The 59,487-nt window shown below is 30.7% G+C and overlaps 4 protein-coding genes across 5 annotated transcripts in view; all 4 read left to right on the top strand.

Moving 5' to 3' along the window:
• Window positions 1-192, top strand: part of LOC147806488 (uncharacterized) — a 744-nt gene extending 552 nt beyond the window's left edge. Inside the window, exon 1 of the mRNA XM_087149649.1 lies at window positions 1-192. This exon is cut by the window's left edge and continues 552 nt beyond it. Coding sequence (XP_087005775.1) covers window positions 1-192 — 192 coding nt within the window.
• Window positions 1-11,457, top strand: part of LOC107456943 (major facilitator superfamily domain-containing protein 6) — a 13,025-nt gene extending 1,568 nt beyond the window's left edge. The window contains exons 1-4 of one of the 2 annotated variants that reach the window (XM_071181136.2): window positions 6,993-7,158; window positions 7,674-7,864; window positions 8,098-9,564; window positions 11,145-11,457. In XM_071181136.2, the coding sequence (XP_071037237.1) occupies window positions 7,726-7,864; window positions 8,098-9,564; window positions 11,145-11,323 (1,785 nt within the window). In that variant the 5' untranslated portion in view covers window positions 6,993-7,158; window positions 7,674-7,725 and the 3' untranslated portion in view covers window positions 11,324-11,457. Of the gene's footprint in view, window positions 1-6,992; window positions 7,159-7,673; window positions 7,865-8,097; window positions 9,565-11,144 lie in introns of those variants that run through there. The other variant, XM_016074939.4, reaches the window with a different exon arrangement.
• A 20,277-nt stretch (window positions 11,458-31,734) lies between these two features.
• LOC107456956 (major facilitator superfamily domain-containing protein 6-like) lies at window positions 31,735-40,069 on the top strand. The gene is made up of 4 exons (XM_016074953.4): window positions 31,735-31,922; window positions 33,558-33,697; window positions 36,044-37,513; window positions 39,692-40,069. Exons 2-4 carry the CDS (start codon window positions 33,559-33,561, stop codon window positions 39,853-39,855), a joined length of 1,773 nt encoding a protein of 590 aa, XP_015930439.4. The 5' UTR covers window positions 31,735-31,922; window position 33,558; the 3' UTR covers window positions 39,856-40,069.
• Window positions 40,070-57,951: 17,882 nt separating this feature from the next.
• LOC147806487 (uncharacterized) lies at window positions 57,952-59,130 on the top strand. The gene has a single exon (XM_087149648.1). It carries the CDS (start codon window positions 57,952-57,954, stop codon window positions 59,128-59,130), a length of 1,179 nt encoding a protein of 392 aa, XP_087005774.1.
• The last annotated feature ends 357 nt before the right edge of the window (window positions 59,131-59,487 follow it).

Below are 59,487 nucleotides of genomic sequence, written 5' to 3'. Positions count from 1 at the left end.
AAAATAAATTTGAGAATAGATCAAATTTCACGTGGTAGAAATCAAAGTCGCGATCGAAATTTTAATCGGCAGCGAAGCCAATCTAAAGAAAAAAAATTTGACCTCTGTTGGTATCATTACAAATTCGGAAAAAAAGCCCGAAAATGTACCGCTCCTTGTCGATTTGAAAAAAACGAGAATGGCCAAGCGTAGTGGCGACTAGCGCCGTGCCACATACTTCTCGTCGCCTTTTTGTTCGGGATAGGCGTAGTAATGTTCGTTTTTTAGTAGATACAGGCTCTGATGTAAGCATAATTCCGGCATCAAAATTTCAAAAGAGACACTCCCCAAAAATGACGCTTTCGGCTGCAAATACATCGCCGATACAAGTTTATACCTCTCAAACATTTTCTTTGGATTTAGGTTTGAGACGAATTTTCAAATGGTCGTTTTTAGTTGGTAACGTTTCGACACCAATCATTGGTGCAGATTTTCTTTATAATTTTAATTTAGTGCCTGACTTAAGTAAACAAACATTACTTGATTTGAAAACTAATCTTAACTGTCATTGTATAGTGCGTAACAGTAATATTCATTCAATTAAAACAGTGACAGGTGATACTATTTATCATGAACTCTTAAAAAAATATCCCGATATTACAAAACCACCTCGCCCTGACCAAGAAGTAAAGCATACGGTTGTTCACCACATTCAAACAACAGGACCACCCGTAACTGCCAAAGCTCGACGTCTTGCACCTGATCGCCTCCGCATTGCTAAGGCGGAATTTCAAAATATGATTGAATTAGACCATATACAGCCTTCTAAAAGCAATTATGCATCTCCCTTGCACATGGTGCCTAAAAAAGACAGTAACGAGTGGAGGCCAGTTGGGGATTATCGGGCGCTAAATGCTCAAACGGTTAAAGATAACTATAACGTACCAAACATTTTAGATTTCACAGCCGATTTGCATGGTACTCGTGTGTTTTCTCATATCGACTTAATTAAAGCGTACCATCAAATTCCTATCCACCCAGACGATGTTCATAAAAGTGCCATAATTACACCTTTTGGCTTATTTGAGTGCAAACGAATGCAATTTGGCCTCTGCAATGCCGCAGCGACATTTCAGCGATTTATGGACCAAGTCACGCGTGATCTCTCATTTGTTTATGTCTTTGTGGATGACATTCTTGTCGCGTCTCACTCACCCGAAGAACACCTTGAACATCTTAAAATTTTATTCAAACGTTTACAAGATTTTGGATTGAGCTTAAAACCGTCAAAATGCATATTTGGTGTTTCGGAAATAAATTTTTTAGGTTTTAAAGTTTCGGAATCAGGTATAGAGCCTTTATCAGATCGTGTCGATTGTATCATAAATTTTCCTCAACCTAACACTCTCACACAATTAAGACGATTTCTCGGATTGTATAATTTTTATCGGCGGTGCATACCTAAAGCAGCTCATATATTAGCTCCGTTAAATAAATTTTTGGAAGGAATCAAAAACTCTAAAAAGAAATCTAAACATTCGGTTAAAAAGTCAGACGAATTGATTCACTGGACAGAAGAGGCTGAACAATCTTTTACTGATGCCAAACAAGCTCTAGCCAATGCAACTCTCTTACGTCATCCGATCCCTGGAGCACAGTTAAGCCTATGGATAGACGCAAGTGATAGAGCCATAGGAGGTTCTCTTATGCAGCTTAACAGCAAAGACTGGGAGCCTATTGCCTTTCTTTCAATGAAGCTATCGAAAAGTCAGCAAAAATGGTCCACCTATGACAGAGAACTCTTTGCCATGTACAGTTCAGTTAAGCGCCTTCGTCACATGCTGGAAGGGAGAAACTTCACAATATACACTGACCAAAAGCCACTCATTTATGCCTTCAAGCAAAATCCAGACAAGTGTAGCCCACGTCAATGGCGTCATCTTGATTTTATCTCACAATTCAGTACGGACGTGCGCCATGTTAGTGGTGTGTGCAACACAGTGGCTGATGCTCTCTCCCGAATTGAAATTGATCAAATTTCAAGTTCATTTCTCGATTTTGAAGCACTGGCCAGAGCACAGCAAAGTGATGAAGAGTTACAAAGTATCCAGAAAGACAACCAATCTTCTCTCAACCTGAAAAGCATTCCATCTCCAGTGTCAGCCACTGAGCTGATAGCTGACTTGTCAACCGGATCCCCTAGACCTTTTGTTCCTGAAAAATTCCGAAGAACTGTGTTTGAACATTTTCACAATCTTGCTCATCCTGGTGCTGCAACATCTTTCAGTTTAATTGCATCCAGATATGTTTGGCCTAACATGAAAAGACATGTCAAAGAATGGGTCAAAAGCTGTTCTGCCTGCCAGCGTTCAAAGGTACACAGGCATACAAAAGCACCCCTAGGTACATTCACCTTACCTGATGCAAGATTTGCTCACATACACATAGACCTGATAGGTCCCTTGCCTCCGTCTGATGGAAAAGTGTATTGTCTCACCATCATCGACAGATACACCAGGTGGCCTGAGGTAATACCTTTGGCAGACATGGTGGCTGAAACTGTGTGTCGTGCACTGTTCCATGGCTGGATATCTCGTTTTGGGTGTCCTGCCACAATAACAACGGATCAAGGACGCCAGTTTGAATCTTCTCTTTTTAAAGAACTAACCAGATTCATCGGGACAAATCGCATTCGTACCACATCATTCCACCCTCAATCTAATGGTTTGATAGAGCGTTTCCACAGAGTTTTAAAAAACTCCATTAAAGCTCACGAAAATGTTAAGTGGACTGAAACCATACCTGTGATTTTACTCGGGTTACGAGCTGCTGTCAAACCTGACATAAAAGTTTCCAGTGCTGAATTAGTATATGGTATGCCTCTTCGGCTACCAGCTGAAATATGCTCAGACACCCCTTCAGTGCCTTGTGATTATCCCTTTGTGCAACAATTAAGAGAGAAAATGAGCAGCATGAGACCAACACCAACATCTGCTCATGGTCAACACAAAATATTTGTGCATCCTAAACTAAAGGACTGCACCCATGTATTTCTTCGTGTGGATAAAATTGTCCCACCGTTAACACAGCCTTACACGGGCCCCCATGAAGTTTTGTCAAGAACTGATAAACACATTACCATCCAGAAAAATGAGAAGAAAACTTGTGTGTCACTAGATAGGGTTAAACCCGCATTTATTTTTAATGATTTGATTAGTGATTTTCCAATTGATCCCACAACTTCAACGAGTGATTTTCCAATTGTGCCCACAACTTCAACGAGTGATTTTCCAAGTTTGCCCTCACGACAACTGACAAAATCTGGAAGACGTGTACGTTTCCCTAAGAGACTTATCACTGAGTAAAATCAAAATGAAACTTTCCTTTTTTTTTTGCCAAAATGTGATAATATTGTGTTATTTTCTTCACCAACCAAATGTTTCATACTTTACCAACCTATTATGTTAGTGTTTATTCTGAAATTTCAACTTTCTATTTTTTTTTTATTACTCAAATTATTATGTCATGTAACATGCATTTCAACTTTTCTTATATTTTTTTTTATAACTTTCAGCATGCTTTGTATTTATTGCCATTGTATGTCTCGGTAATGCCTGTGTCGTTCTGTCAATTCTCTCCTTCACTGGGGGGATACTCATGTGGCAATCCTAAGCCCATGGTAATATTATAAAACCTGCCACTAGACGGCAGCAATTAACCTTCGCTGTAAGCAGCAAGCACAGCGTGTCTTTTGAACGACCAATAATTTCCCTTGTCGGGAGTCAATAGAAAGCGCCAGGTATGGTCGAGATATGCAGTGTTCGTGTATAACCCAAGCATGCAGGTGTTGCTTGTTGTTGAATAAATATCTATTTCCTTAATCCCAATACATCTTTAATTTCTCAATACTCATCTCATCCCAACATATATATATATATATATATATATATATATATATATATATATATATATATATATATATATATATATATATATATATATATATATATATATATATATATGAAATAACGGTGTATCCACACCGTTATTTTTTAGTTAATTAGTAGCCAAAGCAGCATGATTAACGAGTCCATGTTGTGCATAATCCTTTTTATTTAGAAGCGATGGTGAAAGCATGCACTTAGCCTCCTCCCGCTGGAGATGGGGGGAGACCCATTTCCCGTCTAAACTGACGGATTTTATTTAAGCATGATAAACAACAAAAAGCCACGCAAAAACATTCGGTCCTGCGTTTTATAGGATGATTACAAGTTGTGAAGCGGCCAGTCATTATTGCCTTTTTCTGTATTCTTACGCCTCATCAATTTATTTATTACTCATAGCAAATCGTTTAATCTTTCCTTATATGGAAGTGAAAGATCTTAAAATAACTTCTCTTTTGAAGTATAAATCTAATTATTATTCATTGGCATGTTTTTAGCCTTGAAGTCCCAAAATAGAATTTCTACCCTTATCCTTTACTAAAGATATTTTATGAAAAGGAATGAAGTTTTAATGCTTTTATTAATACAAAAGTGTTTAATTTTTGTATTACTTCCCCCCCTAAAAATTTTTTTTGGTAAGCCAAAAAAAAATAATAATAAAATTTAGAATACTATGAATTTATAAAATTTATGTTGGTATGACTGTCCTCTTTCCTACTATAAATAACATTTTTCCAATTTATATAATTACTAGAACTTTGACTATAGGATACCATATCTTCATCAACGCTACTTTTTGTACATATAGAATTTAAACTAACTTGTGTAAATTTATTTACATAAGTTTTAGTTGGTAAATGTGGTTCAAAATCAGTTTGAGTTTGTTTACTTTTAAACTGAGTAGTTTCCTCCTTATCTTCGGAGGGATTTTCAATTACAATAGAATTTTTTAAGTAATTAAAATCACATAAACAATTTAAAATATGCTTGGCAATTTCCTCCTTATTTCCTTCACTGGAAATATTAAGAATGTCTGAAATTTGGACTAAATCCGAAAAATTAAATTTATCACAAATTTCTTTCAGTTTGTTTGAAAATTCATCATCTTTAGATTCAAAAGAAAATTTTGAAAAATTTAGAATTTTGTTACGGTTTAATCTAGACAAATCATTTGGAAACAAAAGTTTAAATAATAACTTAATTTTGTTTGCCTTCGCTACTTTAATTGACGTTTGAACCACATCTATTTCTTTTAAAAACATTTTAAAAGCAGTATAAATGCACTATTCTATCATAAAAAATAATAAAAAAAACAATATAAACACAAAAATGCACTTCATATTTTACGATTATTCAAAGATACGTAATAATAAAATTTTAGATTATTAAAATATGCAATAAAAATTATTCATTATGAAGAGAAAAAAAAATATGCAGATATGTACGGGATTTATCTTTTTGTCACTTTCGAAGGAGAGGAAAAAAAAATCTTTTTCCTAAAAAGGAATTTTCCATAGGAGCAAAAGCTCCTCTAATTTTTCTAATAAAAAACGTGCACATAATTGGTTTTCTTCTTCTATATTTTGTTTTCACAACACTTTCTTTATCACTCGGTGCCGACTCACCACTTTTTTTTTCTCACAACATCATGATTAGGACTTTTCTAAAACACTAATCCGCATAAATCGCACACTTCCATTGTGTTTCTTGGGCACCAACAGGCACAAAACTTTATGAGGGCTCAGACAAAAGCGAACGGTCTGACTCCAGGCATCAGCATCGATAAGGAACAGATTTTTTAGGAAGGGATGAGGAATCCTTCAGAACGGCGTTAGGCGATTTCTTCCGGGTGTCTAGGATGGGAAGTCTTTTTCATTTTTTCCCCACAATCGAAAACTTTTTAATCTCAGGAGTCCATTGAAGTTTTTTCTCTTCAAACCAAGGGGGTAAAAAGGGAGTTCCAAGGCGACAAAGTAGCAGTCACTTAAGACCTATCCCGCAAAATTATAGAATTGCTGAGTTTCTTTCGCGAAGCCAACATCCTGCCTGGCTTGAAATAACGGTGTATCCACACCGTTATTTTTTAGTTAATTAGTAGTCAAAGCAGCATGATTAACGAGTCCATGTTGTGCATAATCCTTTTTATTTAGAAGCGATGGTGAAAGCATGCACTTAGCCTCCTCCCGCTGGAGATGGGGGGAGACCCATTTCCCGTCTAAGCTGACGGATTTTATTTAAGCATGATAAACAACAAAAAGCCACGCAAAAACATTCGGTCCTGCGTTTTATAGGATGATTACAAGTTGTGAAGCGGCCAGTCATTATTGCCTTTTTCTGTATTCTTACGCCTCATCAATTTATTTATTACTCATAGCAAATCGTTTAATCTTTCCTTATATGGAAGTGAAAGATCTTAAAATAACTTCTCTTTTGAAGTATAAATCTAATTATTATTCATTGGCATGTTTTTAGCCTTGAAGTCCCAAAATAGAATTTCTACCCTTATCCTTTACTAAAGATATTTTAGGAAAAGGAATGAAGTTTTAATGCTTTTATTAATACAAAAGTATTTAATTTTTGTATTACATATATATATATATATATATATATATATATATATATATATATATATATATATATATATATATATATATATATATATATATATATATATATATATATATATATATATATAAAATCAATCACAAAATGTATGCTGTATGTTTTTAAAAGAGTGCTTCAGCTTTGCAAAACTTTTTTTAAAGCTGCCAAAGGAGATTATAAAATGCAGTTTTTTTCTCGAGGGATAACAAATTATACTGTAGCCCAGTGTCTCTAAATTTAAGAAAATCCAAAATCAAATAATTTCAGCTGTTCATTCAAATTGATTAATCGTGCTCATTAAAAATGTTGCTTTTGAGTTTTTAAATTATTACAATATCATGTAATTATAGTTGTAATATTGTTTTTCAATGTTACAGACTTATAAAATTTGTAATATTATAAGTCTGTTACAACATAGTTATACATTTGTAATAGTAATTTCTAACCTTCCTTTTTCGAAAATTGTAGGAACTAGAAGAAGAGAGAGACCAGCTACAAGATGGTTGGACAGCGTTGAATAGGACTTAAAATTGTTGGGAATAAACAGGTGGAAAAATCTAGCTCCTGGAGGCAGCTAATTGAGAAAGCCTTGGCCTGCACTAGGCTGTAGTGCTGACGAAGAAGAAGAATAGTAATTTGCATCATTCATGAAAATTTTCATCAGAAAAATTTCTATCCTGATCTGTCATGCCAACTACATTCCCCGAGGCACCAAATGAATTTTAAACTTGTTATTTAAAGTAAATAAATAAATGAAAACAAGTAGATGCTTGCTGGCTGATGGCTACGAGTTAAATCCTTCAAGTTGGTCCTTTTATAATGATTTTTTTCCCAAATAGTTTTTCGTGGGTTGCTGCCCAGCAGTTGCCAAGACTTGGAGATTATTCTGCAGCAGATACGATACGGAAATATTCCTATTCTATCAGTTCCTGTGGCTTTTCCAGAAAACGAGGGGATATTCATATTCAAGAGATTATTTTGCATAAGAATCAGCAATATAGAATCAGCATTGATATAATATTAGTAATGATACTAATAGTAATGATAATAATAGAAATGATAATAATAATAATATTTCGAATTTAACATGTTTATATTTATTTTATTCTGTTTAAATTCTTACAAAAATAATCGCATTTTCTTTAGATTTGATGTGACAGACAAATGAACAATGAATGCACATTCTTTATAAGCAATAATGGATTCAAAGATGGAGGGAGGAGAAATTTCAGTGACTACTCCAGCCACTCACGAAGAGGATGAAGCAAAAAAGGGTTTTTGGCACATCGACAAAGAAATGATTCGATTTAAGATACATTTCTTCTTATTTTTTGGAGGTGAGAATTTTTTTAGCTGTTTTGGGTAATGATTATTCATTTGTTTGTTTTTTATGTTACAAATTAATTTGTTTAGGTTGTTAAACAAATAGATTTTATGATTCCTTAAAGAATGCGATCGCAAGTATCTTTGCAATACGTTTAATTATTTTTTACAAAAAATAAATGTTATAACATTGAATTATAGATATATACTTTAATAATTGAACTTATAGTGCGTTTTTCTTTTATAGCCATGGGAGCTATGCTGCCTTATTCTCCTCTTATTGCGAAGAACAGAATCGGAATTTCAGCCACCTCGTATGCAACAATTACAACTGCTTCACTATTTAGTACTATATTGACCAAAACTGCTCTGGGATACGTAGCAGATTATTTCAAGAGAATGAAAATTATGATAAGTGTGCTGATCATCATGCATTGCTCGATTTACTTATCTCTACTTTTCATTCCACCCATAATGAAGACCGCAAGAATGACCCAAAACGACACATTATCTGACTACTTCAAAGACTATAAGGTTGCAAAACTTCCTTATCATTTCCTTATCATTTCATATGATAAAAATGCTAACTGCGACGCGTACAACAATACACCAGCAGATGTAAAATTTGCTGCATCAACAACTACGGAGGTAATAGTCACACTTGAAGGTCAGCTTGGTGAAATTGTTTGTTTCATATCACATATAAATTCAGTGGTGAACTGTTTTGAAGCAAACAGCGTCACAAAGAAAGATACGATGAAGTTAAAACCACAGAATACTTTTTGCTGCTCTATTTACTCTTCAAAATTTGAGAAATTTCACAGCTTACCATTTCGCCATTCTTCTATTGCCCCAGGTGAACTGGCAATGGCTATTAGAAATTCCAACATAAGTTTTTTTCAATGCTCACTGGTCTTTTCCGGACTATTGACAGAACTTATGGCACAAGAATCTGTGAATGATTTTAAGACATATCAGTTTTGGATTTATGCTCTATTGATGTTTTTGGTGGGCACTTGTGCTAGTTCTACATTTACATTGTCAGATACCATCTGCTGTGAGAGTGTACAAAAGTACAAAAGAGATTTCGGTCGCCAAAGGATTTATTCTGCCATTAGCTGGGGTCTACTGGCGCCTTTGGGAGGACTGCTATGTGATTTTACTAATGATTTTTATGCAACATGGTTACTCATGGTGTCTTTGCAATGTTTGACTATTTGGAATTTGTATAAAATGGATATCGTCATTCCACAGTTTTCTCAAAATATAGCAAAGGACGTCGCGACTATTCTTAAGTCGCCAACGTTTTTGGCATATCAACTTGGCGTATTTATAAATGGAGTAGGGTCTGGAATTACTTGGTTTTATCTCATTTGGTTCGTTTCTTCATTGGGAGCTAACAACTTTCTCTGCGGCATGATTCCTTACATGCAATGCTTTGCGGGTGAATTGCCAATCATGTTCTACTCTGGATGGATTATAGAAAAACTCGGGCATTTTAATATAAACAGTTTATCTCTTTTATTTTATGCAATTCGTTTTTTGTGTTACAGTTACCTTCAAAACCCCTGGCTTGTTCTCCCAGTTGAAATTACTCAGGGTTTCAATTACGGGTTATTTTATCCAGCAGTGGCATCATTTGGAAAACTTAGTGCCAAGACCGGAACAGAAGCCACAACTCAATCAATTCTTTTCTCTACTCATGAAGGATTAGGTATGAAACAATTATAATAACATAATAATATAAACAATAGGTAAGAGCATATTTTTCAGAAATTTGCATTTTTAATATTTTATCATATTTTTAAAGAATATTTTATCTGCTCTTTAACTAATTTTATGTGCTTAGCGAATGCATTTTTATGTTACACGCTTTGATTTTTAGGCCAATAACAGCACCATCGAATAACTAGTATATCAGTTGAATGAATTATTTTTGGTTATTAAAGCGTTCTAAAACTTGATTATGGCATTAAAATATCAGCTCTGCCTTCTACAGATCTATTTTGGATTCGAAAATGAGATTGTGCTATAACATTCTCTATACATTTTCTTTTACAGAAGTAATAAAATTTAAGCTTTAAGAAATACTTCATGTTTTTTCATACTTTTACATTAAAAATTATTGTAAAATCCTAGTATACGTTACAAACTTGGGTTGATTGTAAAAAATGGCTACAACGCCGTAATAACGCGTTAATGACCCTCTTGTCACCAAACTGTTGAAGCGTTAACATGTCTTTGAACAAGTCAACAAAAACTGGCGTAGACAATGACAAAAAATTGTAACTTGAAAATGACAAATACATAAGCACATTACCATGAAAAAGCGTGAATCCATCTTTAAGCCCATGAATTTACAAATCTCAAGCTTAACCATAAAACCACACCATGAGTTGCAAAATGTCTAAAAAGCAATAATCCACCAAATTTCGTCAAATTTACAACAACATAATTGAAAACCTTATCCTCTTCCCAAACATCACCAAATTCACCCTGCAACGTATACTAGGATTAAGCTAAAATTATTATACTTAAAAAAAATCTTTTTGCCACAGGAGGATTTTTCTGTAATTCCAAATTATCCGTATAAATTACATTGAGCTCCGACTCACAGTTGACAATTAAGCCTTCATGGATTAACATAATTGGATACTTGCACTTCAAGAAGGTATGGAAGACCTTCCATACCTACACACGTGACCTATGACGTCAGCGCCATCTAGTCTTTATCAGCAAAATGCCATATTAAAGTTTAGCTCATTTTTTCCACATAAGTTAAAAGTTAATTAACGGTAAGTTAATTTTATACAGAACAGCATCACTCATAGAATTAGTTGAAATATAATTCCTTCTCGTCTACTTCTTTTTGTTAATTTAGATTTATAATTTGTTTATGTATTTTGTTGTAACCTTAATATATTTTTGTTTTGTGTATCTGGCAACTTCGATGCATAATTAATTTGTTTATGTTCCACATGGCTACGTACTGTCTTTGTGTTAAGTCTTTATGTAAATATACAGTAAAAGAATTGAAATCTTTGAGAAAGAGAAATGATACTTGACAGGCTTGGCTTACTCGAAATAGAATGGAAAGAACAGTTGCCAACGAAAATAAATGTCATGTTTTAGCAACCGATCAGGATCGAAATACCCACACTACACCACTTATGTAGGTATCTCATTTTAAAATTCCCTTGCTCCACCCAGCCTTTCCCTTAATGACAGTAGAGTAGTTAAAAATATTTTAACATACTCGTCATACATATCACACTAAACTGTATTCATTTGCAGGTGCTGGTATTGGATGTGTCTTGGCTGGTATTGGCTTTGATACCCTTGGTGGCCATTGGACTTTTTTCTACTTCAGTATGTTTGCTTTTGGTTCTACTCTGCTCAACATTTGCAGCACTTTATTGGTTAGAAACTTTTACACTACAGCCAATCCGGAACCTTCACCACCGAAGGAGTGATTTATGATACAATAACACTAAGAAATGTTCGGAATGTTTGCGAAAGATGTATCTTTCAGATATAAACATAATATTAGTGTGTTTCATAAACATTATTCTCAATAAATAAACTACCACTGATTAATTTCAATACACCAATCGTATTTTTTCACTTATTTCAAGAAATGCGCTAAGAAATGAGCTATCTTTTGAATACAATATTTTACGGAGAAAAATATTTCATTAAAACAGATGAAATTTCTTTTGCTATGCATTGGAGGAGATGAAAAGCTTAAATAAACTGAGCTATAAATTGTATTAAAAGTAAAAAATTCATATGAATATATTATATTTCATTCTTATTATGCTTACTAGTTTACACACGTTCTCAAAAGGTTCATTGCGTGTTCACTAAAATGGACACAACACGAAATTCGCGTTCAAGAAAATAGACACAGCTCGAAATGCGTGTTCAAGAAAATAGACACAATTAAAAATGCGTGTTCAAGAAAATGGGCACAACTCGAAATGCGTATTCAAGAAAATGGGCACAACTCGAAATGCGTGTTCAAGAAAATAGACACAACTCAAAATGCGTGCTCAAGAAAACAGACACAACTCAGAATTCGTGTTCAGGAAAATAAACACAGCCCGAAGTGCATGTTCAAAAAAATAGACACAACTCGAAATGCGCGTTCAAGAAAATAAACACAGCCCGAAGTGCATGTTCAAGAAAATGGACTCCACTCGAAATGCGTGTTCAAGAAAATAGACACAGCTTTTAAATGTGTCTTCAATAAAATGGACAAACCCCAAAAGAGTGTTCAAGAAAATGAACACAACTCGAAATGCGCTTTTACAATGTTCAAGTATCCGACTACCATATTTTAAGTAAATTTTGTCTGAAATATCATTTTCCTGTTTTTGATATAAAGTAAAACTATATGAACATTTCTCTTTCTGAAAACCGTTTGAGTTTTGTTTCTACGTCAAATAGCATAAAAGTTATGATTATTTAAACAAAAAATTTCTACATTGGTTTTTATATTGATAATAGTGTCTTTTTTGTCTTTTTTTCTCAAAACTTTATTTTTAGATATTTTCTTTTATTCTAAGGACAATGTCTCTGTTTTATTTCAAATTACTTGAAATTTCGCATGATTTTTTTCTATACATATGCAAAAGAATAAACTACGGATTATTTCGTGTTTTATTATATTGATAATAGTGTCTTTTTTGTCTTTTTTTCTCAAAACTTTATTTTTAGATATTTTCTTTTATTCTAAGGGCAATGTCTCTGTTTTATTTCAAATTACTTGAAATTTCGCATGATTTTTTTCTATACATATGCAAAAGAATAAACTACGGATTATTTCGTGTTTTACAGTTTAAAAAAAATAAATAATAGCAATTTATGGCCTTTTTTCGCTAAATAAACTTCGATGCTTACTGTAGAATATCTAAATATTAATATTGTGTTTAATGAGTAGTTCTTTCCCTAAGTTGAATTTGTATAAGCATTATAAAACAATAATAATGAAAAAATAATACACTTTAACAAAGTTATGCGATTTTGAAAAAGTTGAATTTTTGGTCTTTTTTAAACTACTTTTCTTCCCATATTTTTTTACAAAATATATTTCTTTTAATATTTTTTGTATTCATAACATATTTTAGTGTATAAATCACTCATAAATCCAAAAAAAAAATTTCTAAATTCAGAATTTCAAAATTTTGTCTTTAAAGATATTTGGGTACCTTTAAGCAATTAACCCAGAATTTTGACATCGTAATGTAACTAGGAAAATTTTATGAGCGTGGTTTTAAAATGAGTAGTTTTATTATTCATAGATTGTCACTATAAGTACAATACTAAAACTTTTACATTAATAGTTTAAAAGTAGTATATAATCAAAAATCATCATAAGTTATCAATAATCAAAATCATCATAAAATGATTACATGACTTTATAGTACGTCTACGCAGTACAGACGAATCGGTGACTTTATAGTACGCAGTACAGACGAATCGGTTGCTGGCGCTTTGCGTAAAATACCGAGTTAATAACCATACGCAGCATCCAGCATAAATAATCAAAAGGTAGTAGTTCAAAAAAAGTAGTAGTTCAATAATCATAAACTACTTTTAAGTAATACATTCAATTTCATGTAGTTTCAGTCTTTTAATTGTAGAAATTTTTATGTATTTAAAACTTCAGATAAGATTTTGCAGCATGTAATTTAACTGATAATTTTTTTAAAAAATTTCGTGCGACATTTGTCTTGACTGCGAACTAAACTGTATTTGCCTTTTCCCTGTTACACTCTTTGAGCTTTTCTTCTTCATAAAGTAAAGGCAAGTTTTTATTTTATTTTTTTAAAAATTCTTTTTATTTTTAAGATGAGCTAGTTGGCTCCATTTCTTTCAATTCTTCATAAAACTGGCTCACTTGCATTTGAAAATAGGATCTGTATGACATGTAATTGAAAAATGGGTTTTCAATACCAATGAGGGAATTATATTTGTTGAAGAAGATATAATAATGGTGAAATGGATACCTGCGCATATTTTCTTTTTTCATTATTTAAAAAAGACAAATAAAAGTGTAATATTGACTAATCTAATTTCATTTGTGTTTTCTAATAAAAATGAGTAAGAGATTCGTATATATACAGAATAACCAGAGAGAAGTATAGTGAAAAACTCACAGCGACCTCACGTGACCTCCCATCGCGACACTCGTTCGAGCTATGGCCTTTTTCGTAAATCGCCTTTCCAACTAAGTCCATTTTCTTAACCTATAATTCTAAAATGCGGCCTAAAAGAAATACGGCAAAGAGTATATACTCATATTAGTGCAAAATGGTTGCCCAAGAACTTTGCATTTCTGAAGGAAATTAAAATATTTTTAAATTTTCTATGAATATTTCTGAAAATAATGGGAATTTTCGGAAAACATGATGATGATATTTTAATATGAAATCAATTTTCAAATGAATATGCATTGCAAAAAGTTATCCAACTATCTCTGAGTATCCACTCTAATATAAGTACTACATAAGGTGATCCAACATATTCAGAGAGGTGATATAAAGATTAACCAGGTGATCGCAAATTGCGAAGGTGAAAATCGCAAAACCTCCTGCAAGTTCTGATAGCACGCTGACAAAAATACTTTCAAAGGTACTAAGAAATTTCTTTTAGGAATTTATATTAGTGCCCAATGGCGTCCTCTGATATCATATATAATCTACAACGAATTAAAAACGATTCCTAAAAATGGAATCATAAAGATAACGTAAGATTTCATCCTACTGAAAGATAAGCAGCCTTTTTTTTACCATAGTAAATGCAATTTCCAAATGCTAAAAAGAATAGGAAGAAGTAAAGCGACGTTGCGACAGATTTAGCGTTACCCAGGGTGCATCACGAGGAGGCCTGTCGCATTACACCCCATGTTTTTTTTTTTTTTTTTACCTAATATAACAAGAGTTTTTTTCCTTTCATACGTATAATTTATGAAGAAAGTTGCCAAAAAATTTTCTTTCGTAGCTTTTTTTTTTTTTTTTTTTTTTTTTTGGCAAAATATATCAAGAATTTTTTTCTATTTTTTTTCATAATTTATTATACGCATTAAAAACAAATTTTCTGAAGTAGTCTTTTTCTTTCTCTTTTTTTTTTGCAAAATATAACAAGAATTTTTTTTCATTTCTACGTATTGCCAAAAAATTTTCTTTGAAGTTTTTTTTTTTAAAGACATTTTTGATTTATTAGGTTGTTTATGAAAATGCTCAAATATGGTATTGTCAAAGCATTTCAATATTCCTAACAACATAAATTTCTTGAGAACTTTCGGAATTCCTTGTACCTTTTGTGCTTTTCTTTATATTGTGCATTCAGCCAATCTTTCTTAAACATATCAACAAAGGCTTTTCTGTAAAAATAATTAACTCACATAAATTTTAATTGCCTTCAACAAATTTTGTTATCAAAAATTCAATCACATTAAAAAATAAATTATTGTTATAAATAATTTAATATTGTTATAAATAATACAATAATCCGAGTCATCGACCTATAACAAAAATTTAAAAGAGGAAATGAAGCCGCGGAATCAGACAAATTAGGAACTGTTTCTTATTATAATAAGTCTTAATAATTTGTAATTTACAGGAGAAAGTGTAAAGCCATGTATGTTATATCTCTTATAATTTTACCGTCTCAACGAATTTGACAATCAGGAAAACAATTATTTAAAATAACTTAATAAAATGCTTTCCCTCATAGTTAAATTCATAATTGTCTATTCATAATTTAATTACATTATGCATTGCATTAATATTGTATTTATGATTCAGAGCAACAAAAAAAATAACGTTTCTCAACAAAAACGTGACCATTTTTTTTAAAAAGCATGTTTTTCAAAATGTGTTTATGGATTGTATAAACATTGATCAATAGTGCATTACTTCCCTTCATAAGAAAACTGCAGTGTAGGCCATCTCCTGAGTTATTGAACAATAAATAATTAGATGAAAAATTTTAATTGTTTTTAAAATTGAGATTTGGGCCTAATATGAATGTCATAAGTTCGTCCTTCCCGCCAGAGGAAATTTAGCCGCCATCTTGAATTTGTTTGTGGCAAGGAGTCAAAAGGGATAAAGCTTAATCATTATTGGCAGAAGACATTTTTTTTTAAAAATTTTCATATTAAAATCAAACGGATTCCAGATCAAGTCAATAGGAATAATAAATCAGAAGTTTTTAGGAATTTAGTAGGTATTAAGTATAAGAGAGTACAATTTTCGATCTTACCTGTATGTGCACAATTTTAGAAGAAGAACTTTTTAAACCAACCATACAAATTACTGATGGATTCAAAGAATCCTTCCTTCTTTTTTACTCTTTTTCTCGCCGTGATTTCAACCACAGTCTCCACAATCACCTCAACACGAGATTCTCTGTAAGAATCATTCATATCTCATAAATTAGGATTCCTCCTTCTCAAGTGGTTTTGTTATAAAATTAAATCACATTAGATTAAATAAAATTTTGTTCATAATCCACTCTAATACTATTAACTAACTTGAAATAAAAGCAATGAGGAAATTAAACAGGTAAACCGCTAATATGTAAAGTTTCTTATAATAAAAAGTCTTATTGATTTTTAATTTACATGAAAAGAAGTAAAATTATGATTGTTATATGCTTTAAAAAAATTGTCCCAATTATTAATTCAAAATGTAATTGCGCATCAAAAATAGAAGAAAAAAAAACGTATTAAAAACACGCTATTTAAAAAAAAAGAAAAAGAAAACGGGGCAAAAAATTTAATGGATGTTATACGTCAATAATCAATTACTGACAGGTCAATATTGTATAACTTCTCTCTGTATGAAAACTACTGAATAATTTAATTAGAAGTTTAACAGCTTGTATGTTATTAGTGTAGTCTAAATTATAAGCAAATATTTTTTTAATAATATTTTCAGCATTCTAAAAAATACCCAATTAGTCAAGGTTCAATATTTATTTAATCAAAAAAAGGTTAAACGATCCCAAAAGTAAAAGCATTTTTTAAGTATAAACATTATTAATTTGATATCTAGCATTAAAATCCGCTGTCATGTAACTACATGTGTAACAGAAACATAATTTTCGCAATCTGACAAAATTTATAGAAATATTTTGAGCGATTAATCACAGAAATAATCCATTTGTTTATGCTACCACTACCACCTAAGCAATAATAAATTTGAAAAGAAAAGTTTAAGCCCAAGTAATAAAATAAATATGAAACTTGTTTAAATTTAAATTATGACTGACAATATTCCCTTTCTTAAAAAAAAGTCAGGTGTGAAGATAAATGAGGCTTAAATTCAATTTGATAATAAAATGCACAGAAGTCATTAGCACAATATTAATCATTGAAATGTATAAGGAGTTAATCACCTATCCAATACACCATAACTGGTTCGCTCATACAATCCTTTTTCAAGAAGATCAAAATCTTCATCTACCCAATTCATAGAACTAAAATTACAAATAAAATAATGAAATATACTTGTATTCATTGAAAAAAGGAATGTTTGCAATCTCAGTTCTAGGATAAGTAAAATATCTATAAATATTTAGAATATGATATTTTAATTGCCATGGAAAGAGAATAATTTATTACATTAATTATGTCAGTAGGAAAATAATAATGCTTGATTAAAATTTGATGTGAAATTCTTCTTAAATCATCGATATTATATAAAACGCTAATACGTATGTATCAATAAAACCGATGATATTTCTTTTCTCGCGTTGGCAACAGTTTTCAGTTTTAATTGATAGGATTCGGCGCGCAAGAGCACGTAGTGAGCATCATATGTCTAATCGGGTGAATTCTCACCGAATTATCAAAAACATTCTCACAAAATTATCTTCTTCGAAGCCGATGCTTTACATCCGGCGTTCAGTACTATTTCATATTGCTTTACAACACATGGTTTTAGCCCTCTGGTGGGAAAGACTTTAAAACAAAATTTACAACAGTTACTTTTCTCAACAACTGAAATTTAGAATAGTGTGATTAAGAAAAATATGCGTACTGTTTGCAATTTCAAATTAATATTGAAATGCACAGGTTTAGAATTTTCTACAGTAAAACGTTTTCGGAACTTCAGTGTTCAAAAAAGGATACAAAAGCTAGACGTTAAGAACGTATCCAATGAGCGAGCAAAGCGAGCATCGGATTGCGAAGCAATCCGAAATGAGGTGCGAAAGCAGTTTCGGGGGTTGGCGAACGCCAGCGAGCAGGGGGCGAAGCCTCCTAGTTTTTTTTAAATTCATTCGTACAATACTGGCATAAATCAACGCTAATTTGTTCAAAAAGTAAATTACGTATTATTAGCCAAAATACTTTTATATAAATACTATCCTATTTTAAAAATAGCAAATTCTCCATTATTTCACTGCACGATATGAGAACTCAAATTATAAGTAAATAAAAAAAAATTAAATATCTATGAGTATTCAATGAAAGAAAAATTATTTACAATCCTCTTTTTGAGATAAATTAAATATATATTAACTGGAACAGGCGTATTATTTTAAATGCCTCAAGAAAATATATTTTGACTAACTACATTAAACATGTCAAGTTTAAAAAAAGGTGGATTGATTTCAATTTGGTAATAAATTAGGCAAAAATATTTCTTTATATTATTAGCACAATACTGGTAGAAATCTTTATTAGTTTATATATAGAGTAAATTACGTATCATCAACCAAAACTCCATACCTGGTATGTTCATACAATCCTTTTTCAAGAAGATCAAAATCTTCATCGTCCATCTGGACGTGATGCAAATTATTGCAATCTTTGATGTTGCCAGACATATCAGTCTCAACATCACCGCTGCCATCGCAGCGCTCATCAACATTTACTACAACCTCAGCTACAGTTAAGAATAGGAAGAAAAAAAACATTACAACACTTACAAGTATAAAACAATTTAACGAAACATAATGCCAAGAGCATTAAAATACAGAAAAAAAATTACGATTTTTTTTAATATTTTCAATAAACAAAAGTAAAATTTAATGAGACAATGTAAGGTTCTGCAAAGAATAAACACAATTAAAACCTCCATATTTATTAACTTACTATGCATTAGGAAAGACTGACGTTTTTCTGTAAAAAATATACTTGCCAAGCCTTATAGTTCTTAAACAGATGCTTCATTTCATTTCTTGTTATTTGACAAAATAAAATAAATGATCTCTATACTTTTCTTACTCTTTGAGAAAATTATATTGTGATATTAGTGCACATGAAATTTTGGCAATGATGATGAAATATAATTTTTTATCTTGAATGAACTACACATTATAGAACTGGTTTTACAAATTCAACTGCAATCTATTTTTAAATCTTTTTACTTATAACTTTCTTTAAGAATATTATATAGTTCTCATGTAATTTGTTCATCCATGTGAAGCCTTTTTATAGTTTTTTTATTACTTTACTTACATCGCGTTTATTATTTGATTATCCTCAACGTTTTTTTGAAGAAAGTGATATAATGGTACTAGTGCCAGGAATATTCCTATTAGTTATGCAGTTAATATCCATATTAACTGCAAATATTTATTGCCTTGCTATTTATATTGATATTTTTTTTATGAAAAAGTATACATTTCTACAAGAAGTTGGCCGACCAAAAATTTATTTTCAAATTGCTAAATCTAAGAGGTGCCACGAATTAAAAACCATTACCTGCTGTACAACAAATTTGAATTTCCTTTCTTTTGCAATTTCAAAATTAAACTATTAATTCTTTATTAAAAAATGTGTTTGATTCATAAAAATTAAAACGAGCCATCACGCTCTTTTTTTGTGAAGGAAAACTTATCAATCTTCAAGTGGATTGTCGGATATTTCGCTTCCTAATGCATCAAGAGCATTGAAACTTCAAGGAGGTAGATAAAGTCTTTTATTGCAAAAAACTTAGCCAAGATTGCAATAGCCAAATTAAAATTTCTTTGTTCCTTTTTGAAAATGGTGAGTTGTGAACAAAAATAATTACGAATTCATTATTTTCAGCCAAACACATACAAGAAATACTTATTGTCCTCTAAAGGGCATTTTTCATATTTTATCATGCTATTGACAGCATACATTTTAATTACCTCACTCGAATTTCAGCTTTGTGAATCAAGATATAGAAAAATTTATGTTTTGTACTTACATAGAGGTCGAGGATGTTCATTCAACTGGTTTAACCAGTGATTAATAATGGCTCTTTTATAGAGAGGAAACCTCATCCTCTTCTGAAGCCAATAAGAAATCATTCTTTGGTGATACAAATCACTCATAATTAAACACTTTTTTAAAGCTTTTGAAAACCGCAGTCAAATTGACAACCTTTTCTGAATATAGCTCAAAAAAGAATGAACATCAATTTTTTTTATACCTTTGTTACAGTTCTCAACAATTACTATATTTTTGCTAACAATGTGTAACAATATAATTTTATGCACAGTTCTCTGATATTTCATTAAATTTGAGTATTGTTGCAGTTCTAAAGTAACTATTTTTTTCTTAATTGTTTTAAATTAAATACGAAAGCAAACATAGACATTGTTGACAAAATTACAAATCTAAGTATAAAAAATGATTTCTTAATGCAAGAAACTAATATTCATAAAAGAGAACTACAATTTGTGCTATACACATATGAAAGAATTTAAAAGATATGTAGAACTTTTAAAAATTAGTCGGACATTAGTGTTTGTTTTTAATATTTTCCTAATTAGTTTATTCCGCACAAAAATTAGAGATATCTGGTAGGGGTGCATAGGACATCTGGATGACCCCACTGTGTATGACACTTTATAAATAAACAATTGTGTAGATTTATAATCTCTTGAATTAATTCGATTCTATCGCCAAATATGTTGCCATAACGTCCCATGACATGAAACTTATTTTTCTTATTAAAGACATTTAAAAATTAGTCATATATAGTTATGAATTACACTGCGCTTTCATTAAATAAATTGAGGCCTTTAAAAGTTTTAAGCGCAACTATCCATTTTTATACAGCAAATTATTTGGTGTGCTCAATTAAAATTCTACAGAAAGTATGAAGTACAAAAATGTCTAAATTTCTTTACTGCATCTCTAATATTTGTTTAATATCATAAAGCAAATTAGCATTTTTGTCAAAAATAAAGCCAGATGCTTAAGATAGAAAAAACAAAAATGCCATCGAAATTTATCAAATCTGCACTGCGGAATGTGAGACTAAAATCGTGAAAAACCTTTGTATTCGTAAGAAAAAAAACCTGAAATAAAACGCTAGTGTAAGAAACACTTCCAGTTTCATCAGGTAATCCAATTGGTTCTTTTGTTTTTCATTCCGCCTCCTTAGATAGTGATTTAAATTATTTTTGATAGAGTTTTTGTTTTTTCCGTACTTAAATATAATTACACGATCCCTTCTGAGTACACATTTCTGACTTAATTTTTGCTAATGGGTTCCAATTTTTTGATTAAGGGGAATGATAGATGCACTCGTTAGATATGTAGATTTTACGCTCACTTTCTAAGATAAGCACGGAAGAAAAACACTAATTTCTGGAAGCCAGTCGCAATTAGAGAAGCGGCAAGTCGTGGCAGATTAAAAGGGAAGAATACAAATATTTTACATAATTGACAAACACGTTTTTGTATAGAGATGCACGTGAAACAGGTATAGTAATATAAGAAACTGACTTTGTGTAAGTTTACAGCAGGTGCATTTAAGATTTAAATGCTGATAAAAGGTGCTTAGAACATCCTTACAATTTGTTATCAAGCTAGACCTGTTTCTATGGCTTTCAAAAGATAATCTTCTGAAATGGTTGTGAGTGCGTCACATATGTTACATATGGTTGTGAGTGCATCACATAGTCTGTCACATATGTTGCTTTTTTCTTCGGCGCCTATCATTCCGCCATTTTACGATTGTAGAAACATTTCCAAACGAGACAAACTGTTGTCCGAAGGCATGTAGCTAAGGAATCTTCCACATATATGGTTAGAGCGGCCATTGGTAAGACGATTTTTGCCAACATTGTAAATTGAAGGCTATACATGAAAGAATTGTATTCCTAGGTACCACGACTTAGTTTTATTTCTCTCATCGATATTATCCTGAGGGGCACGATGAAAGTTACACTACCAGCATATGAATAGGAGTATGTCTCTTTGGGATAAGGTCATGTTACCCGGATAAATCAAGGTTTGGCCCCCAATCCAATAACAAAAGCGTTTAAGTGTTGAAGGATGCAAACCGCACACTACAGGCCACTAAAGTCATTGAACAACACGGAAAAAAGCATCGTGGTATAGGCATGAATTTCATAGGGATATCTTACTGATCTGCAAATCTTCTAACCGAGTACGGTGATGGCGATATGATATTGAGATAAAGTTCTAGGCCTCATTGTCAAATTCCACACTGTCAGAAGTCGGAACATCTATCGTTCTAATTAATAATGTCCTCCTAAAGCTGTCATCTCGACGACTACCAGATTGTAGGCTGACTCCCTCTTTGGCATTTAGTAATATTGGTAGTTTATGGAATGACCTCAGAGGAGGTGTATGTACATGTGCCCCAACTCCAGCCATATCCCGAATTTGAGAACTGCTGGACAATATAAAATCAAACATGTACAATGTGTATGCAAGTAAAAAAATGCTCTCATACCGTATTTACTGCTGGTATTACTGGTTTGTTTTAATCGTCATTTTGTTAATAACGCTAATATGGCTTCATCATATAATTTATAAAAACTAAATATTGTTTTTATCTCTGCTGTTATTGGTGTTTTGTATTATTGTGAGTAAATATATTTGCTACTTTCCTGCAATAAAAGTAGCTCTAGTCTGTTTTTTTCTCAGTGTTTTAATGTCATTTGTACTGTAATTATTAATTAAATAGTTTTAGCGTTGAAATAAATTTGTTAAATTAATTATTATAACTTTTTTCAATCTCAAAAGACATGTTAATTTTTGTTAAATACAATTTTATCTTCAAGAATAAAATAAGCAAAAACTACAACATTCTCAATTTTTTAATATTGACAAAAAATGCTGCAAATGGTTAGTCAAAGGCACACTACCACGTTTTGTGACCCATCTGTAAAAGTATTTATCGCTGGGAGGGAGATTCTAAGAAATAATATTCCACTCAAAATTATGAATTAGATGACAAGTTGTAATAAATACTATAAAGTAAATAGCATACAGCATATCTTTCCTCGATTTATGTAATTTTCTGTACTTGGCACTATACGAATAATAAAGTAAGGAATTTATCTTTGATTTGGTGCGATTGTCTGCTTGTAAGTATGCCGCCTGTTGCTATGGAAAATTACTTAAAATTTCTTGTGTTCTCTGAGAATTATTTCGGGCACAATGGGGTCTAATTGCAATGTCAGTCATAGAATCCCGACTCTTTCTTTGTAATTGATAATATTGAAAGCGATAACTTGCAATATTTCAATATATTTACCATACAGTAAAAAAATTCTACAATGAAAAATAAAACAATATTAGCCTTCTAATTTAAATACGTAGCAAAAGACCATTCTGGTTTTCGAACTCACGTTCCTGGGTTTAGCAGATTTAATCTGGCGCTTAATACTATATCAAGAGGCTATGATTATCGGGCTGTTAGGAGGGAATCAAGCTTCGAATTCTTTTCTCGGTTTTGAATACGGTGCAACTGGAACCATTTTGTGACGCATTGTTCCTTCTCTAATTCGGCTCAAATTTTACGGCTTGTATTATAGTTAAGTACGTTATAGCAATATCTGACAAAGTTTTAAAATTATAGGTTCATATTAAGAGAAGATATGGGTCATTATGTATACTTACACCATGTATTCTTCTTATACAAATGAAATATTGATGTTACCATTTAACTCCCTTGTACCTCATTTAATTCGTCTATAATTTTTCGACTTGGTCGCGTGTTTACTTACAGTGAAATAATAAAAAGGACGCAGATTTAAAATTTTAGATTAATATAAAAGAAAAATATAGGCTTTTATGTATATGATGAGAACGAAAAGAAAAAAGAATGTTTGACATTAAAACTAGAATCTTTTGTGCCTGAATTAATGCGTCTATAATATTGCAGCTCGAACTCGCATTTACTTGCATTGAAATAATACATGGGACAAAGTTTGAAAATAATAGTTTAATAATTTTGGCATCAGAAATATTATTGTATAGAAAATGTTTCTCTCCGAAACCTTCAGCGATTCAAATTTTTTAAATCTCTTCCTATCGTACCCTCTTTAAACATTTGAGGTTTAGCCGCATTTTCATTTAAAAAAAAGAAAGGGGCTTAAAAAAAGGAACGAAAGAAAAACATTGTGTCAGGAACGTCATAGTGAAAGAAAATTACAACTCAATCCCCAAAGTATACAGCTTCGTTTTATAGAATTTATCTTATAGAAATTATTTATGACCAAAAATGTGAAGTTTCACGGTACGAATTTCGGAAAGTATTTTCCAAAAATTCCGCAGGTAGTTAAAGATAAAATAAAAAAAAAATCAAGATTTGATATCCTGGTTAAAATCAAAGCTTCCATTTTTATGTATGATAATCGCAGAAATTATTAATGTCCATAAAATATAAGTTTTGTGGAGGATATTTGCAAAAATTTTGTTTAAAATGCTGCTTGTAACTATTTTAGTGACTTTATTTTTAAAAAAATAAATAATGTACACTGCAGGCCCGTAGATAAAAAAAAGGGATGGGCAGCGGGCTCAACCCCTCCTAGTAGCGTCATTTGTAAAATAAAATAAATATGTATACTGATTAATATATTATACAAGGTTCTGACCCTTACTCGCTTCGCTCATCAGTCCCCACAACCGGAGCTTTGGGACCCTATATGTATATATCTACTATATAAGCAACAGTTTCTTCATTTTAACGTTATTATACGCACTTAAAACTATATGCATACGTACATAAATATTGTGCCATTTTCTGGGCCTCCTAATTTGTCTATAATCATTTTCCTTGTTTAGGTGATATAGTATGTTGCATTGAAATACCTATCCGAGTTTGAATATTTTAAGTAAATATTGAGAATAGATATGGGGCAATTTATCTGTACAGTTATGTGCATATTTTGAACTAGGACTTCTTTCTTTGGGGATTTATGAAGGACAATGTTTACAGGAGGATCGTGTCGAACACTGATGATCTAAAAGCCAGAATTACAACCGCAATAGCCTCTGAGGATGCCGACATGCTTGCCGCTACCTGGCGTGAAATTGACTATCGACTTCATATTCTCCGTGCGACGAAGGGGGCACACGTGGAAGTTCGTTGACAAGGGTCATGAAACTTTTTGAGTCTATCTAACCATTTATGTTATTAATTTTAATCTATCTTTTTTATTTTATGAGTTATTAAGCATCGAAATGGGTCCGGGAATTTATAAACACCCTGTATATGAGAGTGCCAAATAGTTTTGCGAATCAACTAAAATTTCTTCAAACCCAATCTTCCCTACTAATAAAGTTTGCTAGAAGCCATTTATAAATATTTACGGAAAACTAAATTCTAGACCTTCTTTCCTTACTGACATCTTGTTTATTGCATTATTTTTAAAAATATCGTAGTTATAAACTTTATGGAAATAGGTATAGGGTCAGACGAAATCCCACCGGTAACATCAGAAGATGAAACACCTTGTATTTTTAGAGAATCTGGACGAAATACTGTTTATATTTTAAAACATCGCGACTGAAATAAAAAAATTTACCTATCGCACAAATTATATGCTAAACAATCAAGCTTTTTTAATGTTTTTTAAAAATTAATTTCATTTTCTTAATTTTTTTCTTTTAGGTTGCTTAAATAATTGACTCTGCCTCAGCTTATGCAATCACTAAAGAAAATTGTTTTTCAAAAATTTTTTTATCGCGATAAGATTTTTGCTACATACTGTTGAACGAGAATCAAAATTTTTTATTCAGATTGAATGTCATTATTCTGATCGGATATAATTATTCTGATTGCTGGCTACAAACTTTCAAAATTTTCTGTGTAGAATTAGTCTTTCAAATAAATTATGAATCGAATTATTCGATCATCATACAAAACTATTAAAGCCTTCTTCATGCTTTCTGATAAAGTTTGCATACATGCAATGAAATATATATATACAGTCAAACCCCGTTATAGTGAACTTGGTTTATAGTGAACTCCCGGATATAGTGAACGAAATGTTCGTTCCCGTGCCTTGCTATACACATATAATATTATTTTTTTGGATGAAGTGAAGCAAAAGAAGAGAGGAAATTGGATATTTTGAATTTTATTCGTTTTTGATTGATTTTTTTTCTTAATTTTTTTGTAATTTTTGAAACCATTTATTGAGTGGAATGTATCCAAAAGAATTTTTTCTTGTTTTCTTCTTCTATCTCAGATTCCTAAATAAAGGCCATCTCTAAATTTTTTGTACGCAAGACAAAGAGCATATCATTTTATATAGTAGGGGAGAGTGGGGTCAATTGTAACATTTTTTACTTAACTATTTTTAACTAAAAAAAAATCCAATATATTATTAGTATTAATTGACAGACGAGTAAAGTAGACTATCCTCTACTAGGAAAAAAATAGATACCTTATTTTAAATATTATTATATTAGTTATTAACAATTTTTGACAGTCGTGCACTTGTTACAATTGTCCCCACTTACGGGGTCAATTGTAACAGTTCATAAATTCAACTAAAACATAGTTAATTATACATATTATCATAGTTGTGATATATTTTTTTATTGATCAAAATAGTAGTGATATTTTAGGAGTAAAAATAATAATGAGCAGAGACCTAAAGGGTTAAACTTTTAACTTTAAGGAGTTAAAAATTTTAATTTATGCTGTGAAAGGTGACAAATAAAATAATGCACATGCGACATAATATAAATGATATAGGAAACTATTGGTGGTTCTTAAAGAGTTAAGTAATGGTTTGTAAACATAAGATTATTTATTTTCAGCTGTTACAATCGTCCCTTTACTTATTGTTACAATTGTCCCCAAGACGCCATTTCAGCTTCATTTGTTAAAAACAATGCTAGTTAATTAGCAAAACTAATCTTTTTTTTATTGAAATGTTAATTAAGGTGTCCACTTACATATTCGGTTACTAATTTTTATTTGTTTAAACAAAACTACTTTGTTACAATATAATATTCTAGTACCAAAAAAAGTACTTGCGTGACGTGAAAATATCTTTTGTGATGTAACTCTTTCAAAAGTACATAAAAATGATTGCCATCAGGGGTGTACATGTAGATTTGTTAAATACACCTTGTGCACCACCTAGGAACCAAATCTAGAACCCGACCCTCGAAATTTTTGCTCTGTTACAATCGTACCCTGTTACAATTGACCCCACTCTCCCCTACTTAATATCATTTCGAAATTTTTTTTTTAATTTTTGAAGAATAGACAATCGCTCTGTTTTCTATTCAATGTTTTTATCATGGGGTTTTATACAAAGAATTTGTTATTTTTCAAAACAGAATATTTGTTTTATTTACAACGAATGAGATACTGATGTTTTTAACATTTTTTTATAAAGATAATTTATGTTTGAAGACTAGACATTGCTTCACTTTTAATGAGTGGAATATAGTATGTCAGTGATTCTCAACCTTTTTTTGTGGCTGCACACTTTTAATGATTTCGCAATTTGACGGCACACAATGAAAAAATTAGTTTAAAATTTGTTTGCTTACCTATAATACACCGTGTTAAATAGTTTGTGATAATAATTTTGAATGTGAAGTAAAATAATATGTATTGCAAAAGCACGTTTATTAAGGGATTGATTATTTTTTTCGGTTAATTTTTTATTAGTTAGTAACAGTTATTTATTTTTTTGCTAGTTATTAATAGTTAGTTTGTTTTCTATAGTTATTAACTGTTGTTTTTTTACATTGTTATTTTTGTGTGATTTCTTATTAGCTAGCTCTTTTGCTAATTATTAATTGTTGACTTATTTTTTGCTAGTTATCCCTTGTTTATTTGTTTTTAAAACTATTAATTGCATAGCTTACTTTAATGATTAGCTTTTATTTCCGTTTGAAAGTTAATATTTAGCTTGTTTTCATTTGTTAATTAAATTGCCGACAAAGATGTTCACGCGGTGAAAGCGTGGAAAAATTATACATATATATATATATATATATATATATATATATATATATATATATATATATATATATATATATATATATATATATATATATATATATATATATATATATATATATATATATACTTTTCGTTAATTTAAACTTTACTCGTTGTAAAAAAAGGGATTATAATTTTTATTGTTTCATTTCTAATATTTGGCGGTACACAAAAGTGCCGCGGCACAGTGGTTAAGAATCATTGAAGTATGTTGATAGTACGATCTTAAAATCATTTTGCGAAAAGAATTTTTATTTTTAAAGAATAGACAATTGCCTTGTTTTCTGTTCAATGGGAAATAATGTACCTACCCTAAATTTAGTGCATTTTCTTGTTCACGTAAATTTAGTTTACTATACATTTTTGAGAAACTGTATGATAATAATGATGATGCTTTTGTTCGGAATTTGTTCGAAACTACAAGGTTGCAAATTAAAACATCAGTCCTTACATTCGAAAATGTTTTTATTTTATTCCAGCTCATCATACTTTTTAAAACTTAGTTATTATTAAAAAATTAAATTTAAATAAAAAAGGCATTTTTTTCATGCAATAACTTTAAAGGGGATTGATAATAATATTATCAGTACTCTTAGCATATCATTTCTTTAGAAATAAAATAAAAGTTCATTTTAGAATTATTAGTATGTTTGATAACTGTAGTAATCACATCAAAAAAGAGAGCAGTAAATACAAAAAGTTTACAAAACTGTTCATTTCAAAGTTAGCTCTAAAATTTTTAATAAAATTTAAAGAATTCACGAATTAATTAAATGTATGACATTTCGCTAATATTATGTGTCCTTTAAAAAAAAAACTAAAATATTTCTTCTTTACATGAAATTTGTATGATTTTTTCTCAGACTAGCGTTCTTAAGATCATTCCAGAGATATTCAAGTCAACATGCGAATAATAGCCTGTGATTCGCTGAGAGCAAAAATATACTAAGAACAAAGAAACAAATTTTAATAAATAATTTACCATTTATGAAGGCAGGACTGTTGGATTATTTTTAATGAATGGGAAACAGTATGCAGATAGTATTTTTAAAACTGCTTTTTAAAAAGCGATATTAAAAACAGAATTATAATTTTTGCAAACTAGACGCTTGCTTTGTTTTCCAATAACAGGGATACTTGATGGTTTTATCATAGTTTCTATAGATAATTTGCTATTTTGGAAGACAAAACATTTACTTTATTTTTAATTAAAGGAATTAAAGAAATGTAATATGTTGATAGTATATTTTTAATATCGTTTTATGAAAAAATAAAAAACAAATAAGAATACACACTTGCTTTCTTTTTTATTAAGCGGAATACAGCTTGCTTTAATTTCTGTTAATGGAGCAAGTTTTTACCACCATTTTCATACAGATAATTTTATTTTATGACCAATGTTGAACAGTTGATCTAACTCTGAGTTTAGGACTATCAATGTTTAACTCAGTAGCCTTCTAATTTTGAACCCAACACAGAAGATAAGGAAATTCCCGGACCAAGCATTGGCACAAACTGACCTTCCTGGAGAACTTTTTGCTCGAACGAAGCCACATTTGCTTTACATGAGGAAGAAGAGTACGCAAATATCTTACGGTCAGCCCGACTGCAAGTGATTCTAACCCATGGTTCGTCTACCGCTCAGGAGTTCGATCCAGGGGACAAAATTTATATTGACCAGCTAACTCTGGGATTCGAACTTGGGTCACCTTATTTTTAGGCGAGTGCTCTATCCCTTGAGTCACCGGGGCTCTATACTGTTAATTTTATATTTTATAAACGATGCTCCATAGCCAAACCTATTTTGAGTTTACTACTATTAATAATCACCTCTGTAGCCTTGCAATTTCAAACATAATCCAGAAGATAAAGGAACTCCAGGATCAGGTATTGGGAAAAATTTTACATTCGTACAGGACTTTTTGAGGGAACTAACGCGCATTTACGTTACATGGAGAAGAAAACCACCACTGGTTAGCCTGACGGCAAAACTCTAACCCATGATCCGTCTACCACTAAAGATATTTTACGTGTGGTCTGGAGCAGAATTCGTATAGAACAGCTAAGATTCGAACCCGGGATACCTTATTGGGAGGCGATTGCTCTATCCCCTGAGGCTCTATGCAATCAAATTTTATTTTATTTTATAACCGTCGTTGAACAGCCGACCCAATTTCATGGGTTTACGACTACTTACGTTCAACTCAGTAGCCTTGTAATTTTGAACCAATCCAGAAGACAAGGAAACTCCTGGATCAGTACCCCCAGAGGTATTGATTTGTTGTGGGAACATGGAGGACTTTGAGACTCGACAGATTTAACGTGCATCAGTCACCATTTACTACACGGGAGTCTTCGGCCGGCGAGGATCGAACCCACGACCTCTTGGATATGGGCCCAGCGCCCTACCGACCAGGCTATCCCGGCCTTATGCAATCAAATTGTTATTTTTGAGGAAAGGATATTTTATTTATTTTATTGTATGGCATGCAGCATGTCACGATGCTGGATTTAGGAAAAAATTTCGCTTGTTGCCCATCTAAAGAATTTGAACAATGCTAACATTATAAGTTTAAATTGATTAACTTTGTGCGAATTATGGAGGAAATGTCAAAATTATTAAAATGGCGGAAACCTAAAATTTAGTGAATTTTCATGTTCGCTTAAATTTAGTTACTATGCATTTTTAATGTTGAGAAACTGTATGATAATAATGACGATGCTTTACTTCGGAATTTGTTCGAAACTACAAGGTTACAAATTAAAACATCAGTCCTTACATTCGAAAATGTTTTTGTTATTATTTAAAAAATAAATTTTAATGAAAAGGAAATTTTTTTTCATGCTAACTTTAAAGGCGAATCATAATAATATTTTAAGTAATTTTACATTTTCATTTATTCAGAAAATAAAATAAAGTTCCTTTTAGAATTATTAATATTTTTGATAACTGTATTAATCGCATTAAAACAGAAAGAAGTAAATACAAAATTTTACAAAACTGTTTATCTTAAAGTTAAATCCAAAATTTTTAATGAAATTTTAAAAAATTCACTAGTTAATCAAATGTATGACATTAAGATAATATAATGTTATATGTGCTTAAAATAAAACTAAAATATGCAATGCTACGAAAAAAAATTTAAATATTACCCTTTCACATGAAATTCGTTTGATTTTTTTTCAAACTAGTGCTCTTAATTTTAACCAGAGTCAATATGCGTACAATAGTTGAGAGCAAAAATGTATTAAAAACAATGAAACAAATTTTCTTTTCTCTTAGAGTTCAACAAGGTATGTTAGTTCTGATGGAATCTTATAATTTTAAGTATGTATTATTTTTCCTTCTTTATTTTTTTTTCTTTTTGCATTTGCTCTGAACTCTCCAAACAACAAAACCAGAATGATTGATCTAAAATTTTATATCAGTGTTTTCTTAAAAATAAAGGTTTTATAAAATTTCCTTTAATTATAATAGAAGTTTAGATAAAATTTCTATCGGTGTCTAATGTGCTGAATAATGTTTTTTAAGCCTATTTTAAAATATGTAAAAGGAAAATAAATAATGATTTGGCACAAATTTAGCATTAATTTTCTGTTTAATTTGAGAATAAGAAAAGTATAAACAAAATTAAACCGATAAAAGATATAATTTAGACAACACAAGGACAATGTAACAGAGGAATATTAGTGTAAAGAAGAACAGAACACTGTAGTTTGGTTATTTTTTTACCTGTTTCCCTCAAATAAGCAATAATTTTTTTTAAAAGTTAAATTCGAAGTTTAGTTTCTTAAAAGTTTAGTAAAATTAAGTATTTTTTCAATGAAATGCTGTTCTGATTAAAAAAAGGTAAATGCTTTATTTTATTCTATTTCAAGCCGTATCTGTTGATCAAAAATTTCTTTTTCTTTTTTCCAATGCAGCAGGCGAGATAAAAGTAAATACCCGTGATCAAAAGTAACTTGAGAAAAATTTTTAATACTTTTATGAGGGTTCTGACTCGTTAAAAAGATATTAACTTACCGTCCCGAGATAAACTTTCACTGGAGTCAAAACTGGTAGTAAAATCTATCTCACATCTAGCGTGTTTTTATGAAAAAGAAGAGACCCGTGACTACCATGACACATTAACTGCGATATGAAATGTATACGAGAGTATGACCGTTTTTTTTTTTATTTCTCTCAAAAGTAAAATAGAAATAAAATATTTTTACTACCGATTTTCTTTCTCATTTCTGTTTACGTCTCCTAGCCGAAATTTCTCTTGTGTCGGTAAGACAATATTATATCTAAACGGAACTTTTTCTTACTTCTTACTTTATTACTTCACTGTAAAAATTGTGTTGTATAGTTGTCACCATTTTTGGTGTTGAACAAATTAAAACTCTTTATAGTGCATTCAGCCACATTTTTTATTCACTTTTTCACTGTTATATTTATATTTATTTACCTGATCATATTTTTCTTGTTTGTTTGTTGAGAGTACATATTGTCATGCGCGTTAGAATCAATTTATGGCTTTGTTTCAAAAACTTTTCGTTTGCAAAACAAGCATATTTTTAGCAATATATCAGAACTAATTCTTTCAAACAATTGCTATTAGCCCAATTTATATAAATTTTCGCACAATGACTCTAGTTCTGTGCTCCTAAGTGTATTCGGTGTACCTCAGCAAAAAAAAAATGGCGGCAATTATACGCCTAATTTTTTATAGTGTATTTATTTAAATTAGGATTTTTATTACTTTACATATGTCTCATTGCTTTGATTTCTATTTACGTCTTTATTGGTTCTTCTAAATTTCTAATGTCACAATATAGTTTCTAATTTTCTGTTACTGAAATCATCAATATTACTTTTTATTGTAGATTTTCGGAGAAATGCAACTTTTTTAAAATGCAAACCTGAAAATTTATTTACTTCAAATTTAAAAACTTTATTTCGCTTGAATTACTGAGGAATTAATAAAGAGAAAAGAGCTTTAAATATTTCGAGCTAATAAAGAAAATGAAAATCTGGGTAAGGTAGATATTTTATGAAATAAAGATAGATTCTTTTTAAATTCTATGCAAATTGGTTTCGAAAATCACTTTTGAAACGTTCTCTTCCTTAAAAATCATTTTATATCTTATCCGTGTCAGATGACCGTAAGAAATCGCCAAACCATTATTGACGCCAGTAATGTTTAAGTTTCATAGAAATAAGAATTGAAAAATATTTTATAATTTTTAATGAATGAAATAAATTTTTCCTGAGAAATCAATGTACTTAGAAGTTAAGGCTGCATAATTTCGTGACCAGTTGCATGATGGTGGCTCTATGACGTATTTTTTTATTTTCTTATCTATAAATAGGAATTCGGTTAATTTAAATGTTTATCTAGATCATTTTATAAAGCGTAAATGGCAAAAAGGAAAGTAAAAGTTTACATCAAATAGTAAATATAAGATAATAGCAATTAAAAATGGATTTTTTTTCTTTAAGAATGGAGCAGGAAAATGGAAAAAAACTTTCAAAATCTGTACCTTCCTGCAAAGAAGAAAAAGGCAGAAAACTGAAAAGTTTTTTTCATGTTGATAGAGAAATGATTCGATTTAAAGTACATTTCTTTTTGTTTTATGGAGGTAAGACACATTTTTCTTAGAATTTATAACTACAGGAGGAACTGTACACTGTAAGAATTGTGGTGTAGTATTTATCCGAATTTGATCGAAAAATTAAGTGTTATTTCATTTTAATACTCAACCTAGCGTTCATACACAATGTGAAAAGTATAGTTAAATCTAAACTCCAGTAAATGAGAAAGTTTTCATGAAAATCAGACGCACTGAATTATATTCGTTGCCGAAAACACTAACTTTGGCGCAATTTGGATTTCTTCAGTGGATAGTTTTTGTTTACATCGATTAAAAGTTGGCAAGAGTAAGTTTTCTTTCTCGTTGCCGTACAGTGTCTATTAAAATAAAAGTTCACTGGTGAAACACATAGATGCTTCTTTAGTTGTGCAATAAAGATAAGTATACAGGGTAGTTCAAAATGAATATAGCGATAACAAATGGCTATAACTATTTTATGAAAAAGAATTTATGAACAAAATTTATACAGAAGGTAGAAGGAACTTCAAAATTTTGTATACACTCTTCACAGATTTTCCATGTGACTTAACGTCACAAGTTATTCACGCCTGACGAGTCTTGAGACTAGGCGCTTATGTTTGAACGCTCGAAGCATGTCGAATTTTATTTCTCTCTTTATATTTTCTGAAACCTGTGAAGGTTTCATCATTAATTATATTCTTTGATCTTGACTACATTTGGGTTTTGATCATTATTTTGATACGGAGTTTATGCTCGTAAAAGTAAATATACGTATTTTAATATTGCAACAGGATTCATGTGGTCTTTAAAAAAGTGAGAGAATCGTAGCATCAACATTGTAACTATGAAGTCATCTTTAACTTCAAAATTAAAATTTTGAGACCAGATATTTTGAGTTAATGTAGTTTATCTTTTAAGTTTTTGAGTTACCATTTCAGTATCATAAGGAACTTACAAACTCGGTTTAAAAGGAGAGTATCGTATCAGATATATGTAATAAAATAAACAAATCTATTGCAGCTGTATTTGTTGATAAATGTAGCTTATCGTAATTGAAGAACATATTGTGCGACATTTTATGGTGAATTTGCGAAAATAATTTTTAGAATGTATCCGAAACAACTGGATGCTATTTGCAAATCATTTTTATCCAACTAAAATCGTGTAAAATCGATTTCTGACTTTCAAAATATAGGGAATAGCGTCTATGTGGGAAATATAGTCCTAACAGTTTGGTTAAGAAAGTGATTGATAGTTTGGACCCGCTAATATTAAGTTTACTTTTTGCGCTTTATCTCAAGAACTTTTTAAGCGAACGGAAAAATTTGCGCATAATTATTAAATTAATTAATTTTACGATAATTTCATGCAAAAATGAACTTTTAGTAAATTTTTTATTTTTCCATGTAAAATTACATTCTTTAAAATAATGTAAAATTTTGGTTTGAAAAGTTCGAAAAATTTTGCCGAAAATTTTCAAACCTGTGCCAAAATTATCTGAGACTTGTTTAAGATTAAATAACCTGCGTTGCTAGAGTTATTTATCTTTTAATTTACATCAGCGAAGTCCATTAATACTTTGTTGATCCCTAATAAACCCACTACAATTTCCTTTTCACATTCACCCTCGCCGAAAAAAAAAAACTGTTTCTTCAAATGTGTGTTAGTAGCAGCAGTTTTAATTAAATTCTACGAAATATTACTACATGTATCAGCAAGGAAATAATAAAACAAAATAGACGGATAATAAATTTAAAAAAAATTTTCTGAAGCGAATAACGAAGTGAGGTCCATTGCCGGCGTTACGCAAAGTCAAATCTTTTACTTTTGAAATATTTTTTTGAAGATGTGCTGGTTCTTCAAGGAATAATAAAAAAAATATAAAACTATTGCAAATACATAATAGGAAGATTTACTGTAAAAGAAATGGAAATATTAGTAGAAAATGGAAGAGGGATCTCGCGAAGGTTATGAAGGCTTCTTTGTTTTTCCCTCCTCAGAACTGATTGGTCAAATTTGGAAACTCTTTTTTTTCCCGCAATTTTTAGCATTGATTCCTTGTCTTCCATATACAAAGTTACTTCGATTTTTTTTTTCTGACAAGGGCACTAAAAATATATGATATGAGCCGTCCAAAGCCAGGAGCAGGAGCATAATTTTGGGTTGATTATATGCAAACCACAAAGTTCTCCATTACTTAGTTTGAATTCAAGAGTAAAAAAACTTGACATCTTTATGTGCTAAGCGTTATTTTTAAATTTCAACACTTACTAACATGCATTTAATCTCAATTAATAAATTGACATTGAAATGCTTCGCATATTAAAAAATGCGCTTTGCTTCTAACCTAGGTAATTCTTTTTTTATTTACAGCCATGGGAACTATGATGCCTTATGAGCCTCTCATCGCAAAGGATGGAATCGGGATTTCTGCAACTTCTTATGCAACAGTTTATTCTTCTCAGCTGTTCATAACAATTTTGTCTAAAACAGCCTTAGGCTACATAGCAGACTATTTTAAGAGAGTAAAAATAATGATAAGTCTTCTAATCATCGTGCATTGCCTGTGCTTCTTATCGCTTCTTGTTATTCCAAAAATTGATGTCTTAACAAGGTTGGACCAAAACTCAACTCTGTTAAACCTTTTTGAAGAAATCAGAAATGGCACAGAACTTTATATTATTTCATTTTCTACAGGCAAGGCTTGTAATAGGTCTTCTAATAACTCCAACTTATTGTCGATGACAAAAGTCGAAAGAGAAAGTTATAAAAATGGGGAAAATGTCACGCAAAAACGATCAGAAATAATCTGTGTTACTAAGTCAAATCTTACTGATGAAACATTGTGTTTTGAGTTAGGGAATAACACAAAAGAGGGAGAATTGTTGGAGACTCGGTTAACTTTCTGTTGCTCAATGTATTCCATGCAATTAGAACAATATGAAACACAAATGAAAACGATAAAGAACTTTTTTTATTTACATTCTTTGAATCCAGATATTTTTAATGATAGTGTCACTGCTTCAAAACCTTGTACTGCTGCTTTTTTAGATGAATCAAAAAGCATAGAAAAATATCTAAATAAAAACAGCTACAAAACGTACCAATTTTGGTTATATACATGCATTATGATTATAGCGGGAACTTGCTCCAGTTCAGCATTTACATTGTCTGACACAATTTGTTGCGAAAGTGTGCAAAAGTTTAATAGAGATTTTGGTCGACAAAGAATATATTCTGCTGTGAGTTGGGGTATTTTTGCTCCTTTAGGCGGACTTTTATGTGACCTCACAGATGGATTTTTCTCAACGTGGATCCTAATGGCAGTTATGCAAATCTTGGTTATATGGAATTTATACAAAATGGATGTCGTTGTACCTCAATTTTCTCAAAACTTAACAAAAGATGTAGGCACAGTTCTTAAATCTAGTACTTTTCTTGCGTTCAATGCCGGATCTTTTATAACTGGCGTAGGTTGTGGTGTAATATGGTATTATCTGCTTTGGTTCATATCCTCATTGGGTGCTAGTACATTTCTCTGTGGCCTGGTTCCTTATGTGCAGAGCTTTGCTGGTGAAATACCTTTTATGTTCTTCTCAGGATGGGTTATAGAAAAAGTGGGACACTTCAATATAGTGTCTTTGTCTCTTATGGCATATGCTGTCAGATTTTTATGGTACAGCTACCTTAAAAACCCATGGTTGGTGCTACCAATAGAAATTACTCATGGCATAACGTATGGACTTTTTTATTCTGCTGCAGTTTCCTTTGGAAAACTTAGTTCCAAGCCTGGGACAGAAGCCACAACTCTGTCTATTATTTATACAACTCATGAAGGTTTAGGTAAGTAAAAATAAACCGGAAACAGAGATGATGAAAAGATGATTTTACGAACAGGGTTGATACCCTTTCAAAATAAAATATTTAAACTAATTTTTCAGACAACTACCTAAAATATAGATTGAAAAATAATGTGACTGTCAAAATATGATTTCCAAGTGTGCATAAAATTTAGTGTCTTGTTCCGTTACATTTAAGAGCTTTTATTTTTAATTTTTATTTAATGCTTGCATGAGATGCGAAATGTCAGTAGTACAAAGGAAAATAATGTTAGAAAATTTCTATACTTAGGCGTATTCAGAAACCATTCTTATCATGAATGTTTGCAAAAGAGTTGCCAGATGTGACAGATTTCTTTAATTCAAGTAATAAGTGTATCGATGAATATCGTCCATTTTAAGACTTTCACATAACTGGCTAAGAATTGTACACAGTGCTGGTGATTGCATGTAACGACAGTAAAGCTCGGTAACACGTGCATATATAATTTTCAAGTAGTAAATAGTTATTACTACTGAAGCTTCGATTCTGGTATAGTTCAGGATGAAAGAAGAAGAGAATCGAACCTGTGTTCTTGTGATAGTCTGTAAAGACGTCTGCCTTAATTTTGCTCGAAAAGAACATGCACTTTTTGCAATTTCTTTTTAAATTCATTTTAGAAAACAATTTGTTTTGAAAATTCGTAGAGAACCACTTAAAAAACCTTAGCTTCAAAATAAATAAAAATTTGTGAATTCAGAGAATTAAAACATAATTTTTTTTTTATTTGATATCATAATTTCATTTTACATATGGCTCCAATTGTTTTTATTTGGGAAATTTTCTTCTCGAAATCTTTTGAACGAGCGTGAGCAACTCTGTAGTTGTTTAAATTATGAAATAAAAGAACAGGCTTAGGAGCATTCAAAATTTTAATACCCTTATGTTTATGGTTTAGGCAAAACTTTTACTAACTATCCAATAAGCAGTTGAAATATGATTTGGCGGTAAAAATTAAGGAAGATTCTGTTCCAATAAAAGTATGAAAGCTGTATAAAAACTAATTGTTTGTAGTACAAACTTTGTTAAGCAATTAAAACTACGGCATAAGGGAACTGTTTATATTTTATTTAACATATATGATTCATATTCCTAAACTTCGTGATGAAACTTTTTTCGAAGGTAAATCATTTATACTTTAAAATACATAAAATTTTTGAATTGAAATTGAAAAAAATATTTTAACTTGGTGATTTATAAGCTAAGGACAATATCTTGCAAAATGTTTTCAAATTTCGATATTTTTTTGCAAAAACACTTTATACTTTTGGTTCACTCTGTGGATTTATGATCGGATGTTCCGTATTGACCACCCTTTGTATATATTTCAGAATTTTATTGAAAAAACTGGAATAAAAACAATTTGACATTACAAGTCGCTTGTTAATATTTAAGTGAGAAAAAATATTATCAGAGTTTGAGAATTATCAGACCTTGCAGTCAATTAGAGCAAAGCATCGATTAAAATCCTCGAAAGCCAGTTTAATAGTCCAGTGGGACTGGAATGCTTCTCAACTTCATTTTCAAACAAACAAGTTCATAAAGATTTTAATACTTTTAATATTGATTCTTCAGAGTCTGGTACGTCTTTACGTTTTTCTCACTTAAACATTAATTTTGACTTCATTGCGTATATAGATTGTAAAACATATGCAGGGTGTTACATGAAAACCATTCTAAATAGATTTTAATCAAATTGATCTTCTTCAAAAATGAAGGAAAAAATGTGCAAATTTTTATATTTAAGAGAGGAAAAAATATATTTCCGAAATTTAATGAATTGCCATTGATTAAGGCTGGTGCATGATATTTAGAAAGGAATCAGAAGCTGAAGAATGATTCAAGTTTATAAATTGTTTGTCTCGAAGTTCATATTGTGTCTTCTTTTGGTTTCTAAGGTCAAATAAATTCAAGAGCTCAGCGGATTTGATTCTAATATAATTAAACATATGTTTTTTTTTCACAATTTGTTTAGTTCTAGGTGTAGTTGTCCAGGTACCTTAAGGGCTAGATATAAAAATTTCTAGTTAAAGTATTTCAAAGTTTTCTACCTATTCACAAAAAAATGTATAGATATTTAATTGCCTTGTTTGGAAAATAGTATTAAATATTAAGCTGTTACAAAAATAAATTCTTTTTCAGGAGCTGGTCTCGGATGCGTTTTAGCTGGCATTGGTTTTGACTATCTCGGGAGTCAGGTTACATTTTTCTACCTTAGTCTGCTTGCTTTTGGTTCCACATTTCTCAATGTTTGCAGCACGTTATTTGTTAGTAAACGTAACGTAGTCAACAAGGATATTTCTTGATCTTCAAAAATCGTATTTTACAATGATAACGAACTCCTGTCTGTTCCAACCATCACGTGACATGCCCCAAAGCATACAGAAAACTAATCCTATGGGATCAAGTGGTAACTTTCCTCCTGGACAAAACGTTTCCATTGATTAATGTATTTTTAATATTGATGTTAATGGCCTGATAAAGTGGTAATCTATTTGTATAAAAATGAATGTCTGTGTGCGTGTGTTCTTAATAGACTCCTAAATCATCCGACCGAAAGTTATGACCATTCGTCATTCACAGATGACGCTTAATTCATATTTATCACTGACAGTAATATGTACTACTGGTATTATGGTAATTGGCGAATTGCTTTTGATAAGAATTCTACAACGGGTTTTCAGTTGTTTCAGAAAATATTTTTTTCAGTTGCAGCTAAGATAGTGTTAAAGAATTAGAATTACAAGAAACTTTTTCCACCACTTCTTATAAATATCTTAATAGTAAATTAAAAGTCAGATAGATAAATGGTCAAGCTCCAAAATCCTTATAAAGTTCTAATATATATTTTAAAAATTCGGTTTTAGTTGGTTGCCACTGATAAATATGTATAAACTCAAATATTGAAGGGTTATGTAATAAGTACCAAACATACTAATATTGGTATAAAATATTATACTAATATATTTGGTGATTATTAAAACTGCACCTATACTAAGCAGTTTTAATACCGATACATCGGTACTGATTACTTACTTAATCAATACTTTTACGGCGCCACGAAAGGGACATGTACCTGAGAAAATCACTTAATAGTGGTAAATTTTAACTATCGTGAATTGGCCTCGAGCAATAGCATCAATCAAAGTAATTCTAAATGCATTTTATCTATTACAACATATAATATTATATAAAAAAAAAGAAATTGTTTTAGCTATATTAATTGAAAAACTTAGTGGAAGAACCAGGTAAGTAACATTTTGAGAACGAAAAAAGAAGTTGTATTCAAATTATTTTATTACCAATTTATTAGAAAGTGGATCTAATAATTCTAACTATTTTAATTTAGACTAATTTTTTGAATCAGTAAACTGCTTTATAAACCCCCTTTTTGTTTGCGTAATCTGATAGTGATGCAAGAACGGCAACACAAAATTTCTGTTTTTATTTCTTCCTCGAAGGAAAAAGACAAGACGAAAAACTTCATCACACTAAAAAAACGATCAGTCAGAAAGATATTTTTATCATGGTGTCAAAAGTATTGAAAAAAAAAATCTGATTAATCCCCCAAAAGAGAGTTATTTCTTCAATTTTGACATAAAATTAGGACTAGTAATGCTTTTAGGACGCAGATAATCATAAAATTTATCCCGAACAATAGACTACACTGAGCTTTAGAAAAAATGATTTAAACCCACTAGAGAAGTCTTGGCAAATCCGCAGTAACTAAGAATAGGGCGACTCACTACATAATGGGTAGAAGCAGTTGATAGAGATTTTGGAATTCTAAAGGTTAAGAATTGGTGGACCATTGTTAACCCCTTAACGATCGGTTAATTTTTAAGAAAACGGTCATAAAAGTGCCTATTTTTTATTAGAGCTATTTGATTAATGCTGACATCTAGTTTAAAATAAAATAACTATCTACAATTACCTTAAAATATCCTGGTACTGCCATCTGGTGTGTAAAATGAGAAATGGAATGTTTTCCGGGAAAAAGAAATGAATTAGCTTTATTCTTATTGGCGCGTTACTACTGAACACTCCAGTCCGGACAGCGTCTTTACACATTGTCGACTCCCGAGCACCTCCACTCGCCGCGGTTTTATTTGTCAACTGTTTCACCGCCTTATCTAGTAACCCTCACTCAGAGGCAACCCTACACTCGCCGCAATACAGCACTCGCAAAAGTCATAAACGAATCTTCGCGCTCATGGATATTTTTAAAAGTTGCTTGTTGAATTAAGTTAAAATTTTATCCTCGTTTAAGACTAGAAAAATTCAAATAACGAGATCAAAATACTTCGTCCTTCTATAAAGAAAAAGTTTCATACACACAATTATTTCAGTTAATTACATACATATTTCGGTTAAAGAAATTTTCAAATAGAAACTATTCTTGTAAATTAAATAAAAATCTGGAGTAATAAAATATTTATATCTTCAGAATAATCAATTTCTTTTGAATATCTTAATTAATAAACAAAGTTTAAAAAAATAATCCCCTATATAAATCATCACATTATTAAGTGTACATATTTTTGAAGATAAAAATATTAAAAACAATTTTACGCAGTTTGAAAAATAATTATTTTTATTTCCTTCATTTTTACCATGTGTTTTCAATTGTTTCTATTTTGGAAAAAATATGTATTCTTCAAACTGCTTATAATATCTTAAAAAAATTGCATATATTTTATACTGAACAACTTTTGATTGACAATATTTTCTTCATAAGAGAGTCCTTAAAATTTGAAAATATTTTCATTAAATTTGTTCAAATATTTTCTGTAAAATGCGTGCTATTATGAAAACAAGGAGAAAAAATATTTTTAGTAAAGCCATGACATAAAGAAACAAATCTATGACAGATTCACTACTATTTTCGTATAGTTAATTTATTTTTTATAACATCAAATCATATTTATTAAAACTTAAAGTTGTGGCTGCTCAACTTTTTTTAATGTTTCTTAAGTTTGTCAGGGAAAATTCCGATATTTTCCATTTTTCTTGCTTCTATCACTATTATTTGTATATATCTGAAATTACTTACCTTCGTTTTAATTGTTTCCTAATTTATTTTATCATATATTTTGCTACATATATTTATCCTTTCATTCTATGCTTCATTAATTTCATAACTTATCCATCTTGTAACTTTTTATTCATAATTTTATAACAACTTTAGCTCATTAGATTCTATAACTCAACAATTGGTATATATATTTTATAATTTCTTTATTCAATTTTTGGGCTTCCAAATAAGATATGGAAAAAATACTATGAAAATTATTACATTTATTGTCAATCTAAAATTAGGCCTTTTTTTCTCCTAAGTGCGAAAACACATTTACTAACTTAATGTAATGACGAATAATTTAACACGATTCATCTTTTTTAATAAGAACGATTCAGAGAAAAGCAGGATCAGTATAAGTGAAATGTGTATTTTAATTTATATTCTGCTTCAAAAATGAGACAAAAGAGACACAGAAAACTTTTCTGTTATTATTTAATAGTATTCATTAGTCTTTAAAATTCCAAAAGAATTTTTAAGTTGCTGGAATCATACAATAGTCTCATTTGTAACAACTTGTTTTTTAATTTTTTTTCACACAATAGCTTTTATTGTATGTAATTTGCTTTAAAAGTTCAAACATTTATTCTTAGATTGTCATGCAGTCTGTGTGTCTGAAAACTGTATGACCTATTTTATTTTATTTGTTCCTTGCAGAATGGTAATAATTGTTTCTTATTTGGTAATAAAAATCTTACTTTCGCTGAGATCGCAAGAGTTTTGTTTTATTATCATAACATCGATTAATTTTTTTGAGAAAAGTGTAAGTCCTCAGCCTTTCAACCATATTGCTTTAAAACTACTTTCTTTTTTTAAAGTAAATTATTAAATTTAAAAATTGTTAAGATTCTCTTATTTGACTCAATATCTTGTCTTTAATGAATCAGAAATAAATAAACAGATTGTCCTTATATGATATGAGTTATGATATGAGAATGTCAAAGTTGATGCTTACTGTTTACATTATATTTTTATTTTGCAAATCATAAAAAGTTTTCTTTAATCAAAATTGTGTTCACCTCATAAATACACTTTAACTGCTAAAAATTTTTAAGTCCTGGCTACCAAAGCTGTGGAGTTGGCTAATACGTATGAAGGAATTTATCGTTTGGGACAAACATTTACAAAAAAGTGTCAAATCTAAGTACAATTGTTTGGAAGCAAATATTATTCGCACTGCAAATGGGAATCATTACATCAAATTTAATCATAGATATCAATGTCAGAAAAGTAAAAAAGAATAAATTCATGTATAAAGCTGACAGCAACAATCTCCTCATCATTACACGTATATAAAATGAAAATGCTTAAAACTCATAAATTGTGTAGTTACTTAAATTAAAGGTTTTAAAAACTAAACAATAAGGTACAAAACCCTGCTGCATTATTGAATATTGCGTCCACATGCTTGATAAAGACACCATAAATTATTTGCAATAAATTTATAAAAATAATTATAAAGCTATATTCTACTCATATATCCTACACCCACAACAAAACTTTATCCTAAAAAGGATATAAAAAAGTAAGAAATAAATATGTGTTTCAGGAAGTCCGAATAAAAAGAGAATGATAATACACAAAAACTTTTAAAGCAGCTAAATTTATTCACACCTCATGTTCACTCATGCGTTTTTTAAATCGTATGTCGCAAGTGAAACATGCGCGAATTAATATTCGAAGATTTTCGCGAGAAAATTTGAAACCAGACTTGGCGAAAGTAACATTGGCGAATTTCAAAATACGGTGCCAAAGAAGTGCCCGGGAGTCGATAATGTGTAAAGTCGCGTCCGGACATATCACGGGAGCGAGAAATAGAGGGCGAAACCTCACACCGTCATTTTCACGGCAGCGAGAAGGAAGGGGTTAAAGCGAGGTTCGCTTGGAAATCTCTTTAAAGGAGAACCCACCCTAAGCTGTCATGCTACAGACTACGATGACACAAATCCTTCTTTTCGAAAAAAGATGGTGAGTATTTTAAATACCTATGTGATCAGTTTCTGATTTTAGTTAAAGCGAAACTGCAGGAAAATGTTATTTCAACGGAAGCAAACGAAAGAAAAGTTAAGAAATTTTTCAAATGAAATATTACTAGCTTTCTTAAAATATATTGCAGAAGAGATGAGGAAAAATTCCAAGATGTTAGGGTGTAGTGCGAGATTAAATGTTCCTTTTCTCGATTGACATCATGACTCTTTTCGTGCAAATTAAGGTACAGTTAGTGAGTAACAAGGTTAAAGATTTCCCCTAGGAATGGTGGGGTGAAAATCAAGATATACAGAAATGTCGTCTGATATATCATAAAAATCAGTTTTCAAAATTAAAAGAATTAAAAAAAATGTTTTTTTGCAAGTCTGGGTGAACAATAGTCAGAGAAAATAATGTATATTAGGTAGGGGTGCTCAAAGTTTTTAGTGAAGGGCCACATGCAACTTAGGTTTATTAACGAAGAACCGTACTCATATATAGACACGTTGACAGCAAATATGGTAATGTTTATATAAACATTAGTGTTCAAAGTGCTAATTTTTTTAATCAGTAATCTTAATTTAAAAATCTTTATTTAATTTAATCAATGATCTTAAATTTTTTATCAGTAAGTAAGATATTTGCAGAGAACTAAATGCTTTCAATTACAAATTGTTGTAAAAATGAAAAAAATTATAAATTTTTTTTAAAGGAAATTCTCTTACTCATTATATCAAAAATAGATTCATTAAAAAACAAATAAATTAGTAAATAAATAAATAAATGAAAAATAAACATTGAGGAAAATAAATGTTTTTTTTTTATCATATCAAGGGACACAAAATTTCCTTTTAAATAAATTCTAACAAAAAAAATTTCAATGCTCTCAGAATTAAAATGCATAATGTATAATATTGAAATATGTATAATATGAATTGAATGTATAATACATTACAATGTTAAAATTGTTCAAATTCTTCAGACGGTCAACAAGCGAATTTTTTTCCCTAAATCCAGCATCGTGACATGCCGTATTCCATTCAAAAAATAAATTAAATAACCGCAATCCTTAAAAATAGCAATTTAACCGTCTAGAACAGCGGTGTTTTAGGATATAGAGCAATCGCCTCCCAATGAGATAACCCGGGTTTGAATCTTAGCGTTAGCTGTTCGATCCGAGTTCTGCTCCCGACCACACGTAAAATATCGTTAGCGGTAGACGGATCATGGGTTAGAGTTTTGCCATCAGGCTAACCATGGGTGGTTTTCGTGGTTTTCCTATCCGTGTATCTTAAATGCGGGTCAATTCCATCCAAAAGTCCTTTACGCAGGTAAAATTTCTCCTAATAATTGATTCTGGAGTACCCTTGTCTTCTGGATTGAGTTTAAAATTACAAGGCTACAGAGTTGATTATTGGTAGTCGTAAACTCAAAATTAAGTTGGCTGTAGAACGACGGTTACAAAATGTGAAAATAATTGCGTAGAGCAGCGGTGACTCAGGGTATAGAGCACTTGCCTCCTAATTCGGATTCCATTTCTGATCAATACAAATTCTGCCCCCGGCTCGCACTCCTCAGCTGTAGACGAATCATGGGTTTAGAATCCTTGTAAGAGGTTTTCGTGCTTTTCTTCCTTGCGTAACGCAAATGTGGATTCGTTCGAACAAAATGTCTTCCAGGAAGGGCAGTTTATCCCAATGCTTATTCCAGGACTTCCCTTGTCTTCTGGGTTGGGTTCAAAGTAACAATTCTACTGAATTCAGCATTGTTAGTCGTAAACTCAGAATTAGATCGGCTGTTCAGCATCGGTCATAAAATAAAATTATCTGTATAAAAATGATGGTAAAAACTTATTCCATTAACAGAAAACAAAGCAATTCCGTTTAATAAGAAAACAAAGCAAGTGTTTACTTTCATTTTTTTTCTTCTTAAAACGATGTAAAATTATACTATCAACATATTGAATTCTCTTTAATTAAAAAAATTGCAAATGCTTTGTCTTTCATAATGCCAAATTATCTGTATAAAAACGATGATAAAATTAAGTATCCCTTTTATCAGAAAACAGAGCAAGTGTCAAGTTTACAAAAATTATAATTCTTTTTACAAAGCGATATTGAAAGTACTATTAACAAACTGTATCCTAATCATTAAGAATAAAATAAATGTTCCGTTTTCAATAAAAAAAAATTATTTGTATTAAATCCCGTGATAAAAACATATTATTTCAAACTGAATATAAAACAGAGGAAGTTCTTTAAAAAATTAAAATTCTTTTTACAAAACGATATTGAGAACGCACAATCAGCAAACTGTATCCCACTATCAAAAATGAAATAGAATCTAGTCTTCAAACATAAAACATTATCTACATACAAAAATGGTAAAAACATATCATGCCTATAAGAAAAAAATCATAATTACATACACTTTTAATAGAAACTATAAAAGATAAAGAATCTTCAAAATTGATAATTATTTTTACGTCAAAACGTTTCTAGGAAGTTTCCGCATCTTATTCATTATTTTTTATTTTTTATATTTTTTATATCCGTCTTTGAACAGCCGACCCAATTTTGGGTTTAAGACTACTAATGTTCAACTCAGTAACTTTGTAATTTTGATCCAATCCAGGAGACAAGAAGACTCCAGGATCAGTACCCCCAGAGGCATTGATTTGTTATGGGAACATGGAGGACTTTGCGACTCGACAGATTCAAGGTGCAACAATCACCATTTCACTACATGGGGAGATTTCGGCCGGGGTGGGGATCGTACCCACGAACTCTTGGACATGGGTCCAGTGCCCTACCAACCCAGGCTATTCCATCCTAATCTTATTCATTAGAAAATAAAGCAAGTCAGCCAGTAAAAATAATATAGTACTTAAGGCAAAACGATTTTTCAAGAACATATTGTATCCTATTCATGCCAATTTAGATTCAGTAAAACTGTTGATACAAATATTACTGTAATGAAAAGCAATAGAAACCTTTTTAAGTAAGCAAAATCGAGAAACAGTTGGAAAGATTTTGCTACTTTTTTGAAAAGTACATTTCAAAACTTACAGGATTTCTCCCCCGAAGTTTAAAATCGGCTGAAATATTACAACTACGACAAAACCATTGCTTGCATTCGTTGCTAGGGTTTTAAAATTGCTACTTAAAATTTTCTTCTATTTAAATTTAAAGCTGGCTAATGCGCAATCATCATGATAAATTATAAAAATTTCTCTACATAACACAAAAAGATAATGGTCATAAAACCGTTTCTTACTGTTGACTGTGCATTCTTATTGGACAGAAAACATCAGATGACGGAGTTAAAAAATTTTAAAATATGAAATATTCTAAAAGTTTTTTTTTTAAATTTATTATTTTTTTAAATTTTTTTTTTCGATTTGCGATTTGTGTTGCGTTTGTTTAACGCAGTGAAACGATAATGATTGCACAGCGATTTCTTGTTTTAAATAAAAGACTTTAGAACTTTAAATTAAGAATGCGCGTAGAAAATGTACAGGGAGTACGATAGAAAAAAAATAACATTCGACAATTAGTTTGAGAGTTATTAACTGTTAAACTTGTTACTTGTTGTTGTGTTGAGAGCTATTAGTTATTAACTGTTAAAAAATACCTTACCGGTGGCTGGATTGTAACTACAGAGTTGAAATTTGATATGCTGAAAAAGGCATTGTTGTTCATGAACTTAAGATTTTTCGAAATTAATTTAGTCATTTTTTCAAAAAAGTTATTGGCATTTTAAGTGCTTCTGTGTATTTTCCCCCTTTTTCCTTTTACGTTACATTATGTTTTTTTCTAAGCAGAAACTATATGACTTAGAAATTTGAAACTGTGACGGCATGTAAGAATGCACAAAGAGTGCGAGGAAATAAAAAAAGTATGTACAAGTAGTTCGATGAAATAAAAATGTGTATAAGGAGTACGATGAAATAAAAAAAAAAATTGTACATGGAGTACGATGAAATGAAAAAAAAATTAGATTCAATTGTTAGTTCGAGAACTACAAACTGCTGAACTTGTAAAAAAATGTCTTTAAGAATGATCAACCACCCTCTGAAATGCAACTACCGAATTAAAATTTGAAATGCTGAAGGCAGAGGCGTAGCGAGGGGGGAGCAAGGGGGGGGGCATCATGCCCCGGGCGCTACTCACAAAGGGGCACCAAACGGTCAGCAAAACAAAAAAAATTGTTGGATAATTTTTATTATAATTTATTTCTGGAAAATATATTTTAAATTTAATGCCGGTGAAATATAATAAATGTTAATTCTTAAATAAAAAAGGAACACTAATCAAACTGTAATAATATATTCATAATAGAAATGACACGTCTTTTCCACTGGGCTGACTCGACCTGTGTCTGTCAGCACTTCCTTATGGCATCTACGCTGTGTGGTTACATATATTATCTCCAAATATTTGCAGTGTGCAAAGTACAAACATCAGTGTACAAATTTTTTGTATGTTTGTTCAGTGTACAAAGTACAAATATTCTTTCTTTCAGAACACTCTTTATTTTTGTTTCTATAAACGCAATGTAGCTTACGCTTGTTATTTTAAAACGATAACAATAACACTCTAATGTACTTATGTGTACAGTCACGGAAAAAAGTATCCGGAAAATAACAACTAAAGGATTGTCTATTCTTTAATATAGATACTTCTCAGACACACAACAAATACAGCGTTTTGCTGTTTCTAGGAAAGGATACAAACGCCGTATTTGTTGTGTGCCTGAGAATTATCTGTTTCAAAAAATAAATTATTCTTTATTTGTTACTTTTCGGATACTTTTTTTCCGTGACACTTGCGACAGGTTGTGGAATTCCGCTACGAATTAGGTAAATACCCGAAATATTAACGTTTAAATTATTTTGTGCCTGTATTTTTCAGTTTTGCGTCATTGTCATCGCGCTCTGCTTAGAATAAAAATGAAATGTTATTAAGTGTTATAAGTTTAATGTTAGCATAAATTATAGAGTATATTTTACTGTGTTACTACCTTTCAAGTTCGAGGCATTCTTGGTTAGTAATAAAACAAATAAAATTACTTACTACATCTACTCGACGATTCTATTATTCAGTGAATAGGGTATGAAAAAATTTGTTAACAGTGTTCAATTAAACAAAAAGCTCTTAATTTACGGTAAATATGGCTTATCTGGGGGACAACCTAAAACTAAACTTTTTTCTACGCTTGTCAAAACTATCACATTAATAAGCATTGGACTTTGACGTCTCTTAAAGCTAATTTTGACAACCTACCTTAGTTTAATTTTAAATTTAACTAAAAAGGATAGTTTACCAACTCTATAGAAAATTAAGATAAAACTACCGAAAATCACTTACGGCTTGGAAGGAAACAGAACGAAGATTAATAAGTAGAACGGGAATTGATGTATCATTAGAAGCGAATATTCAGTCTGAAAAAGAACGGTGGCAAAATATATTACATGGCCACGTAGAGGAAGATTTTGTATAATTAAATACTTCATGCAAAGAATATTAGCTTGCATGAGGTATTTAATTACACAAAATCTTCCTCTACGTGGCCATGTTGAAAAACTAGCACATCAAGATGGTACAAATGTAGGAAACCTATTATCTTTACTTAGACTTGTAGCTCAGTTTGATCCGCTACTAGGAAATCATCTTAAACATGCCACAGAAACTCCAAAACCTGTCTCATATTTGTCACCACAGATTCAAAATTAATTCATCCATCTTCTGGCATCTACAGTTCGAAATCAACTAATAAACGATATCAAAAGAAATAAATATTATGAACTTTTGTTTGATTCAACTCCTGATATCTCTCATCGAGAACAAATGTCCCAAGTCGTTAGGTATGTAGATGTTGATTTTATCAATAAAAAAGTTTCCATCAAAGAATCTTTTTTCGGGTTTTATTGAAATACATGTTAGAGATGCAGCCTCGATCGAAAATACAATTTTGGAGAAATTAAATTCCGATGAAATTTCATTAACAAACTGCAGATCACAATGTTACGATAATGCTGCCGTGATGGCAGGTCACACATCTGGCGTTCAACAAAGAATAATGGAAAAAAATCATAAAGCATTATTTGTAAATTGTGATAACCATTCATTGAATTTAGTAGGAGTTACTGCAGCTAAACAAAATCCAATCGATGTGACATGTTTCGGAATGATTGAAAACATATATCTCTTTTCTCACGTTCAACGTTACAATGGGAATTATTAAAAAATGCTTTAACAAAAACTGTCAAACATGAATCTGAAACACGATGCAGAGCCAGATTACAAGTGGTTAACGTTATCATCGATGGGCTAACGATTATAGTAGAACTATTAGGAAAATTAGCAGAGGACACTACCACTACAAGTGACATCAGAAGTGAAGCTACAATTCTGTTGCAAAATATACTAACTTTTAGTTTCATAACTTTAGTTCATTTCTGATATGAAATCTTAAGGAGGATTGATCGTGTGCAGCTCAGATTACAAGATCCTAGAATGAATTTTAGAGAAGCGTTCCATGCTCTTGAATCATTAGCGACTGAATTAGCCGATATTCGAGACAAGCTCTGTGAAGAGGCAATAGAAAAAGCGAAGTCTCTTTGTGAAAAATGGGATATTGATGCAACAATACGTGTAAAAAAAACGCCGCAAAATACCCGGAGAATTGGCTAGAGATGTCGGTCTTTCCGCAGAAAGCGAAATTTCTCGCGTTATGAAAAGTGTTCTTGATCGTCTCCAACAAGAAATATGTACACGATTTACACGATTAAATGACTTTAATTTCAAATTTGGATTTCTACTAGACGTTGAAAATTTATTAAACAAGGATAATGTTGATAACTACCTTGAAGTTTTTTTAAAAAAATTTGGGTGAATTTTATTATACAGATTTCAATGAAATAGAACTCTTTATCGAAGTATGTGACTGAAAACTGTTACTCCGCGGTAGAAAAGAAATTGAACTTAAAACTCCATTAGAATCTCTTACTTTTATAATCCCGTATGGAGAATATGCTTTTCCAAACCTGAGAGTGGCACTTCAAATACTCCTGACTATCTCAGTTTCAATTGCTAGCTGCGAAAGGTCATTCAGCAAATTAAAATTAATTTTGACATATCTACGATCAACGATGGAACAAGATCGCCTAAGTGACCTAGCATTTTTAAGTGCGGAAAGAGAAAAATTTGAAATGATCAACTTTGATGATATTATTGATAAATTTGCTTCATCAAAAGCGGAAAATTTATACATAGTAATTAGTTTTATTTATGTATTATAATCATATTATTAAATATATGTATCTCCTTAGAGATAATAAATATTTACTTTTTCATTTTTTTAAAACTGCGTGTTTTTAAAATATTTCGTTATAAATATGTAAAATAAATAATAGGTATCTTTTGAACTAATTCTAGATGATCATATACATTTCAAAATCTAGTCTTGTTTTCTCAACTACATTTTTTGTTTCAAATTTAATGCCTAGCTTGAGCCTATGACTTTATTTATTTTACTTTATTTATTTATTACTTTGCGAGTATATTTTACTTATAATATTAGATGAATTAGATCTTTATCGCGATTTTCTGAATGAGGTGCCACTTTGAAAGACAACTTATTTTTTTTATCTAGTTTTCCGATAAACCATCACTTAAAAAGATTTTTTTTTATCGCGGAAGAACATTTAATGGCAAATTCTGTTTCACCTGTATTGCTATTTTTTAAAGTTTAAAGAAAAATGAGTTCCGGTAACCATTTCCAACCCTTTGTCGCAGAATTTTAGTGAAGCACATTTTTCATGCTTTTCATCTTTGTTTTGTATAAATTTTAAATCAAAATAAATGAAAAATATTACATTTAGCGTTTTAATAATTTATGGTTATAAAATACAGCATGAATCACTGGTGTATTTTTCTGCATTAAAGGTAATATGTTCCAAACACGGTGGTAAAACCTCCTCACTGAGAGGGCGTTGCGAGCGCATCAACAAGCAGTGAACGCGTAGACACGGAAGTGTCAAGTTGTATTAATTCTTTTTTCGTTATTAAATATTTGTTTCGTTATATTTGATTTGATTTGCCAATAAATTATTTTGAACTCATGATACAAAACCATTGAACCTACCTTGATGTTGATTTGAACACGGAACATTTATGATGCAATCGGTCAAAGGAAGCTGAATTGAATTTAAACTGATTTGATTGATTTGACGGCATCGGCGAGCAAAATATCTAGGTAAGAATTTTATTATTTACATTGTAACTGAATTACCTGGATAGATATAAATATGGCAGAAAATATTACAAAATTGAAAAAGAAGCGTACCGCTGTACGAACAACACTGACAAAATTGATTAATAAAATTGTAGAATCGATTAATGACGAAACAGAATTACTGGAACAATTTGAAGCTTTTTTTTAGCTCATTTGAATGAAAAAGAAAGCAAATTGAATTTTTTTAATGATGAAATTGCAGATCTTTTGTCTGAAGATACAATTTCTGAAGATATTGAAACTTCTGAAGAAAAAATAATTTTTTGGAAAACGAAACTTTATTTAAAAATAAAGAAAATGAATTCTATCCCAGCTGATACAGTTTCTAGCAGAGTTGGCCGTTGATTACAGTAATCGATTACAACTGTAATTGATTACAGATAATTACAGCTATGTAATCAATTACTTGTAATCACGATTACAAGTAATCAATTACTTGTAATCGTGATTACAACTTTCAAAAAATTTTGATTACAGCTGTAATCATGATTACAATTTTGATTACAGTAATCAATTACTTGTAATCACGATTACAAGTAATCAATTACTTGTAATCGTGATTACAACTTTCAAAAAATTTTGATTACAGCTGTAATCATGATTACAATTTTGATTACAGTAATCAATTACTTGTAATCAAGATTACGAGTAATCACAACAAAAACGATTACAAGTAATTATGATTACAAGTAATCAAAATATATGATTACATGTAATCATGATTACATGTAATTTGATTACATGTAATTGTGATTACTTGTAATCAAACTATACGATTACAAGTTATTACGATTGTATACTATAGTCAAATTTTTTATGTAAGTATTCATGTGTTTACATATTTTTATGTACATAGAATGTACGCACGCATGAACGTACAATTTGCGATTCCTATACATACAATGTATGCACAAACGTTGTTTGTACGTACAATATTCATAATTATATTGTAATATACTTAATGCAATGCGCATATGCTTAGTACATATAATTATGCATTTATTATACATGTACGCATGTATGTTAGTTTGTACAAAAAGGCAATGTTTTGTATCTTTGTATACATAGACAATGTATGTATGAACGTATATGAAAATAATGTTTATGCGTTTGCATGCTTTTATGTACTTAAGTGCATATATTGTATAAATTTACGATAATAGCACGTATATACAATGTACGTTTGTATATAAAATTGTACGTATTTGCGTACAATATGTAAGAATGTTATTAAAAGGTACAATGTATGCACATAGTTGCGTAAATAAAATGCGTACATGTATACATGCATATTTATATGTACATCGATATATGTGCACGCAAAGTATGTACTTATGTACAACTTACGTATGTACTTGTATAACTACATACTTTGTTAATACTTATGCGCATGTAATGCATGGACATACAAAAAAATAGTTATATGCACAATGTATGCATGTGCATACAACGTATACATGTACATAATTACAAGTAATGTACAAATACATGCGTACATTTAAATATATGTAATTACAATATACACATACATTGTGCATACATTAAAAAAATTTATATGAGTAAAGTTATCAAAATTTGTTTTAAAATTTATTCTAAGGCATATGAAACTCGACTTCATATTTTTTAGAAAGCAAACGATAATTTTATTTGGAATTTCTAAATATTAATTCCACACATAAAATTTGCCGTTTTTCTTACCATTTAAAAAATATCTATGAATAATGCAATATTTTATAAAAAAAATAAATCTGTATTGTCAAACATTTCATGAAAATACTTGAAAATAATTTTTTATTCAGAGAATTTCAAAATGATATAGAACAATTAAAGCTGAAAACTAAATTTAAATATCGTTTGATTTTGTCATTTAACTTGCTTGAGTCATTAAAAGTTAACTTACATGCATTTTATTTATTGCATTGTACACATATTTAGACATAAATGTAATGTACATATGTATACGTGTAATGTATGTACGCATGTACATACATTCATGTATTGTACGTGCATATATAGTACATATGGATATGCATACATGGAACATTCGTGTATTGTACATGTGTGGATACATTCATTGGACATATATACATTGCACCATATGCATAGATAGGGATAGCATGCATGTACAAATGCAAAATTTGTACGAAAGAATTATGCCCAATATATTTATGCACATATGTACTGTATATGTACACACATATGTACATTATATGAACATTATATGTTCATTTCATCATATGTACATTATATGAACATTATATGTTCATTTCATCATATGTACATTATATGAATATACATCTGTACGCTATATGTATATACATCTGTACAATATATGCATCTCATATGTGTGTATGTACGTGCATTATGCATGTCGAATGCATGTATGAATATATGTGAAATTTAAATACGCCCAATGTACGTACAATCGTACACAAATGTATTATGCATATTTGGATACTTACATTGAGCATGAACATATTATGTACATGTACATAAATACACTGGACATGCATATCATGTACATGTATACATACATATATTGTACATCCTACAGATATACCTATATTGTACATGCATACATATATTGTACTGTTCATAAATAAATTGCACATACATGCATGGGACATACATTGTACAGACAATGTATGTATGTTCGTGCAAACACAAGTACTTGTATATACATGCGTACATGAACATAGATATGCATTTTACATACACAAATATTTGCATAAAATGCATATATTCATTGTGTATATATGTACATGTCTACATTGTTTGCACATACATACGTAATTATTATCTATATACATACGTACATATATTTTATACCTACAATATAAGTGTATGTACATGTGTGTGAAACTAAAATGTCTGAACATATGCACTAGATAAAATCATATGTACATACATTTTAGTTACATTCATTTGTACGTATACAAATATGTACAAAATGCAGTACATGTTAATACGTGCAAAATGTATCATTATAAAATACATTCTACTATCTACTGTAAAATATAATCATTTATAAGAATACAATAGTCTTGTAATCGTGTAATTAGATTACATGTAATCAAATTACATGTAATCATATATTTTGATTACTTGTAATCATAATTACTTGTAATCGTTTTTGTTGTGATTACTTGTAATCGCAATTACTTGTAATCATGATTACAAGTAATTGATTACTGTAATCAAAATTGTAATCATGATTACAGCTGTAATCAAAATTTTTGGAAAATTGTAATCATGATTACAAGTAATTGATTACTGTAATCGACTATGTAATCATGATTACAGCTGTAATCAAACTTTGTAATCACGATTACAAGTAATTGATTACTGTAATCAATATTGTAATCATGATTACAGCTGTAATCAAAATTTTTGAAAATTGTAATCATGATTACAAGTAATTGATTACTGTAATCAAAAAATGTAATCGATTACATTTTTGGCCAACTCTGGTTTCTAGTACCTCTGAAACAAATGCTTCGAACAATTCTGAATGCATGAACATAAATCTACCTAAATTAAATATAAATAAATATGCGGGAAATTATGCAGGATGGTTAGATTTTTACAATTTATTTGAAAGTTGTATTCATAATAATATAAAATTAAGCAAAGTTGATAGATTTAATAAATTGAAATCGTATTTATGTGGAAATGCTCTTGCATGCATTAACGGATTTGCAGTTTCTGATGAGAATTACGATAGAGCCCTAGATTTATTAAAGGATAGATTTAAGAACAAAAACATGTTAATCAACTCTCATTTGAGTGATTAATTAAACTTATCGCCTGTCAAAAATCCTAATGATGTTATGAGTCTTAGAAATTTATATGACAGCGCGGAAACACAGATACGCAGTTTAGAAAGCTTGGGTATAAAAGGAGATACTTATACCAGTTTATTGACACCCATTTTAATGAAATTAAATCCTTCAGAATTTGTTTTACAATGTAATCGATCCTAAAATGACAAGGAATTTGATTTAAGTGCTCTATTAATAGTATTTCTTAATTCAGAAATACGGAACCGCGAACGATCACTTCAAATAAATAATTATAAACCATCGCCATCTTATTTCCTTCCCCCACAAGAAAGATTAAAAAATAAGAATTATGGGTTTGTTAAACGTAATAGCACAGGCATGCCCTTGAAAAAAGAAAACACTTTTTCTATGATCTCATCTCAGCAAGCCTCTCATCGGTGCCAGGCAATGAGAAATGCTTATTCTGCAACAAATCACATAAATTAGAATCGTGTTATACATTTAATGTTAAGGTAAAGAGATATATTTTAAAAAAGAAAGGATGTTTTTTACGCCTTAAATCTCGTCATCCTGTTGCAGAATGTTCGATTAAAGAAAACTGTTCCTTTTGTGGGAGGTCCCACCATATTTCAATATGTTTTCGGAAACGAAATGATTCGAAGTCCTAATCAGAAAAATGTAACAGATAGCGTCGTTTCGGCAGTTTTTAAAACGAAAGCTAATAATACTAAATCCGATAGCATTTTGTTACATACACGCGCTGCATTGATTGGGGATGAAAATAAAAAGGAAATATGCCGCGTTTTCCTGGATAATGGGAGTCAGCGTAGCTTTGTATTGTCGTCCCTTGTCAAAAAATTTTACTTTCCTATAATCAGAGAAGAAAGTATTTCAATTTGCACATTTGGCGGTTATGAAAACAAAGGGAAAACATATAATGTCGTGAAAATTAAATTGCAAAATAGACTGGATCCAAATTTATTCATCGAAATTTATTCATCGAAATTGAAGCTATTAAAACAGATAATATAACGGCCTCACATTTACCGACCCCTCCTGAAAACATTGATAAAAAATTTAGACACTTTAGAAATGTACAATTAGCTGATTGTTATGAGTTTAATGATAAAGAAATATCAGTTCTCTTGGGTGGGGACTACAACTATGAAGTAGTTACTGAACGAATTATGCGATTAAAAAAAAACTTAGTAGCAGTCGAAACGTTGTGGGGATGGTCTTTACAAGGGGGGAGCACAAATTGCGAGGAATTATTTACAATGAGTGTTATTGTTAATGAGTCGATCATTTCCAAACGACTTAGTGAATTTAGGGATTTGGAAAATTTAGGAATTGAGGCAGAGATATCTGATGACAAAATTAATGACAACGATATAATGTCCGAATTTGAAGCTGGAATTTCATATGAAAATAAACGCTATAAAGCCAAATTTCACTGGAAACCACATATGAAATCGTTGTTAGAAAATAATGAACAAGTGGCAAAGAAGAGATTTATGAAATTAAGATCAACTTTAAGAAATGATTCTACTTTATTTAGTGAATATAGCTCAATGTTAAAGAACTATCTTTCCGAGAATATCATTGAACGCATTCCAGTAGAAGAAGAGAATTCGCAAAAAAACATATTTTATCTACCACATAGAGCAGTGATTCGTACTGATAAGACTACAAGCAAAGTGCGGATTGTATTTGATGTAGGATCACATGATAAAGGACAGTTAAGTTTGAATGAATGTCTACGCACCGGTCTTAATTTCATACCAAACTTATTTAGTTTTTTGATCAAATTCAGGAAAAACCCGATTGCTTTCATAGCAGATATTAAAATGGTCTTTTTGATGATTGAAATTAATGAATGTGAAAGAAACTTTACAAGATTTTTCTGGGATGATGATCCAGAAAATTTTGATTTGGAAAACAAGGAGTTTGACGTGTTCCGAATGTGCAGAGTTTTGTTTGGAGCGAAATCAAGCCCTTTCCTACTAGCAACTACAATTAAACATCATCTGAAAAAATGCATGGACACATTTCCGTCGACTTACAAGCATCTGAACCAGTCTTTGTATGTCGATGATTTACTTTGTGGAGAAGACAATGCTCAACAAGCGTTGAAAACTTGTAAAGAAAGTGAACAGATTTTTAAAGATGCTAGTATGGACCTTCGAAAATGGAGAAGTAACTCACCTGAACTTACCCAAGAATTGAAGGATTTGAATTTTGAAGTTGATGAATCTGGAAGTGCACTGGACACTAACTTGATAACTTCAAAGGTCCTAGGAGTTGGCTGGAATGAGGAAACTGATACACTTTATTTTGATTTTAAAAATCTGGAAGCCTTTCTCTCCAAAGGAAAGGAAACTAAAAGATACTTATTACAAGTAGCAGGTCGACTATCAAAGCCAGTGAATGACACAAAACCACTGAACCTACCTTGATGTTGATTTGAACACGGAACACACGGCACACTTTGAAACATTAGGGTCAGGAGGGGTAAAGTGGATATAAAATTAAGCGTTTTTTAAAGAAGGCTCTAAAACCAAAACATTAAATTAATTTTACTAAAAATTTTAATGCACTCTCCATACATTGCATTTATATAGATTAAATATGAAGCTGATAGGGTTCAAGATGCAGCTGTTTTCCAAGTAACTGGTGTGGACTTTGCTGGTTCTGTTGTTCTGAAAGACAAGTCAAAGGCCTGGATATGTGTTTTTATCTGTGCCGTATATAGAGCTACACATCTTATCACATCACTATCAACTGAAGCATTTTTACACTGTCTCCATCAATTT

The sequence above is a fragment of the Parasteatoda tepidariorum genome, chromosome 8, assembly GCF_982258835.1.
Source record: "Parasteatoda tepidariorum strain Cologne lab strain chromosome 8, Ptep-v5.0, whole genome shotgun sequence".
NCBI classification, from domain to species: Eukaryota; Metazoa; Arthropoda; class Arachnida; order Araneae; family Theridiidae; genus Parasteatoda; species Parasteatoda tepidariorum.
Note: the sequence above shows the minus strand (reverse complement) of the source record. Positions and strands in the feature narration are given on the sequence as shown.

Excerpts from the sequence above, each read along its gene's own strand:
- LOC107456956 (XM_016074953.4), top strand. The coding sequence starts at position 33,559 with ATGGAGCAGGAAAATGGAAAAAAACTTTCAAAATCTGTACCTTCCTGC. Across the intron at positions 33,698-36,043 it reads TTTCTTTTTGTTTTATGGAG|CCATGGGAACTATGATGCCT; the intron begins GTAAGACACATT and ends TTTTATTTACAG. Across the intron at positions 37,514-39,691 it reads TACAACTCATGAAGGTTTAG|GAGCTGGTCTCGGATGCGTT; the intron begins GTAAGTAAAAAT and ends ATTCTTTTTCAG.
- LOC147806487 (XM_087149648.1), top strand. The coding sequence starts at position 57,952 with ATGAGTGTTATTGTTAATGAGTCGATCATTTCCAAACGACTTAGTGAA.